Source organism: Mytilus edulis, chromosome 5 (genome assembly GCF_963676685.1).
Source record: "Mytilus edulis chromosome 5, xbMytEdul2.2, whole genome shotgun sequence".
NCBI lineage: Eukaryota > Metazoa > Mollusca > Bivalvia > Mytilida > Mytilidae > Mytilus > Mytilus edulis.
The window spans coordinates 58,849,201-58,921,289 of NC_092348.1; the positions used below are offsets into that span (position 1 = coordinate 58,849,201).

General features: G+C 32.9%; 4 protein-coding genes across 6 annotated transcripts; 2 read left to right on the top strand and 2 right to left on the bottom strand.

The window, feature by feature from the left end:
* Window positions 1-9,658: 9,658 nt before the first annotated feature.
* On the bottom strand, window positions 9,659-13,463 carry LOC139524061 (beta-1,3-galactosyltransferase 1-like). Its single transcript, XM_071318616.1, has 2 exons — window positions 13,272-13,463; window positions 9,659-11,196 (listed from the first exon to the last, which is right to left on the bottom strand). The coding sequence occupies exon 2, from the start codon at window positions 11,160-11,162 to the stop codon at window positions 10,122-10,124; it is 1,041 nt and encodes a 346-aa protein (XP_071174717.1). The 5' UTR covers window positions 11,163-11,196; window positions 13,272-13,463; the 3' UTR covers window positions 9,659-10,121.
* A 5,673-nt stretch (window positions 13,464-19,136) lies between these two features.
* LOC139524062 (uncharacterized) lies at window positions 19,137-36,883 on the top strand. 2 transcript variants are annotated; one of them, XM_071318619.1, is made up of 10 exons: window positions 19,137-19,772; window positions 30,545-30,669; window positions 31,281-31,446; window positions 32,095-32,200; window positions 32,555-32,791; window positions 33,324-33,424; window positions 33,728-33,830; window positions 34,297-34,414; window positions 35,665-35,769; window positions 36,418-36,883. In XM_071318619.1, the coding sequence occupies exons 2-10, from the start codon at window positions 30,582-30,584 to the stop codon at window positions 36,546-36,548; spliced, it is 1,155 nt and encodes a 384-aa protein (XP_071174720.1). In that variant the 5' UTR covers window positions 19,137-19,772; window positions 30,545-30,581; the 3' UTR covers window positions 36,549-36,883. The 2 variants fall into 2 exon arrangements, with proteins under 2 accessions (XP_071174720.1, XP_071174718.1); XM_071318617.1 differs by lacking the exon at window positions 19,137-19,772 and adding an exon at window positions 29,939-30,185.
* A 2,710-nt stretch (window positions 36,884-39,593) lies between these two features.
* On the top strand, window positions 39,594-47,461 carry LOC139524063 (uncharacterized). 2 transcript variants are annotated; one of them, XM_071318621.1, is made up of 10 exons: window positions 39,594-40,028; window positions 40,254-40,378; window positions 41,930-42,053; window positions 42,569-42,674; window positions 43,015-43,251; window positions 43,553-43,653; window positions 45,058-45,160; window positions 45,645-45,771; window positions 46,167-46,271; window positions 47,028-47,461. In XM_071318621.1, the coding sequence occupies exons 1-10, from the start codon at window positions 39,973-39,975 to the stop codon at window positions 47,150-47,152; spliced, it is 1,209 nt and encodes a 402-aa protein (XP_071174722.1). In that variant the 5' UTR covers window positions 39,594-39,972; the 3' UTR covers window positions 47,153-47,461. The 2 variants fall into 2 exon arrangements, with proteins under 2 accessions (XP_071174722.1, XP_071174721.1); XM_071318620.1 differs by having other exon boundaries at window positions 39,600-40,028; window positions 41,930-42,101.
* A 9,633-nt stretch (window positions 47,462-57,094) lies between these two features.
* On the bottom strand, window positions 57,095-62,525 carry LOC139524064 (uncharacterized). The gene is made up of 2 exons (XM_071318622.1): window positions 62,005-62,525; window positions 57,095-60,658 (listed from the first exon to the last, which is right to left on the bottom strand). Exon 2 carries the CDS (start codon window positions 60,449-60,451, stop codon window positions 59,168-59,170), a length of 1,284 nt encoding a protein of 427 aa, XP_071174723.1. The 5' UTR covers window positions 60,452-60,658; window positions 62,005-62,525; the 3' UTR covers window positions 57,095-59,167.
* Between the last annotated feature and the right edge of the window lie 9,564 nt (window positions 62,526-72,089).

The window sequence follows — 72,089 nt, forward strand, 5'->3', positions numbered from 1 at the left end:
GGAGTAGATTACCTAGGCCGTATTTGGCACAACTTTTAGGAATTTTTGGGTCCTCAATGCTCTTCAACTTTGTATTTGTTTGGCATTTTAATTGTTTTGATCTGAGCGTCACTGATGAGTCTTATGTAGACGAAACGCGCGTCTGGCGTATTAAATTATAATCCTGGTACCTTTGATAACTATTTACACCACTGGGTCTATGCCACTGCTGGTGGACGTTTCGTCCCCGAGGGTATCACCAGCCCAGTAGTCAGCACTTCGGTGTTGACATGAATATCAATTATATGGTCATTTCTATAAATTTTCTGTTTAAAAAACTAAGGATTTTCTTACGCCCAGGAGTAGATTACCTAGGCCGTATTTGGCACAACTTTTAGGAATTTTTGGGTCCTCAATGCTCTTCAACTTTGTATTTGTTTGGCATTTTAACTGTTTTGATCTGAGCGTCACTGATGAGTCTTATGTAGACGAAACGCGCGTCTGGCGTATTAAATTATAATCCTGGTACCTTTGATAACTATTTACACCACTGGGTCTATGCCACTGCTGGTGGACGTTTCGTCCCCGAGGGTATCACCAGCCCAGTAGTCAGCACTTCGGTGTTGACATGAATATCAATTATATGGTCATTTCTATAAATTTTCTGTTTAAAAAACTAAGGATTTTCTTACGCCCAGGAGTAGATTACCTAGGCCGTATTTGGCACAACTTTTAGGAATTTTTGGGTCCTCAATGCTCTTCAACTTTGTATTTGTTTGGCATTTTAACTGTTTTGATCTGAGCGTCACTGATGAGTCTTATGTAGACGAAACGCGCGTCTGGCGTATTAAATTATAATCCTGGTACCTTTGATAACTATAGTATAAGCATGTGTAATTGTTGGTTTTTGTTCAAGCTTTAAAGTGGTACCTAACACTACAGGTAGTTAACTCTGTAAAATCAGCTTAACGTTTCAATCACGTTGTACTTTTAAGGAAATATTAAGCTTCTCAACGATTAAAATTAGTGATTGTCAAAATGCTATATATCCTACCAATTTTTTTCGAGGAAGTGATTGGTTCAAGTTTTTTGATTTTTTTATATTTTTATCGGGATTAGTGAACATACTTTAGCCCGGTTTTTATCAAAGGGTCAAAGTAAACATTTTGTCAAAATTTTATGAAAATTAAACGAGCCAAATTAATTTTAGTTAAAGTGTTGGGTACCACCTTAAATATATTGCACTATATATTTCTTCTGTATATGTTACAGTTTGTATTATGAATGAAATGAGATGTGGAGAACAATCTAATTAGGCATCTATCTTTCATCTCAACAACACAATAAAGGATAACAAGTGAGCAGCACTTGGTCTTCCACAACAGACCATATGTTTAGAAACAAATTGCCCAAAAAAATTGCGAAAAATCTATTATTTTAGAAAAAAAAAAAAAAAAAAATGAAGATGTACTAAAAGACAACTACTGACGAAGTTCTTCACCTGAGAAAAGTACACTTAAATATTTGAAGTGTTAAAAAAAATTAACTCCAAGGAAAATTCTAAACGAAAAGTCCGTTGTTAAATGGAAAAATCAAAATCTCAAACACATCAAACGGATGTAAAACAACTTTTATATTCCTGGCTAAGTACAAGTCTGTCCATATGTAAAAAAATGGAGGATTAAACTTGTTTTTTTAGCGAACTAAATTTTTCATTTATAGGAATGTCAAATAAGTTTTCATTATATTGACAACAATGTGTAAACAAAGCAAACAGACATAATAGGTAACAATATAAAAAATAAGGATACAGCAGTCATCATTGTGTTATTTGTATCACTATAAAACATTTCCATCGTTATAAGAAAAAGTCTTTTTATTTTCCATTCAGTAAAGAACATCGGATTCCGTATATGTACGGAACAAAGCTATTCTTTCTTTACCCGGAAATCCAATACAGTTTGTACATAAAGATGAAATTAAATTTAGCATTACGGCGATATCAAGTCGGAGAATTTGCTACCACATATTGCATAAATCATGTGCAAAATTCATTCATTTTCATTATGAGATTAAAAAAATCATTTTTAAAAAAAAATTATTCTGTACCTGTATAAATCGTATAACAAATGGTTAACATATATATACAGAACTATCGCATCTTATTTTATTACGGTGATGTTGTTTCTAGAGCCCGCAAATTTGTATATGATCCATATACATTATTTGTTCCCTTGAATAGACTCTTTCTATAGTAATTTTATCATTTTGGTTTGTAGAGAAGACATATATGCATAGTTTTGGAACTACTACACAATGATTTTATGTTCGAGATCTGTAGTAATGGAAGCAATAATCGAGGTGGCCAAATGAGTGAAAGGGATTGAGCTATTTATAGGTTGTTTATGTTGAAACGATGACCTAAACTTATTACGTTATTTGTCATTTGGTTTATGATTTGTTGTTTGAGAATTTATTTCATCTACTCATTTTTTTAATTTAAACACTGAAACATAATGATATCAGTTTAGTTTAGTTTATTGTATATTCTATTGTCCAAAACAATGACTTAAATATCAAACATAAGCTTTTCAGTCTTCTTTATTTTATACAATTAATAAATAATTGAACAAAATCAAATATATGTGAATGACATCATACGCAATATCAATATGAAGACAATAAATGAACAATAATTGAAACGAAGTTGATCACCAGTTCATAAATCTTAAATAAACTGACAACGCCATGACTAAAAATGAAAAAGACAAACAGACAAACAATAGTACACATGACACAACATAGAAAACTAAAGAATAAACAGCACGAACCCCACCAAAAACTAGGGGTGATCTCAGGTGCTCCGGAAGGGTAAGCAGATCCTGTTCCACGTGTGGCACCCGTCGTGTTGCTTATGTGATAACAAATCCGGTAAATAGTCTAATTCGGTAGGTCACATTCATGAAAGGGAAGGAGATTGTCTCATTTAAGCTGTATAGACTACGTTCGAGTTATGTCTGTAACCGGAAATGTTCATCAATTATCCGCGCCTTTTTGATACATTTATCAGATAGAGAGAATCGCCTATATCCCTGTACTATTAAAGTCGTCAAGCGTCTTCGTGATTATTATGCAGGATAAATTAGAATAGTGTTTGTTCTGCAGGTACTTATTCACAATTCCTTAATGACAGCAATGCTGATGGTTTTGTACTGATAGCTCGTCTTTCTATTTGCCTAAACACCATCTAGGAGATTAAATCTTGAGTAGATATATTCTCCGATGTTAACATTTTTATTGAAAACAATCTAATCATTGCTGTTAAATATATAAAAACGTTCTAGAAACTATGTGGGTATACATGATTTTGAATAAATTGAATAAATCTCATTCGAACTTGGAAAACATGGTGACGTTCCCTTGTCACCATCTTACGGTGTTTATATATCTCAACTTGTACGATTCGCTCGTGTATGTAAACAATGTTTTAGATTTTAACGAGAGAATGTATGTATTACTGAAAAATTATTACACCAGGGTTTTCGATATCACAAACTAGTCAAAACATTTACTAAATTTTATCATCGGTATAAGGACATCATTCGTAAATATAGCTCAACGTGCAGACTTTTTATACGTTCAGGTATTTCACATCCAATTTTTTATGGAAATATTCTTTATAAAGCACAAAGGTGTCAGTATTCACCTCAAAAACTAACAAAACCTTTGAATAGACTTATTAAGAAGGGATATAGTTACGATACTGTTGTCAGGTCATTAAAGATTGCATATTTTGGCATTAATATTGATTCACTTATAGGGTCTTTGCATCGGAACTAAACACATTTATTCAAAAACCAGTTGTTGGCATGACACGGGTTATGTTCTTCTCATATATGTTATGATGGTATGATACTAAACCCCTAACTGGAAGGATTGTGCCTGATGTTCATATGATGAAATCATAATCTTTCAGTCAGTTGAATTGAAGTCTGGAGCTGGCATGTCAGTTAGCTGCTAGTAGTCTGTTGTTATTTATGTATTATTGTCATTTTGTTTATTTTCTTTGGTTACATCTTCTGACATCAGACTCGGACTTCTCTTGAACTAAATTTTAATGTGCGTATTGTTATGCGTTTACTTTTCTACATTGGCTAGAAGTATAGGGAGAGGGTTGAGATCTCACAAACAGTACTATATCCCTTCTTATTATCATAAATTTTAGAAACTTTACCTGACCGTATAGGAAAATAGGTATTTAGTCGGATCTTAACACGTACTTGTGATTTGGTTAAAACCGGTTTTGTTCAAAATATACGAAGAAATGTCGAAATGTTCAGGACTTAAATAAATCCGTATTTCGGTAGGATGGTGCACGCATACGATTTTTATTGCGTCTTACACTTTGAGAAGCGAATAATCTTCAACTTCTTTATTCAAATATTGTGTAAACACGTTAATTTTGATCTATGAAAGTCAAGTGGCTCGAGTATTTTTCTGAGGAAGTTTTAAAAAATTGCAAAGAAATATTTTTACATTGGGTTAGCTTTCATTAGTCTTAACTATCTATAGATTAACAACTTTTGGTTATATTTATAATTTAGAATCATCATTGAAGGTGGGGGACGATTTCGCAGATAATTAATTGTATTGATGTGCCATTTGTATGCAAGAGTGACATTTCGTTGTATTATGTGCCAATTCGAAAAAGTTATGCGAGTATTCTCTCCCCTTAACAGGTTCATTATTTTATAATTAAGTTTAGGCTTCTGATATAATTTTGAATAATTACAAAATGTATCAATTCAATATATTTCAGTTTTTGTTATTGGTGTATCAGAAACATTGATGTACGAATATAATTTCATAAATTTGAAACGTTTAAAATGATAACATACCAATATAAAGAACCGTTCATCATTTTTGAAAAAGACTATGAACGAAAATCGATTTATTTATCTTCCCTTGGTGACAGATTGATTGGGAAATGAACCAGCGTAATATAATGGTAATCACAGAGAGGGACCAGCAAGCAATTTTTAATTGTATCTTATTCAACGTCAAAACAATTTTCCACTATAAACGAATGTTACATTATACAAATATAAGGACTTTGTTAGCTAAATCTACAAATTTTATTAGATATTATGATTTTTTATTGCAATAGATTAATATGCTATATTATGACGTTGTTAGTTTGTTTTGCAAGTGATATCGATAATTTTTTTTAGCATGGAGAAAAACTCAAATCGTAACCTGCAAAAATACCTGTCATCTACTTAATGCTATGTCATATTCATTTGTCAATAATTAAATTGTTGTTTTCAATGGTTTGGTCAATATGTCATAATAAATGTGTATAATTTAGGGTTATGTAGAGTTTCTGGGATTATATATAATCACTGGTAACTTAAGAGATTATACATAAACACTAAAAATATCAGGAATTATGCATAATCACTTGAAAAAAGTGTCAACGATTATTTCAAATAACTGGACAATGAATACATTTAAAGTTAATTAATCAATTCTATAAAATCATATTTAAACATCTTTAAAAGCGTAGGTATTATAATGTTAAGCAAAATACTCGAATATAAACTATCTTTTTACAAACTGCAATGTTCATAGAGATCTACTTTATAATTGCAGATTAAACATGGCAATCAATAATTTTCAGGCTCTGCTTTCCTTCTCATTTTTTCAAATCAACATTAACTTTTGAATAACCTTGTCTTTCATTTATTGAATCTGTTTTTACCGAACATTCGAAAGTAAGACAAAAAACTTCAACAAAATGCGTACCACACTTTGTTTTTAATGACTACAAAGCTTTTCTGTCCGAACTATAGAAATTCATATAAGACAATTGATATACAGCTGAATAACGATGATCATAGTTATGGTAACACAATGACACAATGCTATATAAAGCTTAAGGGGGACACGTTTACTGGTTTTCGATCGATATATTAATAATGACGGGTAACGAATATTGTGGTGACAATTGTGTATCGTTTATGAAAAACTGCAGAATTGTTTTATTTTTGAAAACAAGAAAATTTGGAAATAACCGTAAAAAACAAAGGCAACAGTGGTGTACCGCTGTTCAAAAGTCACAAAAAAAAACAAACGACAAAACATTTCTGCATCGCTTAGAAACAATTAAGAATTGATCTATGTTTGAAAATATATGGGGAAAAATCAAATTGATAAAATAAGATTACTGGAAGAGGAACTTGCTGGTTGATAAAGTTGATACGATGAATTTTAATTATATATATATAAGAAGATGTGGTCGGAGTGCTAATAAGACAACTTTCTTTCCAAGGCATAATTTGTAAAATAGTAAATCATTTAGCCTGCGGATATCCATGTTTTTTTTAATAAATCGAATAATCTCATTCGAAGTCGGTAAACAGTAAATTAAGCGTAAACGTTGATATTTAGCAATTGCGTTGTGTTTAATATTTGATTGATATAAATCCGTGTTAAAAGCACTTCATTTGGTGCAAAACGTTTAAATATCTATCACCGATGGTATAATATGAACGGGGAGTTTTGTTCTTAAAATATTCCTGTTTAATTTGAAATGCATACGTATTCAAACATAGTTTATGTCTAATACTCATGTTCTCAATAACTTATGCTTGTTGAAAAGAAATCTTGTTAAAGGGACAAATTGGGTTTTGGTGCTTATTTTGAAAATTTCGTAGATCTAAATTGTTTGCTTTAGACAGTTAAGGTGTTTAAAAACTTAAAAGATATCTCTGGTTCATAATGTTTTTCAAAACTTTCACATTCCGTTTCTCTTAATAAACTCATCATAGATACCAGGATTGAATTTTTGTATTTACTCCAGACGCGCGTTTTGTCTACAAAACACTCATCAGTGACGCTCGAATAAAAAAAATATAAATAAATAAAAATAAAGTACAAAGTTGAAGAGCATCGAGGACCAAAAATTCCTAAAAGTTATAAATTTAGTGATTGAGACTTGTTTGTGTAATTTGTAAGATCAGTGACAGGTGTGTTTCTTGAAGCTGTATATATTTTGAAATCACCTTACAGAATTCGATTGTCCCAAAATAATTCAAGTACGGTCCCAATAAATGTTCAATAATATTTTCAAATATCTGGTTATACCTTTTCCAAACGAGTTTCATAACCTTTAATTGTTTTGATTGGGATTATGAATAGACCGTTTTTACTTAATGTCAACATAATAATTATGCGGTAGATTGGGTAGATCTGTGTAAAAGAGCGGATATTGTTCTAGTTATTAAATTATTGTGATTGTTCATATGTAAAATAATGCAATTAAGTCTTCAAACTTTAAGATATATGAGTAATTTTATTCAGTTGTTTTGTTGTACCAATGCTTGTTTCGAATGATGAAATGATTGTGTTTTATATACCATTATCAAAGCTGATATCATATTTCAAAAGGACAAAAACGCTTTCGTTATTGATAAAAATTCTGCAAAGTACAGAATAATTGTAATAAGTATGGACATTGTAAGCACAAAGCTATTCAAGCCCAAGCATAACTTCAAGTCACTAGTATATTGAAAAACGTAGTTCTTTCAAGTTGAATTTGCTTATAAGGGTTTGGATGTCATTTAAATATTTCTATTTACAATCTATGCAGAAACAATACCAAAACATACCTTATTACTTCATTATAAAACTACAACAGCCATTTCATATACATACACCAAATCTATTGCATGCATGATCCACACTTTTTCAACCACCAGTGAATTCCTAAGATCTTTACCCTCAAAAATGTAAAATCAAAGCAACCCGATATCTCTAATACTACTTCGCCATACAAATAATGCTATGCTGGTCATTTCATAACTGGAGACCTTGGCATTATAAACAATAATTAACTCGGAGAGCTCTTAGACAAAGAATCGATATATCGAAATTCCATAGTCCAGAAGATGAACTTCAACTCGTCCTTCAAAATACAAAGGTACTGATTGTATTCAAGCACTCATTATCTTTGTGAATATAATAAGTTTGGTATATCCCTTTTTTCCTATTTAGTTTTAGTTTTATTGTGATTTTCCAAACAAAACAATCATTGCATTTATTTGTACTCTTTAATTTAAATCTTGTTCTGCTCCTCAGTAAGTCTTGATTTATGAATTAAAAATGCTGTTGTTGCTGTAACTGATGAATTCACTTGAGGACTTTGCCAACAAATGGATAAAGCGCGAGCCAGATAAAACAGAAACTGGACGCATTGTCTGAATGTATCAAAGCTATATGGCCCAGCATTCAGCAACGTATTCTAAATCTACAATGTACAATGAACACACGAGTTACTGACTCTTTAAATAAAATGCCGATGTGAATGCCTACCCCCCTCTCCAAGCAAAATATAAATACAAAGCCTAGCCTCAAACAATAATGTTGTCTATGCAAAACTTATTACACATTTGCTGTGTATACATGAAGAATACTGATCGTACAGGAAATAGAAATCCCACATATATTTTTACATTATTCACGAAGCAGTTGATTTAAAAACATTAAAAAACTCCACCCTTGTCGCACTCGGTATCAACATGAACACTATATAAACCTACCATATTTGTTTAGTTTGGATGATTATTTCAGCTGACGATATTTTAATAGGTACTTATTGTGCATTACTACTGCCCGATTTGTTTTGTTTTTCTAAAATTGATATGCCGAAAAAATCATACTGAACCTTCTCAAAAACAAAACGAAAAAGCATCCTGCATAGATATTAAATTCACTTAGAGATATATTCATGATGTCATGTCGCTGAGGAACCAACATTTCAATCAGTGCTGAAAAAATTCAAATACCAGAAACAGTGGTATACTATTGTTGCCTTCATATATCAAAGTATACCGACATTCTGCTTAAAATATTGATCTTTTTCTCGATATTGACAAAAATAGAAGAATATAAGCTATCATTTATGACAAATGTGATGAGTTTTATTTTCCAAATTGTCAACTTTACATTTCGCAGTAGTGACATACCCTCCGCTCCGTATCTATGGCGTTTTAGTTTGACATTTGCATATATCAGTTAATACGGTACGCACATTGGTTTTCAAACTTTGTATATGCCATTGCCATTTTGCACTCATTACACAAACATGTCCCAACAGAGGAACAGAGAAATAACGTCTGAAATCGGCATTATAAAGATTAAAGGTCATCATCAATAATTGGTTGACTGATACGATGTGCAAGTGTTAATACACACCCAATGTCTTCTGCTTAGTACATTGATTTGTGTCTAATGGATTTACCGAATTAAAACATCGGTTACCTTCTTTTTTCCTTCAATATATCTGTTTTTATCAAAACAAAGACTAACTTTCGCATTTGTTACTAAGTCTTCTCCGCTGTACAAACGACATCTAGGAATAAGAGCAAACATTGGTCTCATTGGAGGCAGAATGATATGTCTACAAGGTAACATGTCTTCTTGCAAAATCTGGCTCAGCGTTTCGGTATAGTAGAATTACTTTTCACTAGTCCTTACAATCATCGTTATCGTCATTGACGATGATGATAACGACGACAACGACAATGATAATCATAGTCATTCAAAATTTAGATACAATAAATTTGCAATTGTCTAATAATATATGGATAAATACTAAAAAAAAAATCAACCACAGTTATGGATTTCATAAATACAGATTTCTGTATTCATCATTTTCATTTTTCATACATTTTTGGTATCGTTTTTGTTAAACGCATCTTATTGTAATTACAACCATACAGATAAAAACCCACACATGCATACAAAATAAAATAGCTAGCACTCCAACAATAAAATAATTGCCAAGCAATCCAGGAATCCCGTTTGATACACTCTGTTTCAATCCGTCATTTTATATTCTTTTTATCAATATTATGTGTTCATAATGGTCCATTAGTTTAGCAATATACGTTTTATATGTAAGTTTTATTGTAATTCGTCAGCGTGTTACATGCATTCCGTATTTTGTCCATAGTTTATAAGAACATTTTAGGCTATAGATTCATTATGTTTTTAACATTCTTCACGTCTGATACATAATAATAATCGTGATTTGTTTTCTTCAAATCAGTAGTTCCATTAAGGAATCGACTTTAAAGAAACTAAGCTTTTAAAATACTTCTTAATTTTTTCCAATCTTCCACAAGTTTATTTGGCGATTGAAAATTATGAATAGAATACATTTGGTGAATCCTTCCCAAGTTGTAATATGGGTGAAATCGACCATCATTCGTTAATGGAATATTAAGTTTTTTGGCAACTATTCCAAGGTATACATCATCGATGTATAAAGGTTTAATGGATTTAAATCCCTCCTTCATTTTATTTGCATAATCATATGTCATTAAGATAGAGCCACCAGTTGCATACGGAGGCCAATGTTTATCCGGATATTCCTTTATAGAAACATACCACTTCCGGTGCACGTTTCGGTTGGGTTTAGCATTATACCAAACACATCCTGTAAAAATACTACTAGGTAAACGCTTCCGAAAAACATCTAAGAGTAGCCGAACATTCACTAAATAGTCATCATCAACAAAAAAGAGATATTTGGTGTTTTTACAGTTGCTGACACTCCAATTATATCCCATAATAGTTTTAAGTGTATTATTATTATAATTATCAAGGAAATCTTCCTGTATAATATCGTCGTACATAGATTGCTCCATTCTAATGAATTTTTCAAGGAAAGGGGAAAATCCTAAAAGAAAGACAACTCTTACCGATGGATCGGATATATTTCCCCATGTGGATCGTATTGCTATTCTGTTATCCATATTTCTGACGTTTGACTTGATTATTATTAAAAGAAAAGGGTCCGTTTTAGATCCTTTATGATTGCATGTTTTAGATGGAGTATTTATGTATTTATAAGGATGACTGTACAAATCTTTTTGGTTTAAATTTTTAACGGTTATAGATTTTCTGACTACAGAAAAATTAGTAGAATGATTGTTCCGAACTGTTGATGAACTTATGTTACTAGTATATGAGTCCAAATGGTAAGTATTATCCGAACGTTTTTCCATCGGAATATCTGTCATTAAGGATCCAAGGATAAGAAGTATTACTAATACACACAGTAATACGATGTTTTTCACAGAACAGCGCAGGAACATTCTAAGACGCTTAGTTATCATCTTGTTAAGAAAATAGTCCAATAAACATGTAAATCTGCAAGAGAAAATAAATAAAGTTCAGTTTATTTTCGATCTATAAGTTTGACTGTCCCTCTGGTATCTTTCGTCCTTCTTTTAAGCTGTTTGTTGACAATATCGAAAAGCTACTATTATCTTTTTGAATGTGCCAAATTAAATTATATAACTTTACATATTGACAAGTTTTCTTCGACGTATCATATTTCATTGTTGCTCCATGCTAATGAACTTTTCAAAGATCTGTTTACCCTTCCGGAACACCTGAGATCACCCCAAGTTTTTGGTGGGGTTCATGTTGCTTAGTGTTTACTTTTCTATGTTGTGTCTTGTGTACTATCATTTGTCTCTTCTGTTTTTTTTTCTTTTTTAGCCATGGCGTTGTCAGTTGTTTTTTCGATCTATGAGTTTGACTGTCCCTCTGGTATCTTCCACCCTCTTTTTAGGTATCTTGTTACGTTTTTCATTATCTTTTTTCGATACATATTGGTATTAAATACATACATTCTTTGTGCATCTTCATAAAAATACGACATAATAGTTTACCTTTCTCTTTTTTTTTTGTCATAGTGATGAATAAGGTGAAGTTATTGCTTTGATTTTACCTTCTGTATTTTTATCGAAACATTTTTAATTTTTATTAATATTGACTGAACATGTGATAAGACTGACTGGACTAATCGGGAAATGTAAAACGAGGCATAAAACCAAGGGCTTATTCTCATTTCGCCTTAGCTGTCAAAATAATTATATAAAATTAAACCCAGTTTGCCTTAGTACAAATTTTAAGGTACACAAGAATTAACTAAGGCGAAATGGGAGCTTCTGTAATCAATGTAATTAAGTTATGTTTTGTTTGTATTGCAATTAGTTGATATTTGTTATTTTGATGTCAAATTCTACTATGAAATACTATTTAAAAGAAGATATTTTTTTTTTTGGATTTTTTGTATCCCACTTTTTAAATATATTTTTTTTAAAGTTGCTCTTTTTTTCCTGAAATTGTACTTTTTTTTACTCATGTGTTATATTTTGTAAATAAAGTCTTATTAGAGATGACAAATTGGATATGGATATTTCATATTTTAACGAATAAATAAAGACAAATATCAAACTATCATAACAAATATTTTATTTCTGAATCAGCACTGAAGGTAAATCATTTCTTGTGCATATTGTAGCCCTGAAATTTCTGTCTATGCACTTCCAAGAGATCCAAGTATCTCTTTTGTTGTTCTGGCGGTGTGTGTAGCAATTCCATGTCAAATACCTGCCTCCTCTACTGTGACAAATAAGTTAAACCAAGCCAATTGCTGAGTTTGATTCAGTAGTTATGTAGACAAAGCTAACAAATGACCTAATCATTGGTAAATTAATTTGGACCAAGCTTGAAGAAGTTTAGTCATAGTGTACCATGTATTATCTTTGACACAATTAAAAAAAAAATTTTAATAATTTATTTATTTTATTAAAGTTTCTGTAATATAATATGTAAATAAGTCTGTGGGAATATATTTGTTTCTCTTTCTTTTTAACTTTTTGTGTTGCACAATGTAAAGGATAATTGAATTATTCAGAATTTTCTAATTGCATAAAATTCATTTAAAGAAGCATGAAAGAAGCAACTTTCCTACTGACTAATGATTTATTGCACATTTTTTTTCTGATTTCACAATTTTTTAAATCATAAAAAGTGTATTTTTATAAATAAATATTAAAATAATTATCCAAGAGAAAAAAAATATCCCTAATTACATGTTGTTTATATTGTTATAAAAACACAGAGGTTTAATTTGTTTATTTATTTTTTCATCTAAATTCACATTTCGCCTTAGTACAATTCCCATATCGCCTTAGTATTTATTTTACCTTTTTTACCTGGAATTCACAGCTAAGGCGAAATGGGAACACACCAAACCAAGTGTCTGTACACGTATGGATGCTTGATTATCAATGTACCTTGGAATTAAGTGCATTTGTTAGTTTCGGGTATATCGAAATATGTAGAAAGCATGTTCCAAAACAAGGGTTAATCTACATAAGCATATAGTTTCCGCGGAAAAAAAGGAGATTGCTAGATAAACACAAACATACCTTTATAAATTCGTGAAATTTATCCAAATTTGACGATATTTTCATCATGTATACAACTTCTTGCAGGAACACTCCAACCTTTATAACATTGTTTCATTAACATGTTCCACAATGAATAATACAATTTGAAAGGTGTTTTAAGTGTAATCCACGTAATTTACGCCTTAACACAAGTCGCTTGCATACACCTGTGGTTAAGAACACATTCTTCTTCGTTGTTGTTGTTAGGTTGTTTCTGGTGTAATGAAATGTTCAATATAAGAGGATTAAACGAATCACAGGTTGTATTGCAATAACAAAAAGGCGTGGCCATCATTGTAGTAGTAAAACGTATTAATGTTTTATTGCTTTCGTTATGTTTAATTTTTCTATATGTATGTAAAGTAATTTTTCCCAGGACGATGTTTTTCATTACTTATATTGTCATATATTACATGTAAACAAACATCTATCAATCAATATTGTGTCTTCATTTAAAACAATATATGTAAAACGGAAATAATGTTAATAATCTAGAATGTACACATATTAACATATTTCTTTCAATTTTATTATGTTTTAACGTGTTATTTGCCACAGGTTCACGTGACATTTTTGATTACTTGACATGATTTTTCCATAAATAGAACAAATTACAGAAGTCATATTGTGTTCACATTAATCCTAATAACCACAACATGATATTTGGTGTTTGTTGGAAAATTAACACCTAATTTAACTCTCTATAGTGATATAGGTGGTGTGTGCCATGCATGGAGAAAATTTAATATAAATAATATGTATAAAATTAGAAATCACTTTATTAAATGAGAGGGGGAAATAATGTATTAAAACGAAATGCAGAAAAATAGAACCTTCTGACTACATATCAAAATTTAAGAAAGACTTTTTTTTAATTTTAAATATTAGGTCAATACTACTAAAATGCTGAAAAAGAAAAAGAAAATCACATTCAGCATATATATATATATATCAAAGTTCACGTTACAACTGTGCTAGATTGTCGTCAATAAAAGGTCGGTTAGGTATAACGCATGCAAGTGACTGAAGCCATCAGAATCCTAGCTTAAACTCTGGCATTGAACATATTATAAAGATTTAGAACATCTGTATAAATTAATTTCACGAAAAATGTTATAAGATTTCACACGAACCACAGACACTTGTCTTAGATTGCCACCACCTCTATACCTTAATGTAATTTATTATGGTATGTAGGGTAAAACAAGTCTGAGACAAGTGCCTGTGACACGGACGTAGCAAACTGCTTACTTTACAATAATTTGAAATGTATATTGTAATGACAAACATTTATAAAAATATACCCAGAAATATATAGAATAGAATTAAGAAAGGAAATGGGTAATATGTCAGAAAGGCAACAACCTGACCAAAGAGCGAAAGACCACCAATTGGTCTTCCACGCAGTGAGAAAATCCTGCACCCGGGGTTGGGCATCAGCTGGCCCCTAACTAAGAATATGTACTGGTTCAGTGAAAATGGACTCAATATCAAATTCTAAAACATATAAATGAACTTAAATTTAAAAAAAAAAGATACAAGACTAACAATGGTCAGAGACACCGGACAGACGCAAAAATGCGGCGGGGTTAAACATATTTTGTGAGATCTCACCCCAAACTTGTAAACCACTAGCCAATGAAGTACATGTACGTTCGAAAAATTTAGACGTGGTACTAGTACTGCTCCTTTGGAAATAGGGACTGGAATGAAAGAAGGTCTTTAATAGTTGAAACATTATTCAACAACACTCGTGCTGTGAATAGCAAATATTGACAACGAAAAAAATGTTTTATTGAATTGTCAAAGATTTGCTTCGCTACTTGATTTACCAATATAAAAAAGAAGATGTGGTATGATTGCCAATGAGACAACTCTCCGTAAGAGACCAAATGACACAGAAATTAACAACTGTAGGTCATCGCACGGTCTTCAACAATGAGCAAAGCCCATACCGCATAGTCCGCTATGAAAGGCCCCGAAATGACAGATGTAAAACAATCTAATGGACTAATTTATGTACAAAAAATGATCGAAAAACAAATATGTAACACATTAACAAACGTAAGGCATATTTATATGATTACAGTTATATGTATTTGTTTCTGGACGAAATATTTATATATTTTCTAGATGAAATCGCGTATTTCTACAGTGATGAATTATAATAATAACGAAAAGAAAATGTAAGTTTTACTATATCGATATTTTCAATCGCGTAAAAAGGGATTTCGGATTATTGACAGATTCCCGTTTTATATTATCCTCAATTCTATATGCATTTAGTGTCTCTTAGTTGTCTTTAGAGTCTATGCTATATGTGTACGTGTTTATACAAGTAATGCAGTATTATCTTATCTTGATGTGTGACCAAATTGTAAATGCTAAAAGATTGCTAAGAATTGCAAATTTAGCCGATTTATAAAATTTTGAATAGCTATCAAAAATGAATACAAAAGACTTTAACACCAATATTTTATCGTATATTTAGCTATGTGTTGTCTTTCAGATCCACGTTAGCTCATTATGATTACTGGTGTTCGATGCAGGTTATAGAAAGTTTAAAAGAGAGATATTAAAGCAATAGCACTTCAAAAGAGCATTAAGGATGTACTTAGGTGAGGTTAGGTGAAAATTAATAAATTAAGAAGTTAAAATTGATATTATAAGTAGGTAGAGCATCAATTAAGGATAAAAATAAGCTAAAAATATTTATAGGTCATGGACCTCCTTTTCGAGATATTTGAGATTTAGAATATGGCGGGAAAAGGCTGACTCGGACTTTTACCTTATATTTGCATTGGTATTATTAGGTCTCAAAACAAAAGAAATAAAATTAAGAATCTTCTAAAATTTTGGTAAATGACCTTTATGAGCTATTAAGTCTTATATGAAAAAATAAATGTGTGTTATGGGGCAAAATATTTTACATTGTATTGTATGGAAAAACACCAAGGAGACCGAACATTTGACACAAATTCCAAAACCTTACCTAAGTACATCCTTAAATAGCAATACATGGCGCTGAATAAAAGTAAACTTTCTGGATTATGTAAAATTGTTGAACGATCTGTTTTATTACTACCACTGCTAGCCTCCAATGGTAGAAAAACTGAAACTACTTCGGTACTAGAATGGCAATACGAATTTAGTTTTATTTTAATTTGCCGTTATAAATACAAAAACAGAGGCGAAAATACCAAAGAAACATTCTTAACTCATAACCTATGTTTTTTTTGGTAAAATTATCACATGACAAAGATAGTTATATAAACCTAGGGAAACATGTGATAAATAAAACACACGGAAAACGTTTAGATAATCTCTCGCTTCTTCAAAAATCTCTTTTTATCTTCTTAAATTCTAGAAAATTAATATCGAAAACTATATATTTGAGAACACTTTTTAAAAAGTCAAATGTCTACAGCTGAATTTACATGATCGTGTAAAATTTGATATTAATGAGTTCATACAACAAGCAATTAAGTATCACACCGGATAGTTTCTTGAATAATTATCCTAATGTTTCATTTGTACTAGATAAATGACTATTGTACAAAAAGTAAACACATTCTAAATATACAAATTTCAGTATAAATACCATAATAAATCTACATTGTAATACATTATTCAATCAAAATTGTCGCTGCTCCTATATACTTACAAGTAGTCTGCCGACTGTAGGTAACATTAAAGTATCTTCAGTCAGATATTTGCCTAAAGTTCAACTTGTTTTACGTGCGTCATGTATGGGGTCGAGTTTTTATATAAAAGAGGGACGAAAGATACCAGAGGGACAGTCAAACTCATAAATCGAAAATAAACTGACAACGCCTTGTCTTAAAATGAATAGACAGACAGACAAACAATAGTACACAACATAGAAAACTAAAGAATAAGCAACACGAACCCCACCAAAAACTCAGGTGCTCCGGAAGGTTAAGCAGATCCTGCTCCACACAAGGCACCATGTTCTCACTACAATTATATTGCCGTGCTTGGGTTTTCCAAAAAACAGTCTTATCAGTAATCTGGATACTATTTGAATTTCCATAGATACACATAATAATCAATTCATAGGGTAATTTCGTTTTTGAGTACATTTTATTCTTCTGCTATAAAAATAAAGAGATGTGGTATGAGTGCAAATGAAACAACTCTCCATCCATGTAAATGGTAAACCCTTATTGGTTAAAAGTCAAAGTACTACCTTCAAAACCAGTGGCGTAGCCAGGGTTAAATAGATGTGGATGCTAAACTATCGCCGAGCGGAGTGAGGCGAAAAAATTTTGGGCCCATTTTATGCAGAAAATGATATTTTTCGGATGATTTTCCCTGTATGCATGTGTACTCCCCTAGAATCAGACACTGGATAAATTTTTGTTTAATTTAAAAAAAAAACACCAATATATATATTTCTAAAAAGATTTTATTGTTTTCTCGAAACTACCTTCATTTAGTTCAAAAATATTTTATGAAAGAGTGTCACACCGAATCTTATATTTCACATCTCAAAAAACGGACCCATTACAGCGGCATTTATTTATTTATGGAACTTCGAAATACAGGAAGCGGAATTTGATCCAACCTATGGGTTGTTTGATTACTTTGTCTTAACGCGTTATACAGGGGTCATGGAAATATCGGGCGTCCGTCCTGTCTTGTTAACGCTGTAATGTGTGTACAATTCTTGCAAGATTTGTGTGAAACTTATATCAGAAATGTCTTTGACACTTTCTAAAATAAGTCCGATTAAATATTTTTAACAAATTATGCCCCGTGGAAACATAGAATGATAATGGAAATCCTATTCCGTTTGCTAGATGAAGCTTTTATTTCTCTTGAGCATGTTGAGATATTAAAATAAATATAAAGAAAAAAGTGCTTTTTTAGTTATTTCCCTTGTATCTTAGATATATAAAATATGTGCAATGCGGGGACATTGAAACTCTGTTATTTTATTGAAAATAAAATTAAATAATTGAACCTTAATAGAAATGGGTATTTATCACACTCCATTACAGTAAATACTAGTAGAGTTTTTATATCGTCGTCTTTCATGTCCATATGCAGGAAACGATATCGGGATATGATTGTTGTAAAGTTGTTTACTAGTAATCTTGCTATGTCATCGCTTTGGCTCAATTTTAGACCAAACAAGTCTGCATGTCTGTGTATCGTCCCCATCTGCGCTTGCGAAAAAGTAAAAGGCACTTTTCTGCAATTTACCCATCTTGTTTACATAAACTAAACGATCCTAAAGGAAAAACCACGACTACTGCTTCGGAAATGATTGGACGCTGTTCTCATATCCTCACCCTTGTTACATTCGGATACCTCCGTGTGTATCTGCTGTGAACACATGCAATCATATATTTTTTTAATTTTTGTTTTGTCAAAATGATGTGGATGCTTGAGCATCTGAGCATACATGCAAGCTACGCCACTGAAAACGGAGCCTTTTCTTACTCCGAACAGTAAACTATAAGGGCCCCAAAATGGCTAGAGTAAAACAATCCAAACTGAAAAATACTGTAATCTATAAAAAACGAGAAACACTTATAAACCACATCAACAAACGACAGCCACATGTATGTATTTTGCATGGTGTTATAACTTTGCAATTTTAGGCTTTAACCCCGTAATTTAATTTGAGTATTGTATACATTTATGCACTTTAAACGAAGTCGGTAGTCCAATAATAATTTTACAACATTATAAGTAAAAATTTGGCAGAAGCATATCGAAGGTACAGTACGGATGCAAAGTGATGTGCTTAAAAGTTATAATGACCGAACGTCATAAAACGAATGATGACGTTGCAAGATTGTTGTTGCTTAGGCTATATAGATCTATACAGATAGTCTGCAAACATTTGTTGTAAAACGGTGTTCATTTGCAGCAGTCATGAGTTTTCAAATTGCATATTGTGGAAGTGAATGTTTCGAAATCGATGAGCAGAAAGAACACTGTGAAAATAAAGACAACAATATTCAGACTAGATTACAAAACAATACAGAGGACGAAATAAAAAGGGAAGGCGCCAAAAGTTTTGAAACTGAGGTAACATCAAAATGGCTAACCTTTTCATTCAAGCTTCATGATTTCGTGAATACTAACTACAACCGTTATATAGAAGATTTTACTAATGATGAAGTTGAAAACAAAATAAAGCGTAGAAGAAATGGCGGTTTTGTTGTAAAACAAATTGCAAATGAAAATAAATCTTCCTTATTACCGATTGAGTCTGGAAACAAAACAACGGACTCTAAGACAACGGAAACAGACAATGTCTCTTTAAATGAAAGACTGACAGAAACCGAGGATGCTATAGTCCATCCTTCTGTGAAAATGTCTGGATTCCTGTCGTCTGCAGCAAAACCGTGGACATCAGACGACAATATTGTCAATGACGAAAATGTAACTCCAGTAGAGCAGGTACAACCAGAAGGGTGCTTTTGTTGGCCTCTTGTTCGTCTGGTAAGTCTGTATGAAAAATGATAATGATATCTTACAAGGTAAAACAGAAAAATGTTGACTATTGAGAACAGTTTCAAAGTAAATGGTTTAAACATGAAATTTACACTATACAAAAAACCCAGACTGGTACTACAAAATTTTTTTTTTTAACAGAAACAGCCGATTCAACTTTTTAAGCCTGCTATTTGTTTGTTTGTTATATATGACTATATAGCTGCTTGCGTTATGTCAGCTTTCCGTGTATTTTTGTTGTGAAGGGTAATCTAGGAAAGTTTTTTGAGAGCAATGAATCCAGCATTTGCTTGTAATTACTATTACCGCAATACATACATGCAATGTAAACTTTCGATCCTCGTATTGTCTTCTTAGAAGTTAGTTTTAGTTATAGTATTTCGTATGGAACGCCATGACTGCCTTATGTAAATAATCAACATTATATGCACTGGTCACAACATTGTATGCAGAGTTCAAAACATTATACACAGTGTTCACAACATTATATGCAGTGCTCACAACATTATATGCGGTGTTCCCAACATTATATGCAGTGCTCACACCATTATATGCAGTTGTCGGAACATTATATATAGTGGTCACAACATTATATGCAGTGTTCACAACATTATATGCAGCGGTCACAACTTTATATGCAGTGTTCAAAACATTATATGCAGTGTTCACAAAATTATATGCAGTGCTCACAACATTATATTCAGTGCTCACAACATTATACGTTTTTTGTTGAAGAAGGTGATGATCAGTGACGATTTCGACCCTTTTTCATTGCTCAATTGTTCTTCCTCGCTAAATGAATATTGTAATGTGTTTGTTTGAGAGCAAACCATATGAGCTGTTAAGTAATCAACTCTAAGAAAAAACCTTTATATTTTCAAAGCTTATAATCTTTAAATTGAAGTCTTGTTTATTTTAAGATTTACAGAATACGATACAGATTGTTTGACAAGAAAAAGGACAAGGAACTTCAGAAAAGACAAAAATCTAAGGATTAGGAATATAGAGAAATACCACGGTATGTTTTTCCAAAATTAATTTTGCGTACTACATGTCACTGGAAATTTACCATACAAAACCAACCAATAAACCAATTAATCTTATTTTTAATTGCATTTAAATCAATTACCTTTTTCTAATTCTATTTGGCATAAAATGATATGGGTAATACGTAATGGTACAATATACGTTACTTCTTGGTATAATTATTTGAAAAATATTAGCCTTTTTAATTCTTTGCAATTACTTCTTTTTTCAGATATTAAAAGCAGAAGACAGAAGAATAGCTTTGCCTGAAATTTTTATAATAAAAAAAAGACTGCAAAAAATCAAAGTATTTAACTTTATTTAGAAATCATGGCTTCAGGCGTGAATGAATAAGAATATTTGGCATAAGCGCTTTTTCGGTGAAATTCACAATTTGAAATTTGTCTAACAAGCATGCGTTATATCCTTTCTTTTTCCGAAAGATTTTCTCAGAAGTGGAGTGCATGTCCTCTATTTCGGGAAAACTTATTCTGGTTAACATGGTGATACATTTTAGGACCTTCAAAGGGACATTAGCCACGAGATGTGAAAAAAATACGAATATGATTTTGTTTGTTTCATAACTTTAACAAAACTTTTCTACAAAGTAAATTCGAAGAATATTTTCACATTTTATTCAATAGACGCGAATTCAACTGAAAGTGAGTAACTTTAGACTCCTTTTTTGTGAAACTACAATTGCGCCGCAGAAAGGTTTTTTTTTTATGGAAGCAGTGAGTTAGTTGTCAGTATAGCCAGTCATGACCGAAGTACTGACATGAAAACACGAAGATTGTGTTCAGATTTATATTTTGAAAACATTATTTTAGATTAGTAATTAAATTTTCCTTGTATGGCTAGTGCTATGGTGCACTGTACTTTTTATTGTTTTTGGTCAATACGCTATTTATTTTTAACAAGTGAATTTTCATAAAAATTGTCCTCGAGCATCATCACTGAAGAGATATTTATTGTCCAAATGTGTATCTAGTGCAGAACATTAGATATCTTTATAAATAACCTATACAAAAATATGCGTAATCCTATAACACATTTATTGTCAAAACAGCTACACAACATATAATGAAGCTTTTTAAAACTCACTTACGATAAGACCGCTTTTTGACATTGTGCAACATCAGTGTGCATTCAGAAAATTCAATAAACAATTGTATGTGATCATAGGTACCAACAACATCTGAGCAATCAAGTAAAAGTAAGTTTCAGTTACTGGAGCAATACTGTGAGCTGGTATAGTCTTTCTCTTGACCAGTTATTTTCTAATAGTTTTCGCTGTCCACATTTATAGTTCTCATTATTTTTATACATTTCTTCCATTTTTCTCTCTCTCAATTTTCCTGGTATGCACATAACGAAAGTCAGTTAAAACTTGAGCGAAGATTCAATAGTTCATTAAAGTCTCCCCAAATACATACAAGTATAAACACAATATAATATCAAGTACACAATATAAAAATTTAGAATGCATGTGCCATTCTTAAATTTTTTTTAAATTTTATAATTTTGAAATGTTGCTTATCTTTTCGTGATAATATAGGTTTTAAGTGAATCTAAAATGACCTGCAAGATGGCTGAAATTGGATATGTTGGGACTAAAACAATGTTTAACAGAGACACAGTATTCTAAAGAAACAGATGATGTTATTTTTTTAATAAGTCAGAATGCTTTAAATAAAAATTATTGATTTTAATTTCATAGTCTCTGCTATCAGTTGAGTCATTTATGCTGATACAACACCATCTCAAATTCCAATGATGTAAAATAAAGCTTGACACGAAAAGGATAATGCCTACATACTTAGTAGATATCAACTATGATAGACAGTATGATAGACAGTATGACTTAAGCCCTCTTCTGATATATATCCATGTGGAGCAGGATCTGCTAACCCTTCCGGAGCACCTGAGATCACTCCTAGTTTTGGGTGGGGTTCGTGTTGTTTATTCTTTAGTTTTCGATGTTGTGTCATGTGTACTATTGTTTGTCTGTTTGTTTTTTTCATTTTTAGCCATGGCGTTGTCAGTTTATTTTAGATTTATGAGTTTGACTGTCCCTTGGTATCTTTTGTCCCTCTTTTACAGTCACCAAAAAATCCAGCTATAACTAGACATCATTGAGATTGGAGCCATCTTGGAGGGCCCTATGTGGTAAAAATATATGTATGGATAACCTGATTTGAAGAAGTTTTAAAAGTTATGACATAGTCTTTTTATGTGCTGAGAGTGATTTTATTCTATGTTTTTTGGGTGAAGTTTTGTTTGGCAAGTTCATTAAACTGATAAATATCCTGAACTTACTTTCATAGTATGATAGTAATATGACTGCGTGGTTATAGAAATGTATAAACAGAATCTGTTGCTTTTATTGTTTTTAGTAAACAAATTATCAATGGGTTATATAAAACATAGATATTTTCTAATGGCAGGACAAAAAAAAATCCTGTAAAATCTGTAATTCTTCATTATTTAATTTCTACAAAACAATACAAATACAATGTTATTATTGATGTATTTATTTGAGTGTGCATTGTATTTGCAAATACACAAATCAACAACTCCTTTACAATCAATGTGTTAACCTCACCATATAGTTTGAATTTTATTAGATGAACTAAAATAAAACAATTACAGTTGGAAACATAAAACAGAAAAAAGGTTGGATAGGGTCAACATTGTCATCTAATAACCTTCACTACTGAATGAAAATAGACCATGCTAATGTCCTTCTAAATCAACCAAAGAAGTGGTCGAACAAATGTAAATTTACTTTAAATACTTGTTAATGCTTTTCCAATATACTCTTCCAAAAAGGAAACGCATGATGATTTTATTTCAAAACTTTATCCTGCTTAAAGCCCCAGTCCCACTAGACCACGATTGCACCACGCTCACCGCGATCTAAAATAAATTTTGATCGTGGTGAGGTCGCAGTATGAGCGGCATGAAAATGTAAATTTTCGTTGCTTTCACGATGCTACTACGTCCTCTCTACGCTTCTACAAAGATCCCGCTACGATTACACCACGTTCTCATCGCGCTTATTCTGCGACCTCACTACGCTTATCAAGATCTTTCTACGCTCTTCACGTTCTCACTACGACCATACCACGAGTTATCCGATTGCAACACGATCTTACTGCGATTATAACACGTTCTTACCACGATTATACTACGTTCATAGCGCGATCTTACTACGTTCTCAGCAATAACGTCAACATCGTGTTCCATATCAATACAGTTCAATTCCTTCTATTTGTGATTAAATCGTAGATTTCTCGGAAACAATACAGTCATGCCACCAAATTCTACCAGAACACGTGGGCATGGTAGTAGGAGTTGATGAAGAGGCAGAGGGAGCAAAGTAACGAATCCTGATCAAGCAGAGATCCAACCTAAATTACAATCTATTGCTGGTCCATAAAGCTCAATGACGATATTTTAGTGAACGATAGCAGAGATGACATAGATGTATCAATATATATAGGAAGATGTGGTATGAGTGCCAATGAGACAACTCTCCATCCAAGTAACAAATTATAAAACTGAACCATGATAGGCCAAGGTACGGCCTTCAACACGGAGTCTTGGCTCACATCAATCAGCACGCTATAAAGGGCCCAAAATATTACTAGTGTTAAACCATTTAAACGTGAAAACCAACGGTCTAATCTATATAAAAACGAGAAGCATGATTGAGCCGTTAGAGCAAATGGATAATTACATTCAAACAAACAAAATCTAGGGAGCTTTTTTTATGTATTTTATGTGAAAATGACAATGAGAATGATGGTCGTAGTGTGAACGTAGTCAGGTCGTAAGAAGAGCGTGATGAGGACGGCAAGGGCGTGCTAGAATCGTACTATGGTCGTGAACAGCGTGGTATAGTCGTAGTGGAAGCGTAGTTGGGTCGCAGTGAGAACGTGATGGTCGTAGTGAGGTCGTGATAACGTCGCTGTGCGATCGTAGCACAGTCTCTCCGAATAGAATCACGCTTTCGCTACGCTCTCGCTACGATTGTACAGCGACCTTTGCGATCTTACTACGATCTTAGTGCGCTCTCACTACGCTTCTACTACGACCTGATTTCGCCACGACCGCACCACGATTGTTTTGAACATATTCAAAGTTGGCCACGCTCTTCACGATCTTGAAGATCTCACCTCGACCGTGATACGACCTTACTGCGATTTACACGATCACACTACGATCATCAAAATTTGCATTTTTTTCACAGATCGTAGTGCGATCGTGGCCTATTGGGACTGGGGTATTATTTCAATTTTTCCTGCCACATTGCTAGGATCGGCATTTCTAATTTTAAATACACCATTAATAAATCATCACTCAAATTAGAAATTATTTGATGTCTATCGAAAACTTTCTAAAAACGAATCTGATTTACTAAGTTTTTTTCTTTTCTTTTGAAGAGTATGATTGAAAAAAATTAGCGTATGTTTTTAAATACATCTACATGTAAATTTTCTTTGATTAATCGTTTATGTTTTTCAATTATGTTTTGAAATATTGTATGCATGGTCATGACATGAAGACACCTCATAAAATGACTACTGTTAGTACACGACCGCAAACTAATTGCCGCCGTAAGCATGTATCTCGGCATGTATACTGGAAAGGTACGGAAGCCGATAAGGGCCATTCAAAAAAAAAAATTATGTCGTAATTACGACATAGCATGTCGTAATTTCGACATAACATGTCGTTATTACGACATCGCTATGTCGTAATTTCGACATAACATGTCGTTATAACGACATCGCTATGTCGTTATTTCGACATAACATGTCGTAATAACGACATCACTATGTCGTTTTAACGACATAGCTATGTCGTAATAACGACATCGCTATGTATATAAAAGAATGTGTATTATGATTGCCAAGACACTAAATGACACAGAAATTAACAACTATATGTTATCATAATGCCCCCAATAGTTAGAAAAGCCCCCGCATAGTCAGCTATAAAAGAGGGACGAAAGATACCAGAGGGAGAGGCCCCGGAATGCTGTGTGGCATACAGTGTTAACATTAATTAATTATTAGCTCCCTTGGTAAAACTCCAAATTTCATATTTAAAGTATTTCATTGTTGATTAATTTACATGATGCTTAATAAGTATATATTTGTTAATTGCATATCTTTTGCTATTTGAATTCATTGGTTAAAGATATTTATTCATATTGTAAAGTTTAATATTTGTATCGTTGGTCAACTTCTTTGGTTACCTTCTGTGAGAAACTTATATAATTTATAGATCCTATTTAAGTCCTTCAAAATACCGGCCGTGGAAGTGATGCAGAGTCAGTTAAGATCTTATAAACCTTCTACTTATTCGAAAAAGTATGTGTGGAATTATATGAGGATTGACATACAGTCCTACCTATAAACAAGCTTTAATTACATGCCTTCGTGTTATAAGGGTGAATTGAAATATTGATTGCTCTCTTTCGACTTTCAAACGTTGGACACGATGTTCCTACAAGCTTTAGGATTTAAAACAGAACCTTCGAAATTTCATCCGCAAAACAATATAAATCATATATAACTAAGTAATATCTAGTATATTTGATGATTAGATTAGCAAAGCTATGTGAAAAAAACCGGATGTCCAACGTTACATTTATGAAAAACTGTTTTAAATCTTATGTATAGTGATCCTATTTCTTATTCTCTGATCTTCTTGATACTTGGCAGGAACAACGACAGGTGTCGGTTCTTTGTGGCGTTAAAGCCGTTATTTTTGCCAAATTTTATTTGACTCGGTGGCTTCATATTAAGCGGGAATAAGAAAAATGTCCAACGACGTTTTTCGTTATCTCAACGACTGAAAGTGAATGTTGTAAGTAGCAGAAAATGAATAAAAAGAGTAAGACAATAATAATATCTAACAAAAGTACAAATATTTGCCTCATTGTTCGTGAGTTCAAATATTGCTGATTCAATAAAATCTTCTCTACACAGTCATTTTTCAAACGGTAGCCGTTTCGTCCAAGTTGATATTTCATTTTTCAAAGCAGTTAACGCGTATTTTTTATAATTAATCAAAACAAAAGTTAGATACACGAAGAGTAAAAAATGCCAAGATTCTTTTCTTATTAACTACATGTTTGGGTCTTAAAGGAATAAAATGCTTCCACACATTACAAAACAGTAGCCAATTTGTCCAAACGTCGAATGTTCGAAAGACGCTAATTTCCGTCGTTACATGTGCTAAAGTTTCAATTAAGTGATCATGATAATTAAAACAAATCGTGTTATGAAATTTTGAAAAAAAGGTTGATGATTGCTGCCGAAAAAAAAGAATAGCGCATGTTGCTATAGACTCCACCCGGGGACATAGGTTAGACACAGGTTAAATTTTGTAATTTTTATCAATCGTTTATAGCTTTTAACGATTTATTTAAAAGAATGGGGAAATGGGGAAAAACACTTCGTCCAACTTTTGCAAAGACAAATTTTAGACACCAAGACAGTCCTCTAAATGTTAAATTCGAATTGAAATTTATATTGTGGAAGTACTCCATAGATCATTTAAAGTCGTCACTTCAGTAAGGTGCAATCACCAATATTAAAAGACTTATACCAGTTCACGGAGTGTTTTACTTCGCGATTTGTCCTGCTATTCATGTTATAACTGTCGTGATGAAATTAATTCCTGTACTAGCGAAACCGGAACTTTTCGTCAATATAAACTTGTGCACAGATATATCATGTTAAGGAGGGGTATTTGCGAAAAATACCAGTCGAGAGAATGTTAAATTTCACGAGCCGTAAGGCGAGGGAAATTCATTCTCAAGACTGGTATTTTTCGCAAATACCCCTCAATAACATGATATATCTGTTTAATTACACCGAATGTTAATGTACTAAAACGCATTGATGATCGTGACGTTACAAGCGTCCAGTCGGATAGAGTATTTTTTGGCAAATACCACGGCAGAGAGGGTAAAAAAGGCATATCCTTTTAGCAAATACCCCGGCGGCGTTAAAAATGAACGATATTCATTTGATAACAGTAAATTGGTGAAAAATACACTGGCTATTAACCAATCAAAACCCTGGATTCTTACATAAGGTGTAATTATGCATGAAATTGAGGTACTAGTAATTGAAAGACAAATCCCAAACAGCGACGAAAACCGTTTCATCGAATTTTAAAAACCCGGGATTATTTAAGCCGTTTTCGCGAACGATCCAGGAGTAGATTACTATATTTTAAAATGTATATCAGAAATTAAACACTATAGATGACTTGCGCGGAAATAATTCTCAAGCCAAGGTTCAAGTAATTGAAGGGGTGTATTTCGACAACTTATGTACCAGGGAAAATACAATTCTATTCAAATTTAACCAAGGGTAAAACTGTTCGATTTACTTGCAGAGTGTCAGATATATTTGTATTGGGGTTAAGTTAAATTTTACAATGACAGATAGCTAGATGATATGCACCTTGAAAGTTAAACATCATATGATAAAAGTTTCGTACATCTAAAAAAAAATATCTTTCTTATGGAAAACTGTACCACATCTTCCTATATCTACTTCCGTCCCATCTTTCTTTCCCACATTACTTGCGACAGTAATGCATTTTTAGTTGAAATAACTTAAAGGGTAAACATTATTAAATAGATTTCCACAACTTGAGGTAATTTATGATAAAATGACATCACAAAACGAACAGAACCAGAATCAGAAATTTTAAAAATTTTGTAATTTAATAAATAAATCAACCAACATATAAAAAAAAAAAAAAAAATAAAACTTGCAAAAATTAATCAAAAACCCTCTTCGACGCCGCTTTTTATGTGTAATGTCGTGTTTTAGGAACATCGTGCCCATCGTTTGATAGTAAATACAGAGCAATCGATACGTCCAATCACCCTCATGACAACAACCCATGGAGTTGTGCACTTCTTTAATGAGAGGTGGAAAGCTTTGTTTGCCTTGATAGGACTTCAGGTCAGTCCTCATAGTCCCCGGTCGGTTACTTATTACGTCCAATCAGGATCTATAAAATATATAAGTTTCTCACAGAAGGTAACCAAAGAAGGTGACCAAAGATTTTGCGACGATACAAATATTAAACTTTACAATATAAATAAATATCTTTAATCAATGAATTCAAATAGCAAAAGCTATGCAATTAACAGATATATACTTATTCAGCTTCATGTATTTATTTAACAATGAAATACATTAAATATGAAATTTGGAGTTTTACCAAGGGAGCTAATAATTAATTAATAACACTGTCTGCCACACAGCATTTCGGGGCTCTCCCTCTGGTATCTTTCGTCCCTCTTTTATAGCTGATTATGCGGGGGCTTTTCTAGTTATTGGGGGCATTATGATATGACCTATAGTTGTTAATTTCTGTGTCATTTAGTGTCTTGGCAATCATAATACATATTCTTTAATATATATAGTGATGTCGTTATTACGACATAGCTATGTCGTTATTACGACATGTTATGTCGAAATTACGACATAGCGATGTCGTTGTAACGACATATTATGTCGAAATTACGACATAGGGATGTCGTTATAACGACATGTTATGTCGAAATTACGACATGCTATGTCGTAATTACGACATAATTTTTTTTTTTTGAATGGTCCTTATCGGCTTCCGTAGAAAGGCGATATCGTCGTCACCGTCCGAAGACATTTGGTTTTCAGACAATAAATTGAGTATACGCGGCTGGGTAATAAATACATATATGTTAACAAAGAAGTAGGGGCAATTATTTTTAATATTCACCTAGATTTATTTCACCCAGGACCATTTTCAAAAAGTTTTCAATATATTTATATTCATTGTATCATAGTTAACAAATCACAAAATAATAGACGTCTGATGATAGAACCAAATCGCAATATTGACAGGTTTTTGCAAAATTTTAGTATTTTTGATCGCGCAGGATAGCATTTTGAACGCATTGAAATATGTAAAATAAGTTGCTCTTTGGATAGAAAAAATGCAGAACATAAACAAAGGACATTTGCCATTTCTCTATTTCTTTTCAAAGAGCTATTTAAACTTTTCATAGCATGCTTTACAAGTTTGTCCTTCGGTAGCGGCGATGCGACCAATTAAAAATTACGTTACTTTTGGCATTTTGTCTCTTTATCTGTGTCCAAACGTCCAACGAAAAGACGTTCAGATTATGACGTTACGTCTATCTTGCCATCCGGTCTATCTTTCCTTCACTACGACGGATAGTTAAGCAAGAGAATTTTGAGTTGCAGTCTTTTCAAAAGAAATCGAAGAAAAGAAAATGGATTGTGTCTGTTTTCCGAATATTAACAGCATTACTACTGTTGCACACAAAACGTAAGTTGCTGTTGTTTAAATATGTTTATAACCGCGTAAAGTTTCATTGTTTCGACATATTATGTTCAATGCATATTTTTCAAAATTTAACAATCCATGTGGGACGTTTAGATTAGGCCTGTATTTTTGCGGGAAATCGTGACTGTGTCCTTATTTTCGCGGGAATGTGGTATTCACACTTATCAAGACTCGGGAATTAATAATCATTTTTTTCTGGATCCAGAAAAGACTTATTTATTTTCGAGAATTCGGGGTGACACTTCTTACCGCCACTCATCCAACTTGATTGTCAAAAGGAAAATTTAAACATTTAGTCATGTTCTTCACTTGATGTGAAACTTACTACATTTTTCTTTCAGAATCGATGTATTCGCTACAATAACTGAGTCACTTGATATGAGCTTCCATTCGAAATCAGCTGATTTCCCAATACAACAAATAAAAGGCATCATGAAGAAATTGATGACTTATAAACAGAATATGGGTAAGAATAAACATACCGTTATTTCTAGTGGTGGAAAATTTCAAATGCAAACAAAAGTTGAGAATACTAAGAATTATTTCGAAAAACGCTCTCATAGACTTTCACATTTTTTGGACTTTATATCGATCGATGAAATAGTGTACATAAATTAATTTTAAATTTAGACTCGAAAGTTTGATCGAATCGGATTATTACTTTTGTGATATTGATCATAAGCAAATAAAAATAATCTAAAATGTTTTCTGTGTAGTTTTAGTAATCATTTTTAAATATGAATAAAAAATAAACCAGCAAGGGTATAACGTGCACAATGTTACCAAAATTAGAAATGTGAATGTTGCTAAAGATTTGCTAACACGCTCACCCGATTGATATGCATATGCTTTCGTTGTCAAGCATATTACATTTTGGTAACTTCAGTTACTAAATATAACGAAAAAACAAAAAAGATTTTTGAATTCAATTACAATAAGTCTTCAACAGAGAATGTGCTTTAAATTGACGTCTTCATGTTTCGGGAAACCTTTATTATTTGCATACTTTGATAAAGTTTACTTAATATACACCTTGTCTCTATTTTATAATAAGATGCATATTTTTTTCCGTTCCAGAATTTCCGGAATTAAATAAGTTGTTTTATTTACTGACTGAGACGCTGTTGGGTGTTGCTAGCCGACCCCATCAGACAGCTAGAAGTAAAAATTCCATTGCGGAAAGAGTTCAAAACAAAATCGTTAAACTTGTTCCAACCTCCCACAGTATACAGCCAATTTCAACGTAAGTTGTTGTTTAAAATAAAATAGTATATTATATAGTGTCAAAAGATGTTCCATTACACGAAAACATGAGTAAGAAGGATGCCTCCGGGTGCGGGAATTTCTCGCTACATTGAAGACCTGTTGGTGACCCTCTGCTGTTGTTTTTTATTTGGTCGGGTTGTTGTCTCTTTGACACATTCCCCATTTCCATTCTCAATTTTATGTTTGTCTGTCTGTCTGTCCGCATTATCAGAACTGTATTGGTTATCTTGAGATCTAATGTATATGTTTTGATAGACACAATTTTGAAAAGACATAATGGTTGCTGTCAAGAGTTTATTCTTTACGGGAACATAGAGACTTAATATATTACTGAAAACAGAATTACAAATCTCTAATATATCAATTATCTAATTATATTATAGTTCATAAAATTGAGAAAGAAAATGAGGAATGTGTCAAAGCGACAACAACCCGTTTATAGAGCAGACAACAGCCGAAGGTCACCAATGGGTCTTCAATGTAGCGAGAAACTCCCGCACCCGGAGGCGTCCTTCAGCTGGCTACCTGTAAACCTTTTTGTAAAAATTGAGTTCTTTTTCTATTTACAGAAAATTGTTGATGTATATGTCGGTTTTATCAACAAAAGTGCATTATATATTTCTAGATTTGATCAAACAACAACTGATGAATATTATGCAAGACTTGATGAAATGAATAAACTGAGAAGGGCACACACACATGTTTATAAGAAACTACAAAGACAACAGAAGGTAAATTCTTACGACGTAAACCACTCATTTTTAACCTTATATTTTGGGTAGGGGAGAAGAAAGGGGTGCAAAGGGTTTGGTCAGTTATTATATATTTAAAAGCTGTATATGCGAAATGCAATTAGAATTGCACGGGTGGTCCAACGGTATTGGTTTCTTTTCTCTTTCTTTACTGAAGGCTAAAATACAAATACGACTTTTCTCAAAAAGAAGTCCAGGTTATAGGTAGTGGTAAAATAAGTATCTATAATTTCCCAATCTTTAGTGTTTATGCACACCTATTTGCGGCTATTGCTAAGAACATGAAGTATATTACATGGCTAACAACTAGAAATCTTGTTGTAACTTTTTAAGATGTGTTGGGTTGCTGACAGTAAGGTACAAAAATACGAAGCATGTTTGAAGAAGATCGAGTTGCCAAGATATTTCAATGCAGATAAACTTTCAAGGTCAAAGTTGAAAGTCAGAGATGACAGGATAAATTATTTGCAAACTATCATAAATCATAGAAAGGAGAAAGCAACAGAAACAGCCAAAAGATTTCAAACTTTGATGACAAAAGAGCAATCAACACGAAATGCCTTGAGATTGGTTAGTATAACAGAAGAACTAAAATTTAAACTTAGAATAACATATTACCGAAAACAGTATAAACATTTTGTTAGGGAAAAAAACTTCAATTTTTATCAGATGTGTATGCAAAAAAAAAAATAGTTCCCTGGTATCCTAGCATGCACAAACAATGTTCTTGACTTGCATAGAACACATATCAATCATTTTCTCAGTTCTCACAAACAAAAATAAATCATCAATTTCTTGGTTCACACTTCCTGTCACTTAAAGAAAGGAAACTGAAAATAATTATTTGTACATTAACTTTAAAAAAGAAAATGTGGTATAGTTGCCAATGAGACCAAACTGACACAGAAATTAACAGTTATATGTCACCGTACGGCATAAAACAATGAGCAAAACCCATACCACATTAGTCAGGGGTAAAAGGCCCCGAAATCACTAATATAACACAATTCAAACGAGAACACTAACGGCCCAATTAATGTTAAGTCAGTATCTGCTTATCATAGATCAGTTCTGATACTATTTTTCATTATATACTCTCTAGCTCGAAAGGGATCTATTGGATGATATGAGATATAATTTGGTAGAGCGCATACAAAGCGGACTAGTGTGTCTGAAATACATCTTAGCAACACAAACTAACAAGTAAGTTATTGGTGTAAGATATATTATTGATTTATTCCCTATGGGCGGTCAAAGGAAATAAAGGGCTGACTGTTTATGAGGCAGAACTCATACTTTATAGTTATTGAATAAAATGTATACTTTTCGTCCTCTTTCTGAGATTTAGTATTTTTTAATGTACATTTACCTTTTGCTGACCTAATATATCGAAAGAAAAAATACCCACAAATTATTGTCAGACAAACAAAAAATGAAAAATTATCCCTGCAGTTCTGGTTGATATCAAATACTCTTTTTGCTGATTCTTTTTTTGTTCTCTTGTAGATTCTATGAAGTAATTCCACACATTGATAATTTCGACTACCGGTTGGCTGTGAAATCAATTATAGAGAAGCTTAGCTCCATATACCAGTTCAGTTTACCACAGGTATTTATTTTTACCTTACCTTCTAGACAAAACAAATATGTCCCTAAAGAAAAAATCGTTATAATGTGTTTACTATTTACAAAACTTTGCAGTTTTTGAAATTCTAAGGATTTTTACACAAGGAAAGATTACCGTAGCTGTATAAAAACACTGTTGGAATTTTGGGTCCGCTACGCTATTTAACTTTGTTCTTTTTTTTCTCTCTCTCTCTTTAACGTTTTTATTCGAGCGTCACTGATGAGTCTTTTGCAGACGAAATGCGTGTCTGCGTATAAAATGTAAATCCAATTTTCAATGATCATTTTATTATCAAGTTTACAGAGAACAGACTTGAAAACAGTTTTTTCCCTGCTTTTTGTTTAATGCGTTCATACATTTGCAACAAATATTTTATATGCATTCTCTTTATACACAGTTATTTGTAAGTTTTGATTGCAATATTAATTACTGAATGCTATTTGTGTAGGAATTTCGTACTGCAAAAACAAAATTACCAGATGTACAATTTGTCAGTCACAAGACCGCGCAACAGAAAATGAAGAAACAACCATCTGAAACAGCCAAAACGCAACGCAATAATAATAGTAAGTTTGTTATTATTTGTATATTTAGATATAGTACGGGTTTTTGTTTACAAATGATACCTAGATCTATCTATCAGAAAACAACGGACGAGGACGTACAACAGCTATATGAAACTATAAGGTAGCACTCCACAGTTAGAAAATAAAATTAAAAATGAGCCACAAAATGTTTTATCATCTCCTATTTCTGGATTTCTAATACATTAACCTAACTGTTTGTGTTGTACATGTGCATATGTATGTAATCAGTATATTTCATAGATTTGATTTTCAAAAGTTAAAAGAGTGAAAATTAATTCCTTTTATGTGTGTCCATGGCAACATTCTGCATTTATTTACCATAAAATATTGCAAAAAGGGGGGTGGACATGTCACATATCCCCCCAAAATTTGGATCAAACTAGAATTTCAATGCCTTTGAGTGATACCTTTTTAGAAACTGTTTTCATAAATCTTCCTAATGATCAAATAAAAAATGGGTGTCTTTCGCCTCATTTTTTCGTAAAATCCAATCACTAAGTTCGTGCGATAAAAAGTTGGAAAAAAACATTACAATAATTGCCGGACCAATGTATGGTAGGGACATGCAAATACGGACTGTCATACAGAAAACAGCCTATATTACATACATTACATAATCTTGATGTTCATATAAACCCAATACAAAGGCTATTTTAATACTCAGCTATCCAAAAATGAATTTTATTGCACACTAGCTCTCATATTTGAAAAATCCACAGGGGCCAAAATGCGAAACTACACACCTAACTGTGGAGTGCTACCTAAGGCCTTTAACAAGGAGGAAAAACGCATACAGTATATATAGCTTTAAAAAGATCCGGACATGACAAAATATAAAAACAGTCAAAAGAGAAAATCAACATGTCATTATTTGTATTGACTATGTATGTGTTTTGTGATTCAAAAGAGCAAATTGTAGGGTATGTGCAATCAAGCATCAACATAAAGGAAATTGACAATTTTTTAGGTTATCATACTGTTGTCCAATAATTACTGATGTCTTCTATGGACCGTGGCTAAAATGTTAACTTTATATTTGGCGTTGGTCTTGATGTCAGACGGTTACCAATAAATGTATTTCACGTACAGAAAGCGAATCTATAAGACATACAATATTGAGGTAAAATGCTGGACGATTCAGAGGTGCTAATGCTCAAACAACTTAACTATGTTAATCTGTGCTACAATTAGCTTTTAACTTATAAAACATATAACAAATTGTTTTGCAGACGTCAGTTTCCAAGACAACCAGCTCAATTTTTTAAGCAACAATTATTTGGAGAAAACAAACTTGTCCGAGAAAACAAACGAATGTTTTGTCAAAACTACGAAAGGTAAATTCATTACAATAGTTTCAAATAAGGTCAATGAAGAAAATACGATAATACCAGATGACATTACATGTCAAAAGTATGAAGCAGATCGATAAGAAACATTTTTGTGAAAATAAGCCCCAAGCCAACAGCAATGACAATAATTGAAACACTATCTAGATTTAAATACATGTAGAAATATGGAAATACGTCACTGAGACAGGAATCAAAGAACACAACAAAACAAAACACAACAAAAAAGACATCTTCAAAAACAAAATTTCACCAATAACGGTACAAATCTGTCACTGCCTTCATCATCTGTTTCAGTGAGTGAAAAAAATGAGTTTTAGACATTTAAAATATTTTTAATGTACTAATAAGTGTACAGTTTACGTTATTAAGACAACAACATTAATATCACAAAACAACAACAATAGAAAACTAGAATTATTTAAAATGTTTATCAATTGTATGCATATATAAGAAGAGGTGAAATAAACCAAAATGATTAAGTTAGGAAGGATTAAAAAAATAGAAATCCAGAAGATACTTGTCTTTTACATAATTCATATTTCAAATGAGCAGCCCTTTATCATCGTTTATTTGTAATTATTCACCAGTTTAGTGAATGTAGGGTTGTACAATAATCTTGACTTTTTCTTTTAGGTATGATCGTGAAGTTGAAGGTCACTACAGACGAGTCAGAAGTTTCCTTTGGATGGTATAAGACAAACCCATGGAATCAAAAAAGATGGGGATTCTTTTGCAAATCAACAGAAAACATGAAGTTAACATAAACATTGATGAGATGAGGACTTTATTATGGAACAATATTTTGTTACAACTACACGTGTTTCATTGTTGATGTGCAGGCGTATACATGTATGTGTGTGCGGTCTGTGAAATATATAAAGTGAGAGTATAATTGCCTGCGTGAAACAGGGATGACATATATATATATGTCTATGCAAGTGCGAGAATATTATGTCTGTTTAAATCAGGGGAGAATATGGGTCGGTGGACTTAAAGACTAAAAGTCTTGAATTTGTGTATCTGAATGAGAATGTTCGTGTATTGAGGAGAAAGTGTGTTTGTGTAAAAAATCTTTTATTATAAATTATTATTATGACTTGATCTTAGTTGTTGTTTACTAGTATTAATTATGTGAACATTTATTTCAGATTTTCATTTAAAAATATATGTTTATCTATCTCGGAAAGTATAGAATATGCTGGTTTATTTCTTATCAACTGAGGGAGGGTACATTTAACTGGGTAAGTCAAATAAATAAGAAGATGAAATATATCAAGTATGGTTCTAGAGACGGAATTCACAGGTCGTGTGTTTCTTCTGCGTGGAATGTGGTGTAGGACAACAGTAAAAAGATAGCAACCATACGTCAAAAGATTATTTCAAAGACTTAGAAATAGAAGCAATGAAATAAAAAAGTCATATCATTTTAGTCTATTTCGGTTTTCATATAACTATTGTATTTCAGAAGTCTGAGTAATAGTACCAGTATTATAAGTAAAGAAATATGATTAAAGCGCTCGTCATTTCGGTAAACTATCTCCCTCAAATTCGAGAATAACACAGTAAAAGAGAGAAGGGACTAACCAAATAGTTCATAATATTTTCGATGACATCAATATAAAATAAAGATTGATTAACTTAGTCAATTGACAAATAGTTCATGTACATACAGGCAGAGAACAAGTATCAAATAATCCGCTATATAAATTTTGCAAAGTGAGACGACATCTATGAAGGGCGAGAAATTCAGACCACCATTGATAAAGAAAGTAGACTGAAAAAGGGAAACATTTCGCCTTGTAACAGGCCTCGTACAAAATCCTTTAAATAGTTTTTGAAAGATTCCTTGAACGCTCCTTACATGAAGAATCTAACTGACCCAATTTCGACCCGACATGGCTGCGTACTTATACATCAGGCACTTCCAAACAGAAACCACTCTTTGTACGTTACTGTGTATTTACTATTTATACATCATTGGCTAATATATTATAGGTTTGAGCGTTCCTGGTTAAAGTTAATTCAGGAAAGCGCTTTGCACGCACATTAATTGAACAGTGTTATTTTCATTTGACAATGTTTTTACCTCAGGATGGTAACGACCCGGTAAACAAAGGATATGGTGAATCCATATCATGATCTATGACATTAAATCAGTTCATGCACAGCAACAAATCACGAAAGCAAAGGAGCAACGAATCACGAGAGCAAAGGAGCAAAGAATCACGAAAGCAAAGGAGCAACGAATCACGAAAGCAAAGGAGCAAAGAATCACGAAAGCAAAGGAGCAACGAATCACGAAAGCAAAGGAGCAAAGAATCACGAAAGCAAAGGAGCAACAAATCACGAAAGCAAAGGAACAACACTTGTATTGCTGTTTTATATTTCAAAGTTACAGTGTGGCCTTCAACATGGAGCAAAACAAAAAAAACTATCATCTCATTGCAAATATTTGACCTAACACCGGTTTTAGCGGAATTCTTTGCAAAATGATTCGGATAGACATCACCAAATTGGAAGAAATATAGAAACAGTGAACCCATATAAAAACTGTGTCATTAAAACGGAAAATTTATGTTCCAAGCTTTAACGGGTCATTTTTTGATCATTTTTTAAACAATTTTTCATTAAATCGCAAATAATGAGAAAAACATTGACGCAATTACTAGGATTCTGCACATTTATAGTCGTTCTTCTGTTGTATTGTAACATCACTGTTAGGGGAAGGGTTGTAATGCAGTGTTTATCGTTTGTTGATGTGTTACATATTTGTTTTTCGTTCATTTTCTGTACATAAACTAGGTTGTTTGTTTTCTCGTGTAAGTTGTAATATGAGTGCTTAACATTTGTCATTTCGGGGCCTTTTATAGCTGACTATGCGGTATGCACTTTTCTATTTGTTGAAGGCCGTATGGTGACCTATAGTTGCTAATTTCTGAGTCATTTGGTGTCTTGTGGAAAGTTCTCTCATTGGCAATCATACCACATCTTCTTTTTTTACATTATTTCACATAATAGATTGTAATAAAATTGAAAATGTAGAAATGGGGATTGTGTCAAAGAGACAATCCGACAATAGAGCAGACAACAACAGAAGGCTACCAATGGGTCTTCAATGCAGCGAGAAACTCCCGCACCCTGAGGCATCCTTCAGCTGGCCCATAACAAATATGTACACTAGTTCAGTGATAATGGACGTCATACTTAACTCCGAATTATACACAAGAAGCTAAAATTAAAAATCATACAAGACTAACAAAGGTCAGAGGCTCCTGACTTGTGACAGGCGCAAAAAAGCGGCGGGGTTAAACATGTTTTTTGAGATCTCAACCCTCTCTCTATACCTCAAATTAATGTAGAAAAAAACCAAACGCATAAGAATACGCACAGTAAACTCAGTTAAAGAGAAGTCCGAGTCCGATGTCAGAAAAGGGAACAAAAAAATAAATAAACAGAATGACAATAATATATTAACAACAACATACTACTAGCAGTTACTGACATGCCAGCTCCAGACCTCAATTAAACTTATTGAAATATTATGTCTTCATCATATGAATATCAGACACAATCCCGCCTGTTAGGGGTTTAGTATCATACCATCGTAAACTATATGAGAAGAACATAACCCGTGTCATGCCAACAACTGGTTTTAGAATAAATGTGTTTACTTCCGATGCAAAGATCCTATAAGTGAATCAATATTAAAGCCAAAATATACAATCTTTCAATGACCTGTGGGATTAATTTAACAGTATCGTATCTATTACCCTTCTTGATAAGTCTGTTTAAAGGTTTTGTGAGCTTTTGGGTGAATACTGACATTTTTGTGCTTTGTACAGAATATCACCTTAACAAATTGGATGTGAAATACCTGACTTGAAGTTTATTTAGATGCAGTTGAACAAAGTATATGTAGATGCATACACATTTTCTCTAAAATTCAAAATACTATAGGTCTACTCTGCCGTAAAGATTTCGCCGTGTTTTACATTTTTGTCCAGCAACCAACTAAAAATAGCTTTACCTGTGACGTTCTACCTTTATTCCAACGTCCAACAGAAAGACGTCGAGATTATGACGTTACCTATTGGCGCCATTCGGGCTATCTTTCCCTCACTACGAAGGAAAGCCCTGCAAGAACATTTTTGAGTATCAGTGTTTTTGAAAGAAATCAAAGAAAAGAACATGGATTGTGTCTATTTTCCAGATATTTACAGTATTTCATCTGTTACACACAGAACGTAAGTTTTTATATTGAAAATGTTCGGCAATTTTATATAGTTTCATTAGGAATCTATCTTTTGTTTAGTTTAACGGCCCGCTTTTTTTATATAATATTTTATCTTTGTTATTAATTAATTAATCTAAAAGATAAATTGCCAAAAGTCATATACAAACACAACTTATTAACACCATAGGAAGATCGTCTTCAAAAGTAAAACGTAGATTATATTTTCTTCTTTCAGAATCGATGTTTTCGCTACAATAAGTGAATCTCTTGAAGTCAACTTCAATTCGGAAACTGCAGATTTCCCCAGAGAACAAATTAAAACTGTCATGCACAAGATGATGGCATACAGACAGAATATAGGTAGGCTTAGGTTATTTTTATTGGGTGAAAAATATCAAAATTTAAGAAAAACATGTATCGAATAAAAGGAAACCGTGACATGATACTAACATTGTTTGGAATAAACCTCGGCCATAGGCATGCACATACAAATGTAAGTGATTTCATATATAACAGAGATCAATTTTAAGCAGTCTTTTTATTTTTATTTTTATATAAAAACAATTGAATCGTTTTGTCGATAAGCACTTCCGAGATAATGGCCATTACCATTTTTTTTAAAAATCAATTCAAATTAAACGTTCTGAATGTTCATTGTTTCTCAATCTTTCACTTGTTTTTTTTTTAAATTTGATATCAATAAGTTCTGAGTTACATGTGTTCTAACTCAGAGAAGGATGAAGGTTGTCATTGATGGAGAGGAATCTGAAGAAGCTACAGTGGACTCAGGAGTGCCACAAGCTAAGGAACCGTACTCGGCCCCCTTCTCTTCCTCTGTCATATCAATGATCTCCCAGACTCAGTAAAATCAACTGTTAGACTTTTTGCTGATGATTGTCTGCTGTACAGAAATATAAAAACACAACGGGACCACACACTGTTACAACAAGATCTGGTTAGCCTAGAAAAATGGGCCAAAGACTGGGGTATGCGCTTCAATGCAAAGAAATGTTACATCCTGAGCATTAAGAACAAAAGCCAGAAGTTCTATACCCTTGATGGACACATACTCCAACAGGTCAAACACAATCCATACCTAGGACTACAGATATCGGACGATCTGAAATGGACCACCCACATTTCAAATGTAACTAAGAAAGCAAATTCTACACTAGGCTTTCTTAGACGAAATCTAAGATTCTGCCCAAAAGACTGCAAGAAAACAGCATACATTTCATTGGTGAGATCTACGATGGAATACGGGGCAATTGTATGGGACCCTTATACATCAAACAACATCAACCAATTAGAAAGAATACAAAAAAGAGCAGCTCGATTCATCACAGGGGACTATAAATCAAGAGAAGAAGGATCGGTCACCAAAATGCTAACAGTACTGGAACTTGAAAACCTACAATCCAGAAGAACAAGCCAAAGACTGGTATTTCTGTACAAAGTGGTTGAGGGTTTGGTCCCAGCTATCAAACCTGACGAATTTTTGGTAAAAAGCAAAACCAAAAGAACAATCAAACCGACACGCTTTGTAGACTTTGAGAGCACAAACATAGTGAACAACTCAGTTAAAAACAACTCAAAGGCAATTGAAACTACAAACTGTAAAACTGAGCAATTTAAAAACTCATTCTTTGTCAAGACTGTGATTCACTGGAACCAACTGGAAGAAGAAATAGTGTGCGCCAAATCAGTTGAGAGCTTCAAAACAGCTCTACAACGCCGACAATAGGCGCTCTCTCTCCCGTCGAGTAAAAGCCAGTATTGGTACCTTGGACGTAACGATACAGATACAGACAGATACAGACATGTGAAAACTGATGATTAAAAGAGACACGTTGTTTATATATTCTAGCAGCACATTCATTCGAGCAACTTGCATGATTTTTATTTTTCCAGAATTTCCAGAAATAAACAAGTTGTTTTATTTACTGACTGAAATGGTGTTGGGTGTTGTTGGAGCCCACGAGACAGCAAGCAATAGTAGTACGAAGAAGTCCGTTGCTGGAAGAATCCAGAACAAGTTCGTTAAACTAATTTCTTCATCTGACAGCATTCTGCCAATTCCAACGTAAGTTATTTGATTTAGATAGTACAACCTTTATAAATGTTTTCTTGTATTCTTTGCCAAATAAAGGCTCCATTACACAAAAGGGATATTTTGTTTTCTCATTCTATAATAGAAATAAATGTATCTATTCATAACACATAATCACTACACGCAAATGTAAAAAAGCAAAGTAACAACGTTTCGTCGCTGTTCTTTATCTAAAGGTCACAGTGCTCAAGGCTTTTAACACAGTCAAGAAGGTCTCCAGCACGATTTGAGAGTGGAACTCTTTGCTTAATGCTAAAACACATTTTTGTTAAACAAGAAAAGAAACAATTTATCTCTTTAATTGAAAAGACAATCTACATATATATGCATATACAAATTTTATACAAACGTATACTGTTCTACGATTAAAGACATTAAAGAAAAGTTTTGAACTCCATGCGCTTTGTAACGAAATTTCATAATTGATTGCATATTTTCAGATTTGATCAGATAAAAACCGAAGAATACCAAACACAGATTGACGAAATGCAAAAATTAAGGAGAGCTCACACTTATTTGTATAAGGAACTTCAAAGACAACAAGAGGTAATTTTACAGCATACACTACATTTGTACTATTTCACAAGTTATAAGTTTAATAAAAATGTTTTCAACTAATCTATTCAAAAGTTGTATAATACTTGAAAATTTTTGCTCAAATGAATTTTGCGGCAACGTTTTTGAGACCAAAACCGCAGCCATAGTAACTATTGTTCTCCAATCTCCCATATTAAAACAATTGTCGATATTTGTCAAACTACATACATTTGTTTCTATACTTTTTAATCTTAGCACATCGATTTGCAGAAGTTGAAAAAATAAAGGATGTGTTTTTTGTTATATGACTTACAACTAGAACTAATCTTTAAGTTACTTCATTTTCAAGATGTGTTGGATTGCCAACAGTAAAGTACAGAAGTACGAGTTATGCCTGAAGACTGCCAAACTGTCACGAAACCATTTGGCGGACAAACTGTCCAGCAAACATCTTAAAGCTCGCGATGACAGCATAACACAGTTGCAGACGACGCTTAATTATAAAATACAGAAAGCAGAAGATTCAAACCAGAGATACCAAACTTTGCTGACAAAAGAGAAAGTGACTAGAAATGCTTTGAAATTGGTTAGTTTAACAGAAAAAATTAAGAGATCAAAACAATTTTTGAATATTCAAATTTTTATCGTTTTAAAAGAGTCAATAATCAATCGCAGACGACAATTGTAATTTAAAAGACTGTGTAATGTACGAACTGTATATTCTGAGCAAAGAACAATAAATTATAATGTATTTGAACTTTCACTCGCAGATACTATTATTGGCAGATTACAAGTATCATAACGTTATCTTGTTAATTTTTAATCCATTTAGTAAGGCTGTGTTAAATAGTTTGTTTATACGACATTTTTAATTATATATTATCTAGCTTGAAAGAGACCTATTGGACGATATACGATTCAACTTAACAGATCGTATTCACAGTGGATTGCTCTCTATGAAATATATTCTTACAACACAAACAAACATGTAAGTTATTTCATTTAATGTGTATACATGTGTTGTATTAACGAGTGTAAGTGGCAATAAAACGGTTGTCAATGGGACAGCACTCCTACAATATAGCAAAATAAAAAGGACACTTAATTGTAGTATCAAGGGTAGAAGTTAGGTGTCCTTTTAAGGTAAATTGTATGTTTTCGGCTCTTATTTTAAAACAATGGAACGGGAAGTGTCAATATAATACTTTCAGGGTTAACATTTTAGAATTATTTGAATACTGGTAATACACAAATCTTGTAGTGATTATTTTATTATTCATTGGTTAAGAAATCTGTGATAATTATTGTAAAAGGACACTTTCTTCCCTTTATATGTCAACTAAATCGGGACAGCCCAAATAGGAAAGAGGCAAAGTTGTAAAAAAAAAAAATCTTTTTCATGTAAGCGATCCAATAATATTTCTTAGAAAAAGAATAACAAACCATTATTTCTTTTATTGATTTATGTAAAGGTTTTTTTTTTAATCTATCTATGTTTTTATTGATTAATATATATTTCGATTGCTTTATTAATGTTTTGATTGGGTTATCTTATATACCCGTAAACCGGTGCATTACGTTTGCGCGCATGACCACTACATTTCCGCGAAAAAATCATTACGTTTGCGCGCAGCTTTTGATTACAATTGCGCGCATTTTTTGACAGGTAAACCCAGGTAAAATACAGGTAATAATACTTATTTATTTACCCTGCTCACCAACGGTGAGGTGGAAGTGGGATTTCGAGCAAGATAATTCCGTTTTATTTTGCACAAGCACTAAATCCTAGAAATCTATACAGATAAAATTGTTAAAATGCTTAAACATAGCTAATCTTAAAAAAGGTGAAGGTATAATTGATAAATTCATTACTTCACATGTTGTTACGTGCCGAAACTCCATGTTTGTGCCTTGGTGTAACTTTAAAAAAATAACTTAAATTATTTACTAATTTTAAAAACGATCACTATTCATTGAAACACTTTTTATTCTGAATTAGTTGATGCTTTACCAGCTTAAAGTACCAATTTTAATTTCTTAATTTCTTAAATTTTAACTAACCTCACCTTAGTACATCCTTAAGCTATACTACGGAGTTTATAATGCTCACTTTTAAATTTGTTTTACAATTTTATATGAACAAATTATAATTTGAATTAAGAAATATTTTCAAAATTAATAATTGATAGTCATGTTTATTATGAAAATGAAAAATATATATAGTCAATTGTAATTTAATTTAAATTTTTACCTGAATTTACCTGTAAAATGAATGCGCGCAAATGTAATCAAAAGCTGCGCGCAAACGTTAAACATTTTAATCCCCAAATGCGCGCAAACGTAGTGCGCCACCGTTAACAGTTCACTGATTGACTTTTCTTTTGTCTTGTAGACTGTATGAAGTACTTCCACACGTTGACGACTTTGACTGCAGATTGGCTGCAGAATCAATCATAGAGAAACTTAGTTCCAAATACCAGTTCAGTTCACCACAGGTAGTTTTTAAAACAAAATGTGTTTCTATTGTAGTTTTGAACATTAACATTTGCCTTATTCTTTCGATCGGTAGTCTACCCTGTTTACATCAATACAAAATCTTCAATTTCACAAACCGTTGAAACGTTAGGTTTCCTTTCCTAAACTAAAATAAACACCAATTTAAAGATTACAAACTGTAAAATGGAAAATAATCTTTTTTAATCTCTTGTTGTTCTATTTTGTGCATACATTTGTACATATTGGACTATGAATCCCTTAAAAATTGTTTTGTTATGTTTTGCGCATACATGTACATATTGGACTATCCCTTGAAAATTTTGTTTTTCTATTTTGCGTATACATATTGGACTATCCCTGAAAAATCTTCTTGTCCTATTTTGCGAATACGTTTTGAACTATTCCTTAAAATCGATCTCTTCTTATACATACGTTTCGTTAGTCTTGTTGGCAATATTGATTAAAGTAAGAATTTTTATGTAGGAATTCCAAGCTGCAAACGGATTTAAAGTCAAGCTTCCAGATATACAATATGTTAATTACAAATCTGACATGCAGATAACGAAAGAACAACCATCTGATCTGACAAACGAACAACGCAATAACAATAGTAAGTCAGTTGTTTTAATTTGTAACGTAAATTTTGATTGAATAACGCCAAACATTTCTTCAAAAATACTTCGTCAGTTTCAAATTGCGACGGTCTTTCTCATAAAAGGGAGGCGATATATACCAAAGGGATATTCAAACTCAAAAGTCCAAAATAAACTGACAGCACCTTGTCTAAAAAGGAAAAAAACAACGACAGGCATACAAATAATAGTACACAAAACACAACATAGAGCCAGAGCAAATCTGTCAAACAAAATACATCATAACTACAATATTCTTTAGACATCTGAGGTTTCCATTCGCCCAAATTGCCACACTGATACACTATATTTGTTTTTACTATTGGACAATTTCAATTATTTCTAAAAACGTTCCAAATATTTCATTTTGCAGACACCAATTGCCAAGACAACCAGTTCAATTTTGTAAGCAACACTTATGTGAAGACAAAGGATTTGTCAAAGAAAACAAACGAGTGCCTTGTCAAAATCAAAGAAGGTAAAGTTATTATAATGGGTTTTAATAATGTTTATGGACATTACATGCAATTTCAACAATTTTAAAGAAACATAAGAAGATACAGCTATATCAATAATAGAAATAATATGACGTACCAGGTTATATTTATTTTTAGAAATACCTCTCCAGTTGTTTGCTCCAATATGAAAAAAAAGTAATAGCTCTATGAATAAGACGAGATGTGGCTCAATACGTCAATTAGACTGCAATCCAAATTATAAATAAGACCAGGGGCGGATCCAGCCATTTATTAAGGCGAGGTTCCCAATCCAGGATAAAGGGGGTACCGATAATGTGTCTCCTTTCAAAAATATTGTTCGTAAAAAAGGTTGGTTCCAACACCCTACCCTAGATCCGCCACTGAAGACCCAGGCCAAACGTTTATAGTCAACGGTTCCATAAGACACGTAGTGTCTATATGAAATGTCATGTATCAGAGGAATAGGGCAAATCATTTCATTCCTATTTGACAAATGTTTGATTAAAATGTAAACTGATGTGCGGGTTACGCCAACGAAACAGCAACCAAACGACACAAATCAAACAAAAGAATAATGACATTATAATATGTATAGGATTTTCAAGTACATAATTGAACTATAATATACAAAATTAATTATAAAAAAATCAAAAATCAAACCAGAGGACAGTGTTTGGCATTTTGTTGTATACAATATTGGATTTTTTTCTCAGTTTTATGAACACAGAAAAATTTACCTCGAATTTTGTTTTCAGGAATGATTGTAAAGTTGAAGGTCGCTACAGACGAGTCAGAAGTTGCCTTTGGATGGTATAAGACAAACCCATGGAGTCAAAAGAGATGGGGATTCTTTTGCAAGACTACAGAAAACATGAACTAAACATAACCACAGTGGAAAATGGTCATAACTACAAGTGTACTTTGATCATGTTTCAATATTGAGTAGTATCAGTACACGTGTTCCGGTCTGTGTAATTGAGAAAATGTGTGTAGGTGGAAACGAAGGGAGTTTGTGTGAGAGAATGTATGTGTAAGTTTGAGCGAGTTAGTAGTATGGAAAAGTGTGTGTGTGTGTATGTGTGATCAGAGATTACAAGGAATTAGAGGTGTTTGTGCTGTATGTTATTGTTGAATATATTTGAGTTGATGGAAGCTATAATTATAATTTATTAAATAATTATTTTTCGAATTGGTTTTATACATTATTTAACAATGAATTTCTATTTGTACCGAGTTTTCTTCATTCTGTAAAGTGCTAAACTAATCAGTATGTTTCTTCTTAATCTAAAAGGGTAATGATCTCACATTCATGTTTCTTGTCTCTTTCCTTTAATATCAATAATAAGTAACAGTATTTTTCTCAGATAGAACAAGACTATGACAGCCTTCTGCGATGCCTTGCAAAAAGTAAAATTTATACATTGTCGATGCAATTTCTGGATAATCTTTATCAGTTGACTTGCAAGCTCTAAAACCACGATTCAACACTGAGGTTGTGAGTTCGAACCCTGCTCGTGCGGGTACACTCGACTCTTATCTTAATTGACTAGGATTGTTAGTTTTCCTATCCAAGAGACGATGGACACTCCGGCTTCTTCCACCAATAAAAACTAGCCGCCACGAAATAGCAAAATCTAAAACCATGGACAACAGAAGATGTATTCATTAATTAACCGGGTTTGCGCTAACATGAGCAACATGACTGGTACCAAAGGTGGAGCAGGCAGGATCTGCTTACCCTTCTCCTAATTACTAGAGATCGCCCCCAGTTTTGTGAGTGGGTGCGTGTTGCTCAGTCTTTGTTTTAAGTGTTGTGTTTTGTGTACTATTGTTTGTCTGTTGGTATTTTTCTTTGTTTTTTAGCCATTTCGTTGTCGGTTTATTTTCGTCTTATGAGTTTGAATGTCCATCTGGTATCTTTCGATTCTCTTTTACACTTGGTAAATGATTGTATTTGATTATATCTTTATAAATAAGGAATGTGTTGTTAGTTCCAGGTCTGCGACCATCTAATTATCATTTAAACAAGTCTAGACACGGATTTCGAAACATATTCAGAGAGATTTATTTACCGTAAAGACATAGGTCTATGCTTACCATGTCTATCCAAGCAGGGAGCTACAATGTACATAATAAAAACAAACAACAGAGATATTTGAATTTGCGAGTCAACATACCCCAGTATGACTCGTTTCTTGAAGATTAATATTGCTCTGTGATATCATGAAAACCTAGTTTACGCTAGTTAAGATTTGTTCGGAAAGAATTTTAATTTCCTTCATGGGGATGTACTATCTTATGGAATGTGTTTTATTGTACTCAATTTGATATATATGCGCGTCTTTAGAGTGATGTCTCGAATTTTAATGAACTTTATATCTTCATTACTGAAAATATTTTAGCACATATATATATAAAATAAGTATGTAAAATATTTTACTTAAGTTTATCCCGAATATTCTGCCAACAGGAATTTGAAAATAAGGGGTGTTTATAATAATACTATGTATAAAGCTAACACGTTTAGGAGTTGACCTTCAAATCTTTCTTTTTGTTCCAATTGACTTCCTGTTACAGTTTATTTAAACATTCTATAACATTGACAAACAATTATTGTATGTCTTTCATGAGAAGGAATAACAATGTTTTTGGTCAATCACTGTGTATGGTTTACACCACTGGGTCGATGCCACTGCTAGTGGACGTTTCGTCTCCGAGGGTATCATCAGCCCAGTAGTTAGCACTTCTGAATATCAATTGTATGGTCATTTTTATAAATTTCCTGTTCACAAAACTTTTTAGTTTTCGAAAAACTAAGGATTTTCCTATCCCAGGAATAGATTACCTTAGCCGTATTTGGCACATCGTTTTGGCATTTTGGGTCCTCAATGCTCTTCAACTTTGTACTTGTTTGGCTTATAATTATTTTGTTCTGAGCGTCACTGATGAGTCGTATGTAGACAAAACGCGCGTCTGGCGTATTAAATTATAATCCTGGTACCTTTGATAACTATTTACACCACTGGGTCGATGCCACTGCTGGTGGACGTTTCGTACCCAAGGGTATCACCAGTCCAGTAGTCAGCACTTCGGTGTTGACATGCATATTAATTACATGGTTATTTTTTTTTTTAAATTTCCTGCAACAAAACTCTGAATTTATCGAAAAACTAAAGATTTTCTCATCCCAGGAATAGATTACCTTAGCGTATTTGGTACAACATTTGGAATTTTGCTTCCTCAATGCTCTTCAAATTTGTGCTTGTTTGGCTTTATAATTATTTTGATCTTAGCGTCACTTATGAGTCTTATGTAGACGAAACGCGCGTCTGACGTATAGAATTATAATATTGGTACCTTTGATAGCTATTTCTTAAAGAGGGATACACATTTAATGTTTCTGGGGGTAAATAAAAAGAAATACCATATATCGTTCATGTAAAACTTGCGCAATTGGATTTTGAGAAGCTCTCAAAGGGTTACAATGAACGGTTTATTCCTTGAATGCCAACATCCTTTGATCTACTTACAAGTAGCTAGATCTAGTTCGTTTTTGCCAAGTTGTTGAAAATCATTTTTTGCTGTTGCTGCTTGAACAAATATGGATTCTCTTAAAATGAAACTTTGAAAAGTGTTGCATCACAAAGTCAACATGTGCATATTGTCAGGAATTCCATTTTGTACAAATTCTACATTAGACTCTTTGGACTTTGATGTTTCTTTTCAATATTTCTATAGTTGTGTGTGCTGTAATATCCTCCCATATTACTTGATCGGATTTGTTGAAACTTTGTATCTCGTGTTAGATTACTATGTTTTATTTTGTCCAGTTGTTCAGAATATTTTTCTTGATTATAATATTACACCCTTTTGTATTGTAAGTTCATATTAACTATTAACTAAATTAATCAATTAAAATGATATGGAATTAAATGAATCTCTAATATCCCTTTTTAAGTTTGAAATAATTGAATATAACTAAAATTACATTAATATTTCTAATATGTCTTAAGTTAATAAACATTTCCATTTCCAAAATATCTTTTTTTTAATAAAAAGTAATAAAAATGTTTTAATTTTCTTTCTTTCTTTAAAATTAATAATAATTTCAACCCCAAAATCTACTATTTTTTCTTACTAAAAAGTGATAGATTGTTGCAATTTTATCAAGTTCACTAATTATTTTTAACAGTTTGATACTTATAAATACATTTAAATAGTTATAAAAACACCAAATATCATAATAAAAATCAATTGAAATATTTGTGTTGGCGTTTAAGGGTAACATATAAAATGTTGGCATTCGAGGAAGACACCCAATGAACGCGTTTCTATGACATATAGCGGAGGATTAAATTATGTCCGGCATCACTACAAATGCCCTAAAAGGAGAATGAACATCAATTTTGTCTTAACCAATGTTCGGTTTTATCCTTGTAATTGATTTTCTTGTTATGGTACTGTCTCTGGATTTCGATTCGTGGTTCTCTGTTAGATATATATTATAAATATCCTATACATTTGGCTATCTATTTATTTAACAACAATGTCATGACATAGGTAACATCGTAATCATCAGCATGAATATTAAAGGGCGAAAACGTAAATAATCAATAATATCTAGATTAAATACATTTTAAAAGACATTTAACTTACATGACAAAATCCTTGATTTAATGTTTAAAATGTTATAAGGTATATGCTGTATATTTTTATGTTTTTAATATTCATTACTGTATATGTATGTTGTTTTTATATATATTAGTATTTATCGTCTCTCATGAGTCTGTACATATTGGCTTAATACATGTATAGAAAAATGTGTCTTTTATAATTGTATTGTGTAATTGTATTCATAAGGCGAGACGTACAAGTAAATAAAATATTTATTTGAATTGTATATAAATTAATATTTACTAGAACTTCAATAATGACATGCATTCAACACGATTAAAATAAATGGTCGAGAGAGTTTTTGATGGAGAGCTTATAAAAAAATATATTGCACGCATGAATGTGCTTTTCCTTTACTGGTTTTTGTTGCACGTTCGTATATGATCGTATTTGCACCGTCACGTGATGCTGTTGTTACACAGACTAGTTCGTGCCTTTCCTAAATCATGAATCTCATCAGATTCAGTGCTCGTCTTTTTGTTATATTTTTGTCAGTTATGATTCTCCGAGCGATTAAGACCTATTATACAATTCAAAATGGAAATTGGGAATGTGTCACAGTGAAAGAGACAACAACCCGACTAAAGAGCAGAAATAGCCTGAGGCCACCAATGAGTCTTCAACACAGCGATAAAATCCCGCACTCGGATCAGGCTTTAGCTAACCCGAAACAAACGTGTACATGTTTAATGAAAATGGACGTCACATTAAACTCCGAACATATAAATGAACTACAATTAAAAAGAAACATACAAGACTAACAAAGGTCCGAGGTTCCTGACTTGGGACACTCAGGCTAAAAAATTCGTCGGGATTACACATGTACTTTATGAGATCTCAGCCCACCATCTATACCTTTAGCCAAATAAAATAAACAAACACACAGCAATACGTACAGTAAAATTCAATTTTATTATATATTTTAAACAGACACTTGGTGAAGGTTTGGTACCATCAAAACATTTAAGCCCGCTGTTATTGTTTGCACCTGTCCTAAATCAGGAATCTGATGTTCAGCAGTTGTCGGTTGTTGATAAGGTTCATAAGTTTTTCTCGTTTTCCGTTTTTTATATAGATTAGACTGTTGGTTTTCCCGTTTGACAAGTTTTACACTAGTAATTTATGGGGCCATTCATAATAGCTTGCGTGTGTGAGCCAAGGCTCCTTACTTTTATAAGACGTGACTTAGATGGAGAGTTGTCTCAGTGGCACTCATACCACATCTTCTTATATCTACTTATCTATTATTAAAAACAGAATATTGATTACATGTTTTTTTTTGTGCCGACTTTGAGCTGTTCAAATGTCGTATACAAATTTTAGACTCACACCACCTTGTAACAAAAATAAAAGAATCTTATAAAGGGGGGAGGGGGGGCAAATATTAACCTTTTCTGTAAGTAAAAGATGTGGATCTACATTAAGGACACATTTATGTGTCTGAATAAATACTGTTGGCCTATCATTTATGAATTCCGTTAAATGCCAGTCAGAAACCTTTAAGTCAGTGGTTGTCACTAGTGTCTGTCTGTAATGTATAATTTTCGTTTGTTTTTATACCCCCATCCGGAGAAGGGGTACACTGTTTCCCCCCACTGTCTGTTCGTATGCATGTGCGTCCAAAGAACTCAGCGTCGCATTAATTTTTCCAAGGAATTATAATAAGAAACCAAAATTTCCTGATTTCTTTTTTTCAAAACCCATGAGAACATAACAAATTGTGAGATGCGTTTTCAGATTCGTCGCCCATCAATTACCTGTAACATGAATACTACTATATCTTAACAAATATTGGACTGGTATAAAATTGTCTTGGAATTTTTCTAGGGAACAAGTCTACAAATAAGAACTTTCCGAATTCTGTTGTCAGACTTCATGACAACATACCAAACCACGTGATGTGGTTTCAGATTTATCATCCATCAACTTCCTGTTAATCGTCATGCTGATATATTCTTAAACATAATGATAATCTATGACATGTGTGACACATTTCTTAGTTTCTAAAATCCAGAGCCCCCTCCCCCCTGCAATTTACATTTTTAGTCAATTTCTCCTTTAACGAATATTTTAAGCGAGGGTATAGAGAGTTACAAAAAGCTACATAGTTACACTTGTTGTATCATAAATTATGCCGTTTGTTTCTCGTATGAATTGTTTTACATTTTGTAACATTGGGGCTTTTTATTAGTCATTGAATTGTATGAGTTTTTATGTTGTTCAAAGGCCGTATAGTGACCTATAGTTGCATTTGTCCACGTCATGTGGTTTTTGGTGGATACTGTCGCTTCGGTAATCTCATTATTTTCATAAGATAGAAACAACAACATATTTGAAGGTCCTACACATTTTGAGAAGAGGACAACATCCAAATAATAGTAAGAAAATCAATATAATCGGTACCCCTCAACTTTTTACAACAGTTGCACTTGCGCAGTCGTGCTGTCAGCAGATGCTGCCATACAAACATTGTTACGCATACGATTTCATGCAAACAAGTTTTTTCCTGATTAACAAAAAAGTATCACAAACATGATATGGCCTTCTTTTACAAGATAGGTCAGCCTCATATTGGCTATGATGACAAACACATTTGCCAAATGTAAGGGAAGGTAATGATGGTAGGGATATTTTCTAAGCATCAGCTAAAAGGTGTCATTAACTACAAAAATACAACGTGACATTTAATATGTGCACCCTTAAATAACAAATTGCCGATTGAAACGTATTGAGAGAAAACCGTGTTTGCCATCTATGTAAAAATTGACAATTTGGTGACGAATATCACTATATACATGTATTTGAATGTACTTTTTTCGAACAATGTATTTATCCTCCTATTTTGTACAACGACATAATACATTCAAATTCTAGGAACTTATGTCGAATACACGATAACCAGTCCTAAAGAAATTTTGTTTATTTATACAAAATATTAATACTTTTGTTTGTCCTACTGGCCATTGCCTTCTGTAACCTCTCTCCTTGTTTTGTATATATTGTAAATAGTTATTGTTGTTATCTCTGTACTAATATAATACATTGTTTTTATGAGAATAAAAGCACATAAAGACATTAAGGGCCAGCTGAAGCACGCCTCCAGGTGTATGATTTTCTCGTTGTATTGAAGACCCAGTGATGGCCTTCAGCTGTTTTCCGCTCTTTAGTCTGGTTGTTGTCTCTTTGACACATTCCCCATTTCCAGTTTCCTGGTCTTTATTATGATCACTCTTCTTTATTATGATGAGTATTCTTTATTATGATGAGGTAAAATTTTTCGGTTCTTCAGTACCCGTATCATATGCAATGAAATTTTAGCAACTGACGAAGAAATGGGGGATTCATCCATGGAACATGTATTGCAAGATTTAAATCTCAAAGCGTACACTAAAACATTTATTGATGAAAAAATAACGCCTGGGCGATATTGTCTGCAAATTGTCATCTCATGAAATGGAAGCTTTAGGTGTTTCAAGCAGGGCAGACATGATGAGATTACGGACAGAGTGTGTCAAGTACGGAACTGACAAGCCCCAAAGCGTCCGGTCTCAGTGTGGTCCTTCAAACTTTGACATTCCAAATTCAATCCTGGAAAATTTTCTTGAAAATGGATGCGAAGTATCTTACATTTCCAAACTCCTAACGGTACCCCAAAGCATTATTTACCGCAGGATGGCAGCATTTGGATTAAGCAAAAAGAATTTTTCACAAATAAGTGACAATGAACTTGATGTAGAACTTGGCAAAATTTTGAAAGATTTTCCTTTGTGTGGAGAAAATCTCTTGAAACAGATGCTAATTATAAAAAAAGAACTAGAGTGCCGAGGTGGAGATTAAGAGAAAGCGTCCATCGAATGGACAGTCGTGGTGTCCGTGAAAGACAAACTGGGAGACTTCACAGGCGGGTCTACAACGTTATGGGACCAAACCACTTTTGGCACATTGATACCAATCATAAACTTGTCCGCTGGCGATTTGTTATTGTGGGAGTGATCGATGGTTTTAGTCGACTGATAATGTTCAGAGGCGGATTTAGGGGGGGGGGCCAGGGGGCCCGGGCCCCCCCTTTTTGGGAAAAAAATTGGTTGCTTATATAGGGAATCACTGAAGCGTGACTAGAGCGGGCCCCCTCTTAGGTCAGTCAGTGGGCCCCCACTTATGAAAATTTCTGGATCCGCCACTGATGTTTTAAAGTGCACTGATAACAATATTTCTGAAACTTTATTTCAATGCCTTTTATCAGGAGTAGACAAATTCGGCATTCCGAATCGAGTCCGATCTGATAAAGGGATGGAAAATGTATCTGTGGCAGATTTCATGTTGTCTAAAAAGGGCCTCGATAGTCTGATCACAGGGAAGAGCACACACAACCAGAGGATTGAGAGACTATGGCGAGATGTATATGATGGAGTCTTAAGTTTTTTTTACAACATGTTTTACCACATGGAAGATCAGGGCATTCTTGATCCACTAAATCAGATCCATTTAGCTACCCTCCACTATATATTTATATCAGAAATTAACAAAAAAACTAGAATTTTGGCGAGACGCTTGGGCTGGCCATAGACTTCGTACCGCAAGATCTTCACCGTTGAATTTGTGGACATCTGGGCAACTGCAGAACCCAGTTGGGCTGGATGGTGCAGCAAATCTTCAAAATTATGGAGTTGAAGGATTTGTTGATCAACATGACGTTGAAGATGGAGAACGACCCATTTTTACATCTCTTGCATACTTGATAAACGAACAGTGTGGAGATATTATTGCCCAAGAATTTATCAGGAATGGCAATAACTTTGGAATAGATGATTTTCTAAGGTGTTTAGAAATTGTAGAAAGATACAACTAGAATAAATATCACTAATACTGATTGTAATTATTAGCTTAGTTACTTTGTATATAAATATTTGTAATTAAAGCTGGTTTGGTGAACAAAAATGTATGTTTAATTTTGTACATTACTGATAAAAATGTACATATAACTGAAAAAAATAAAATCACAAAAATACTGAACTTAGGGAAAATCAATTCGGAAAGTCCATAATCACATGGCAAAATCAAATAACAAAAGGCATCAAAAACCAATGGACAAGAATTGTCATATTCCTGACTTGGTAAAGGACTCATTGAAAAAGGAAGAGATATCCATGATTTTGTACAACAACAAAAAAACAGCTGAAACAAAAAGTCACACATGAGCTAATATTGGGAAACATGTTCCTCTGGAAATCATTTTTAGGTGAAAGAAAATTCCTTCATTTATATTGATATTGTCTGCTTATTTATACACCCATCATTCAGTATTAAGCAGATAAGTACAACAAGTTTAGTGATCCTATGTGCAAGATATGCCCTTGGCATGAGTTTTATATGACCAGAAGCACCGATATGATAGAGGTCAACATGGTCAAAGGTCAAACTCAATGTCATAGTGACCAAGTTTTGGTTTCTGACAGATTGCCTTCCCATGATGCATCCATAAATCAAGTTTGGTCAAGGCTGAATGATATACGAGATATGCTCCGATACAAAATTTCCACGGACAAGGTGAAACTTCGTTTGTGTGAGTCTAATAATTAAGTGTCCATTTTTGGAAACTGGTACACATGTATATAAAAAAAAGTAAAAACACAAAAATACTGAACTCCGAGGAAAATTCAAAAAGGAAAATCAAAAATCAAAAGGCAAAATCAAAAGTCCAAACACATCAAACGAATGGATAACAACTGTCATATTCCTGACTTGGTACAGGCATTTTCTAATGTAGAAAATGGTGGATTGAACCTGGTTTTATAGCTAGCTAAACCTCTCACTTGTATGACAGTCGCATCAAATTCCATTACATTGTCAACGATGCATGAACAAAACAAACATACTCAAAGAGTAAAAATGTCAAATATATAATATATACCAGTATTAAAATGGCTTAATACTGCAATCACTTAACCTAGACATCGACTGTTCAAAGCCAGTGACTAATAGTATTTGTCCTTTATCCTGTCCTTTGTTTTGTCCTTTATTTGTCAGCAATTGGCTGATTGTCTGCGTGGACTTTTTTTTAATATGGATTGTTTTCTGTTAAACTTTTCTTTTTAAATCATTCAACTCAGAAAAAAATGTTTTGATCCAATTGAAAACAACATCATGATGCAACAGAAAACATTTATTAATACTTTTGAGTGCAAAAAAAACAATATCTAACTCAACATTTAACATACATTAAACTAATTGCAAGAGAAGAAATACATAAAATATAAAATTAAAATGCAAGATAGCTGACTAGAAAATAATACAATAGCTGTTCAAAACAGCAGATTCAACTGGCTGCTGAAACTTGACAGGTGTTTGTCTTAGTAAAAGTTTGGACACAGCATTAGTGTGGATACAGCATTATTTTGCATACTAAATTAGTATGGCTACAATATTAGTTTTGATCCTGTTGTTACCCCTTTTTGCTGTTCAGTATATTATAACTTTAATAAAGAAGATTTATCATAAAGAAGAGTGATCATAATAAAGAAGAGTGATCATAATAAAGAAGAGTGATCATAATAAAGAAGAGTTATGATAATAAAGAGTGATCATAAAGAAAAAGCGTATAATGACGTAACCACAGCATATAATAAAAAACCCACAGCATATAATAACAAACCCACAGCATATAATAACAAACCCACAGCATATAATAACAAACCCGCAGCATATAATGATAAACCCACAGCACATAATGACGGAACCACAGCACATAATGACAAACTCACATCATATAATGCAAAACCCACAGCATATAATAACAAACCCACATCATATAATGCAAAACACACCATCACATAATAAATACTATCACATAAGACAGTTATGGCGTTCCATATTTGAACATCAAATATGGATATTTTCTTATCATATACATATTAGTATATATATTCACACTTCATTTAGTGATCTTGCACATCAAAGAATTACATGTGCACATCATATAAGTATCTTTGCACATCATATACGTATATTTGCACATCATATAAGTATCTTTACACATAATATAAGTATATTTGTACATCAAATAAGTATCTTTGCACATCATACAAGGATATTTTCACATCATATAAGTATCTTTGCACATCATATAAGGATATTTGCACATCATATGAGTACATAAAGACCTCAATTTAGTATGGTTTACCACCATAAAAGGATGTTGGCGGCAAATCATATAAGGATATGTGCGCATCATATAATTTAAAAGGTGATTTTTGTTAAAGTTGGGCATCACACGGCTTTTAGTTCTTTTTATCAGTAAAACAAAATTTCTAATAGTCCTATTGACATTTAAAAGAATTGTTTGCGAAATGACCGAAGCTGTTCCATTGAGGGACTTCCGCATAATCCTACCTCAGGAACAAATAAAGTGTCTGCTAGTATAGTACCATCAATAACATTTTTTCCATCAACTATGGATCTCTTTACGAAAAAAAACAGATTTTCTATGGAACGAGAACGAGAAAAGGAGAGCATACCCAAGTAGCGTTAAATAACCATACTAGTAAATGAGAAATGAGTATGAGAATGAGAACACGTGTGAGAAATGAGTATGAACTCACTCAAGTATTTGAAATAAAAAATCTATGTGATTTCTTATACAAGTCTCGTATTTGGGCTTACAACTTACATGTTTTAAATAAGTATAGATTCTAGGCGAAGATTAAATATAAAATTATCTCGCAAATGAATTACTGCATTTGTTTTAATTTGCGCAAATGCGATGCGCTATCGCTGATCGGCATTTTTTTTATTTGGGGTTTCTATAGAATATTTTGTAAACTTGAGATTTCCTGGTTACTAAATCTTGTACACAGGTTAGACAAGGGAAGAAATGTGATTGGTTAACTTTCAGTGATAATTATTTTCTTATATGCAATGAAATGTTATGTGAAATTTTTTCTTTAGTACTGGACAAGACAAAACTTTACTCATGCCAAGTATTTCTTTATTTGAAACAAAGATACATTCTGAACAATTTTTTGAAAAGTGCAAATTTAACAAAGAATAATAGGGGGAAATCAATGGTGGTATTACACTTGTAAGGAAAACAGTTTAATACTAACACGGCATATTCAAATTTATTGCATAGACAGAGATTACAAACGTGCAATGATTACCACACTGCACAGCATTCAAACATCCTTTCACCGGGCAACAAAATAAACATAAAAAAAAAATGAAATCACGTGCGAGTTTGTTGACAAGACTCTAATGCTTGTTGAACTTTGTAAATGTTAACTGTTTGATTCCGGTACAACGGAACAGAAACATAATTTAGACCTAAGTTATAGCTTAAACTCATGTAACAAACATTTGATTCAACAGGTGTAAATTCAACTACGCATGTTCCCCTTTGCGTAGCAATCAAGTTTACCATACCGGCACCATGAGGACCAATCACAATCGAGGAATTTGCAAAACGCTCCAACTGAATCTCCAGAGATGGCAATGATCTATCATCATGAACAATGAAGTCTAAGTTAGCTTGTTTTGCAAAATTTTCTACCAATAGCTGAATTTTGTTAAAGTTAGGCATCACACGGCGTTTAGTCCTTTTTATCAGCAGAACAGAATTTCTAATACCAGTCCTGTGATCATTTGGAAGAATTGTTTTTCGAAGCCACTGAATCTGTTTCATGGAAGGCCTGCCGCATAATCCTACCTCAGGAACAAATAAAGTGTCTGTTACTATAGTACCACCAATAACATTTTTTTCATCAACTTTGACCAATTTTAGCCATTTCATCACATATCGATTTTTCTGACTCACATGGATAAAACTGTTTTGTTTTTCCGATTCAGACAATAGTGCTAACCCTAATAAGGCTTCCATTGGGAAATGCCATATGCCTTGACTCCAGTAGAGAGCGATCGAGAAAACTAGATTATATCGTTTCAGTGAAATGTTGCGTAACGATAAGTTTCCTGAAGTAACACAGCCTCCGTTTCGTACTGCTAAATCATCTGTAGTATGCACAATCCAACCATCAGTAGAGACAACAACATCTTGGAATTTTGCAATTCTACCAATATGGTTTTTAGCACCATCAAAACCATGCCATAACTTTAATTGCTGTAAATCATGTTGGGCTAAAATGTTACTAAGCCTTCTGTAGCTTTCCCTGATATTCTGTTTAAGGCTATGTATATTTTCCGGATCCATCGTTATATCTCCCACTAGATTGGAATCATATGGAGGTAGTTCTTTGTAAGTTACATTGTACCAACTCGGTTTCTTATTATCCCAAATAAATGGGGCATTCTTCGCTAGCATAGTACGAGTTATTATGTTGTTTCCTGAATATACTTTCGGAGTTGAAGACAGATAAACCAGACAAAGAAACACCACCGACATATAACAGTAGTGTTTCCAATATCTTGAGCAGCCGATACATTTATTTTTAATCAAGTTGAAAGAATCGATCATTTTCAGGTTATTTATTTCATGCTTACGAATATTCGACATTTCGTGATTGTTTTCTAGAGTTATTTGTTATAATATTGAAACTAATCCTCCCTGATGGTTAACGAAGGATTCAATTGAAATGACACCGATGCAAATTGTGTATCCTCTTTCAAGTACAGCACTTGTATGAATATTAAATAATATGATTGGTCAACAATTTCATGGATGTATGTTTCTCTGAAATAATCGGTTTAAATTCCACACAATCTGCAAAAGGAAAGTGAATACTAGTATATTATATATAATTTGATAAATGAACCATTATAGGCTAATTACACATGCATTCGAATTAGATGAGAGCTGTACTCCAATTAGTTATAAAAAAAAACCCGACATACCAAAAGCCAAGGTCATCTAAGATACACATTATTTTAATTATTTTCGCTCCTCAAAAAACAAGATTGTTTTAATTTGATAGTATATAAATAAATAACGGAACTTAAAAAGTAGAATAAAATGACCCGAGGTCCGTGTCCTTGTCTTGCTTATTTACGATTAAGGGCATACGACACAATGTTGATCCCGTATTGAAATTTTGCTGATAACTTGCATATAATTATTCCTTCATGTGTTACTTTTTGAGTAAAATGAGGTCGAAATTTTATATATTTGCTCAAAATTCGGATTTGTGGAAGTATTTTTCCATTTGAAAGAAATACACATTCTTTTTGTTTTAAAATATAAACACTATCTGTTTTTTTTGTTAAACCATTTGTAAATTCTGTTTTATTTAAATTTCCTTTAAATTTGTACATTTCACTTTTTCCAATAACTCATATTTATCAAATGTTCACGAATGTAGGAAAAAACATCATTTTTTGCTGTATATTTATTAAATTTAAACAAATGCCGTATTGACGTTTTCATGAAAATTGGCACACAAAATCTTCTAACGTGATCAAACCAAAGAGCATTTGAAAATAGAGAGATTCATGAGCTCGGTTTCAAGTTAAATAAGTTTGAATGATAAAAATCAGTCGAAAACTGAATCTTTTGCGGATAAGTCACAGTTTGACGTCGGGAAAATAACAATTAACGTAAGCAACGTCATTAACTCCCCTGTAACTGTATCTTATGCCCTTGAAACAAGCCACTATTCACGTCAAATTACTTATATGACAAAGGTTCACCTGAAGACGATCAATTCTCAAACTAAATACAATTCAAGGAATCACAGATGCTTCAAAAAAAAAAATCAGATTTTAAAATACACCCGTCAAAGACGGTCATCCCTATAAAAAAAATCAGCCAAAAACCAAAAAAAATCCAATGATTTTTACAAAAGGTAATCTAAATTGACCTTGCCAATAGTCTTTCAAATACTAATTCCTGAAACTTAAACACATTCATTGCAAATTAAGAGTTTCGACAATGAATGATTGTACTTTCATAACGGAAAACCCCAGTGGCGATGATTACAGAACACATTAGAACAACCATTATGTTATGAGAACTATAACGAAAGCCAATTGAGTAACACATTTATTCGAACCAATAAGATGTCTGAAAACATCATGTGGGAGAATTGTGATGTTAATCAAATTATCATTTACCTTCAAAACTTTAAGCGAATTAAGTCCAGCAAAAGCATCCTCTTGAATATCAGATATTTTATTTTTGCTTAAACTCAGGGTTTCTAAATTTGAATAATTGATGAAGGAATTGTTTTTGAGTATGTTTATCAAGTTATTTGAAAGTATTAACTCTTGTATATCTCGACTTAGATTCCTTGGCACAGATTTAAATCCTTAATTTTCACAATGAGCAACCAGTTGATGTTTTCTATTTCTTCTATATGTACAAGAAAATGCTGGTTCCACACATGTTACTGTTATGATGATTGACAGAGCGAAAAGATATGTTGTCTCCTTCATTTCTATCTTTTAAAAATAGCTGATCACCTAAGGGTTTCTGTTCTATTCAAAAATTTCAGCAGTTGATTCAATGTTTTAATCATATTTTTTTTTATCTATATCTTTGATTGAGAGAAAATAAATTCCAAATCAACACTGCTATACAAGGCAAGACAAAGAGGAAGTTTGAAGTTTAACTTTTCATATGACAAGGCCAAGAGGAAGTTTGAAGTTTAACTTTTCATAAGTGTATTATTTTTATAAATACTTGTTTTAGGTAAAATTTATGACTTCAAATACTTTATATGAATTGAAGTATTACCACTTTAGTTCTCCGGTGTAATATATTTAAATTAAAATGTTTTACTGACTAGAAAAACTTTATGGAGATTGAATGAAATCAAAATAGATATCATGCACATCAGTCACGATCGTTTTATTAATACGTATGATATAGCTACATCTTATAGAGTTGGCAGCCGAGTAAAGAAAGTTGGGGATAATAAAAAAAAAAAAAAAAACAATTACTCTTCCCATCTTCTTAAAGTAAAGTTATTTTACCTAGGTTTATTCATTTGTGCGTTCTAGATATTAACAGCAACGCAGGTACCAATTTTGATTTAACAGACTCATAACGCAGTTTATTATAACCTTTAGGTTGCACTTTGTAAATACAGCTGTTTCTGACAACACGCCTCTTTTGGTGAGAAATTGAATATTCATAGAAAATTTATTTTGTTTACATACTGGTTCCCAGTTATACTCTCTGTGTTCCATATCGCAGAGACAGAACTTGGGAATGATACCAGTAAATAAACACGTGCATATTGTTTACATTGAAATCTGTGGTAACCTTTCATTCCAGGTAGGGGTAGTTAAGAAAATTAGTGTAAGTTTAAACTCTGAGAAGTTCAGGGCATATACACGTTGAAAATATGCCGCACAGCCCTATATTTTGACCTTTGAAAAAAATTGTGGTGCAAATGAACTTTCAATTCTAGGATAAGATTTTTATCAAAACTTCATAGTAAAAGTGGTACAGTTCTAGCCGTAAAAGGAGTTCCTATGGGAAATTGCATTGTCAATATTTACAGAAATGCAACCTATAAGCTTTCAAACTTTGAACAATGTTGTGTATATACATAGAACATGTGCAGATCTCCTTTTATGTGTATTCATTCATTTCTGATATATTTTGAGGATTACGGAGGTTCAAACTTACGATTTTTGACAAAAATGTACCTTTGACCATTATCGCACCGCAGGTAAATTAGCACGTTGTGATTGGTTTAGTGCCGTCAGGTGATGACCCCCTATGGATCCTTAGGGGTTAATAAATTAAATAGGGGGTTCATGACGTCAAGTCTACTGTTAATGGTGACGTCATCTTTTGATGTTGTTGTGTTTCATTGTTTATTCATCCACAAAACGCAGCGGAAAAAGTCAAGCGTGCGATAAATTCGTTATACGGTTAACTACTGACCCCTACGGACCATAGAGGGTGAATAAAATCTATAGGATTTTAATAACCCTCTATGGACCCGTAGGGGTCAGTAGTGATCCATATAACTTATAGTATGACACCACTTAAAACCCTTATTATATATTGAATATATTAAATCTAAATCATTAATTTTTATAAACCTACTCTGGAATATATTTGCAATTTTTGTGTCTTTCCTCTATTTTGCAATCATGGTAACAAAAATGAACTGGTTATATGTTAATTTGATATCCTCTGGCATCTATATTTTTTACCAAACGGAGCTATTTTAAAGAACCTACCATAATACATAGTTTGCTACCCCAGTTTTGTTATAAGTTGAAACATGTTACATTTTGTAGTTTCAGAGTAGATCTAAAAATGCTCGCTCCAGTTTTCAAGTGGTCTGTTTTATCTCATCTGTCGAAAGTTCAGTGTGGAAATGTCCATTTTAGGTCTTTTCTTTCCTCCATTTCGTCTTTTTATTTCTTTTTACTAATTTTTGACATTTTCCTCTAACATCTGACCCGTTTGAACAAGTAATGCCATAGTGAGCGCTTCCGTGCGCGCTCAAAAAGGTCGAAGAAACCAAACCTTGCAATTTTCATTTTTTTATGGCCCATAAGATCAACAAAATGCTCAACCCTCTTGCTGCCGACCGTTTTTCAAGGTTGCATTTCATATGCCGGAAAATACGACAGCTCGACGTCTGTGACGTAACATGCGAAACGACGTCATTCGATACATGACGTTTCGACATTATTACCATTATATTTGGGACCCATAGAACAAAACTTAACAGGTTTAGATTCAGCGTTTAGAAAACAAAAAATTTTCAAATAAATCTGTCACTCCAATTATAATTGTCAGATAAGACATTAACCATATGTTTATACTGATAACAGGACATATAAACATGTGAAAATTAACTCTAAAGGCTTAGTGTAATAAAACTTTATGTATATGATTAACAATTTCTGTTCAAAGGAAAATGACTCAATCACAAAAAAATACCACTTATGGATATTAAAAAAGGGCGATAACTCACAATTGAGAAAAAGCTAAAATCGTGAAAATTGAACTCGACCTCCATTTAGTCGCAGGAAATAACATATCTAAATTTGGAAACAAATTGTCAAAGGGTTTTCATGTTATCGTGGAGACACTGTTTGGCAGCCGCAAGCCCGACGCCACCCGCCTGCCCGCCGTACATCCTCAAATCAATAACCGATTTTTACTGTCAAAAATAGGGGTACCGCAGTTAACATTGTGTTATAATCTTAATCACTATAAAAACAAACAAATATGTAACGAGGAAGCACTAAAAGGCATGTATCAAATTTAACAACCTCATTCATTGCTTTTTTAGTTATACGATTTTAAGTACTTGGACCGAATCCTTTCTCTGACAGGCACATGGTTAACATTAATTATGACGTAGAATCGTGCGTTTGACGTACATCAGTTGTTCAGCATGTAAACGTCACACAGGTAGATTTAGAATAATTTTGTCGTTAAAAGTATGAACGGAATATAGTCTATAGTTCTTTTAGGCATATACTCTGCAGAATTTATATTAAAAGTTCCCCTTGTCCTTCTTGCCGCCTGTCTATATACTAATAGTGAATTTCTCCTAAAAAAGAGCGAATAAGCACGTCAAATGAATATAACAAAACAGACTAAACAGTAAAAGTAATATTAATAAAAACAAATAAAGAATACTACAAAACGTTATTAAGATTATAAACAACGTCAATACGCAAAATCTATACTTCTAGACCATCGTGTATTATTTGTGAAGTTGATACGGAATATTTATCAACAAGGTTTTGGTACCTTCCGATGAACTTTTTTAGATAAAGGACGAGACGTTCTTTGACATATCCCTGGTTAATCAACGTTCTACCCAGAAACTGGTGATGTTTAACAAAGTCTTCAAAATGTAACGTAAATGTATTGTACACGTTGTATTCCAATTTTTACTTAATGATAAACGCACGTATGTCTACAAACCTTGGTTATAATAACTCCCTTAAAATTGCAAACATTAAATAACTTTAAGTAACAACTGATATATGTGTAGATCGTAAGCGTATCTTCCCCCCAGAATATATTCCGCATACTAGTACCTAGTTAATTACAACTATTATGAGTTTCTAAAATAGTCATCATTTTATAAAATTCTTTACTGTACAGTTCGTTACGCGTATTTGTAAAAGCACCGTCAAAGATCTACATACCCTTCCGGAGCACCTGAGATCGCCCCTGGTTTTTAGTGGGTTCGTGTTGCCCTGTCTTTCGTTTTCTATGTTTTTTTGTGTACTATTGTTTTTCGTCGTTTTTTGTTTTTCGTTTTTTTTTGCCATGGCATTGTCAGTTTGTTTTCGACATATGAGTTTGAATATCTCTTTGGGATCTTTGGCGTCTTTTCTTGTATCCTACGTTGGCAAAAACATCGAGAAGACCTTATGCTGTCTCATTAGAAATAGCTGTTTTATTTTTGGTAACAACTTACCTATTTGACATTTTTAACAATTCATATTGGAAATTAAAAGACCTGAATTTTGTGTATGTTTTACGTGAAACAGAACTTGCTGGAGCAAGAAGCTCCCTCACTGGGTGCACGTGATTGTAGTCCAGTTTCTGAGAGATTTTGCGAAAATATCCCTAAAAATCTAGTACATGTATCTTGATCTTGAGGTCAAGGTCACAATAACGTCATGATGATATGCGACACAGTGTCTTGAGTTGACACAGACATGATCATACCATGCATATTAAACGATTTTCAATGTCATGGATTGCAAAATATTCTGGTGTAGAAAATTCATAAATTTAACGCATTTTTACGGCGAATGTGTCTTTCTAAAGTGTCCGTACTTACTTAAATAAGTTTGGCATCCATTTCCTTGTTCTAATATAAAAAAAATTTAGGGGCTAGCTGAAGCCCGCCTCAAGTTACGGGATTTTATCGCTGAGTTGACGATCTATTGTTGGCCTTGTGCTGTTTTCTGCTCATTGGTCGGGGTTTTGAAACACTCCCCGTTTTCATTCTCTATTCTATTAGAATAGTCGAAACGCACAACGAACAGTACAAGAATTTGCAATGAACGGTAATAAACAAACAAACTATAGAAACAACGAACCATGACGAAACTCGGAGTTTCGTCTTTAAACATCTATAAATAAAATATTACAACTGTTTTCTCATCAGTGAGTCGTCCTGAGCATGCATGGCATATTTGCCACTGGACATTAAGCAACGAACAATCAACCATTAGTTATGTGACAATTTGTAAAAGACCTTTGTATGAATTACCTGTAAACATTGTGTTATGATATTGTAATAATTGTATTTATTTATGTTGGCCTAATTTGTGTTGTGTGGCCTGATAGTTGTTTACAGAATAATCTTACAACTGTGCAGTTTAGAAATCACTGGAACAATCACATAATGATTCGAACTTTCCATTTGACTTACATAATGATTCCAGAATAATCCTAATAAAAAATGCGTTATATAAACTTCTACATTTTACTAGAAACTTCCGTTGTAACTTTCTAGGACGTTCCATTCTAGAGTGTTATAGAATTTTCCGTGACAACTATATATATACATACACTAAAGTTAAACACACACTTAGACTTAGACATTGATAGAAATTAATATTCATAGCACTTGGATTGGCACTTTTATTCTACAAACAACATCATACTGGATTGTGACCGTAGTAGTGAACGTAATATTCAGATTGGATTCCGAAAGATATCCGGATACAGACAAAGATAAAAGATTTGACTCATATTTTGACAGTTAAGTTGACAGTAATAGCTGTGTAATACTTGTAAACTTTTGTATAATAAATATTGTTAAATTTTATTATTGATTTATGTCTTTTGTTGGCTACAATTTAAAGGTAATTTCTGGCCGTAACAATTGCGAAACAAAGACTATGTGTAACACAAAATTGATTAAACTATAAATAAAAGCATGGTATGTTTACTCGAAAACTAAAGTATTTGGACGTTCTATCTACCAACTTCGCTTCGAAACGAAGCAAGGCTGGTATCTACTGCACGGCAATCATATCCGTGATATAGAACATTAAAACAATAAACGGTTTTCAGTATTCTTTGTTCTTTCAAAATTAAGTATTTGCAACAATATGCAAGACATTCAAGCATATATTAAGGTGTATCAACTGCTGGTTGAACGTTCTTTACTGTGTAAGATGTAGTTGATCTATATGTTTTGGGGTTTAGTATGACGTCCATTTTCACTGAGCTAGTCACACATTTTTAGGGGCCAGCTGAAGTCCACCTCCGGGTGCAAGATTTTCTAGCTGCATTAAAGAAACATTGGTGGCTTTCGGCTGTAATCTGCTTTTTGGTCGGGTTGTTGTCTCTTTGACATACTCGCCATTTCCATTCTCAATTTTATGCACTGTTCAAGATTCATGTGGCACATCTCGGAACAGTATATCTAACATTCCAGGACACACAAATTATCCAAATTCGTTCAAGTGTGAACTGTAAGTTAAGTTGTGTGGGTGAGCTTTTATGTTTAACATATTTAAGATGAAGTTGCATTGATACGTGATGTATAACACCTTAGAAAAAAACCCAAACTGGAAACGTAACCAATCACTCAAGCGTTAAATCTAGGTCGTAGTGTGAACGTTCTTTATTTTCAGGGGTGCATCCATTAATGATGTTTCATTAGTAAGTGATATATAGTACCTATCGTAAAGTGGTTTTACTAAAACTGCATATGTAATAAGAAAGACGTCTAAACTGTATGAATTTGTATTGATGAATAAAGTACGACATTGGATATATACAATAATGCCGCATTACGTTAACGTTCTCTTCTGTGCGTGATTTCCAACATTCTCCGGCCCACGAAAAGTGAAAATTAAAACTTGTAAAATATTTAAAGTCGCCCTGTGTGAATAAATAAAATGAAATTAACTTTAAAGTCCATCATTAAAATTATAAAACTTTTACCACAATTTGCTTTAGTACGGTGTCACATGTATTTCACGTTCTTTTTTCTTGTAAGTTTCTCCCTATAATCCAATTCCTGATATAAGTTAAGCTGTTTGAACTGAGATTTTGATTTTCCATTCATTGTAAATCATAGTAAAAGCATTTGTTTTGGGTAGTGTCTCTTGTCCACATTAAAGCTGATTTGTATGTTTCATTTACTTTCAACGGACCAGTGGTTTTTTGTGTTGTCCTTGAAGTGTCCACAATTGTAGAAATATGTTCAATGTTAATAGTATTCCTCTCTGTTTTATTCTTGGTAATGTGCGTCTCTTCCGTTTCTCCTAAATTGGTAGTACTTAAGTGTGTTTCGTTGATTGAACTGGTTCTTTTTAGTGGTCCTGAGAGTAGGTATTCTAGTTTGAAATTTACTGTTGTTGGTCCGTCGCCCCTAATGCTATCATCCTGGACAATATCCCAGTATTGGTCAGCTCCAACAAGCAGTCCAATTTCAAATGATGTTTCCTCAGTTACGGCGTGTGCTAATCTTAGGTTTTGCAAATACGGCAACTTGTTTGCAGTTTTAATGTTAGTCTTAAATGGTGCGGCGATTGTAGGTACAATCAAAACATCGACTGGTATTTCTTGGCCATAGATAGTTTGTATCCTCACTGTTGCTGTGTTTAGCTGTTCAATAGAGTTGTTCTTATTATCGTCTCCAAATCTAGAAAGCGTAATTGCTTCAATTCCTGTGGTTTTTAACTCCAATTTCTCTGCTAAATGTTTCGTAATAAATGACCTTGTGACGCCTTCGTCAAAAAGGATCTTTGCATCAATTGTTTGTTCTTTGTAGCTTAGTGGTGCTATTGCGGTCTTTAATAAAACGTTTTGGCGATCATGGCCTAGAGATGAATATAAAACTGTTGTCTCAGCTTCTGTTGCGTTGTGTGTTTGTACTGTACATGTACTACTTGTACTTGCAGTTTCTTTATCGTGGTCTTTGTTGCATAGGCTTGTGTGGTGACGTCTTTTACATTTCTTGTAGTTTGATTTTGATTTACAATCTGCTACATTGTGTTACCCTAAACAATTAAAGCATAGTCTTTTCTTTTTTACAATTGTCATGCGGTCGTTTGGATCAGTATATTTAGTACATTCTGACGAATAGTGGGGGTCCTTGCAGTATGCACAGCTTATGGTATGAGATTTCTGTGTTGAATTAGTTGAATTGTTTTTTGGCTAGATTTTACGTGATTTTGTATTTGTGTAGAACGTAGTGTAGGACTTTCACCTGTTTCTGTACTTTTACCAGACTCTAAAATAGCTAGCTCCTTAAAGATAGATCTCCTTAGATCACCGAGAAACCAATCTGATGAACCGTGCTCACGTGTTAAGTTTTTTGTATTTCAACAGGCATTATGTTAAGTATAACTGGTACTAATAACGAGCCATACGAGTGTACGATTGAATTATCTTATGCTTTTGTCCGAATCTTTCATGTATGAATTCAATAGCTTTGTTGTAGTTTGTGTGCGTAAGAGTAAAGCCGGCAATGGTATATGACGCTTCTCCTAAAGATTTTAGGTATTTGAACTTTTAAACTTCGGTTAGTGTGTTGTTGTTGTGAATTGCGGAATCAAAAGAAGCCCAAAAGGAGTGCCATTCAAGTACGTTTCCATCAAATGTAGGTAAATTCAATTTCGGCAGTTAATGGAAGTTGCTGCTATTGACGCTTGAATTTGAACGTAAAGACGTGAAATTGATGCCAGTATTTTATGAGTCATCTCTTATGTTATATACGGGGCCAACATTTTGAATGGGTTGCAGTGTCTCATTGTGCGGCGAAAAACTTCTAGCGGCTTCATTTAAATTATATGTTTGAACGTGAATAAATTTACGAATTTTACGTCTCTAACTTAAATGTATACTCATCTGTGTTAAGTATTTCTTGCTCTATATCCTCCTCTTGTACACTATCTAAAATGTTCTTATCCAAATCCTACAGAATATCTTGCTTTTCCTTTAATGTATCCAGAATTGTTTCCAACTCGTCCTCTTACGGTTTTTCTTCTGTTTCACTTCTCTCCTCAAATCTTCTTAAACACCTAGGAACTGCTTCTGTGTCCCGCTCGTATAGATTTCAGCTTTGAAGTCATCTTCTTCTGGTGACGGTACCAATATCGTAAAGTGGTTTTACTAAAACTACATATGTAATAAGAAAGACGTCTAAACTGTATGAATTTGTATTGATGACTAAAGTACAAGATAACGTCATAAGTACACGACGTTGGATATATTATAGGATTAAACACATTTTTTCTAGAGGTTATTGATGTGTAAACCGGGGCGATTAACTCACAAACTAAATAATTTGGACTTTTATGTTGAGTATGTGAGTAAGAGCCCCGGTTTACACATCAATAACCTCTAGATAAAATGTGTTTAATCCTTAGAATTCTTCGGCCAAACATTTGTGATATTTAATAAACATTTTTTTTGTTGATGGCTTCTAACGTAACGGTACCCAAATTGCACCGAGTACCCAAATTGCACCTATTTAGCAAAACTAGCAGCAAAAATCTTACAAGATTTTCTAGAGACTATATATAAACAATCTGTTTTTTTATGATTTGATACTAAGCACATCTTTCAACATTAGATATGCACAAAACGTTCACAGTATCTATCAACAGATGAAGTAGTTACTGAAAAAGCAAAATGTACTGAAACGTCGCCATGCAACGTCATCAAAACGTCATCTTTTTAAAATGAGCAAATACAATATGTTACAAGTATCCATTTAAAAAATAATGAAGAGTAAGCATGGACTAATATCCAATTGTTCAAAATATTTAAAGAAATTAAACAAAAGCTCTGTTATAAGACTTTTGACTATGTGAATTTAAGCATGGAAGCAATTTGGGTACTCCTCATTTCAGAATCATTGATGGTTTGGAGGTCAGTTTAGACCAGTTTTTCTATGATTCCATATGGAATAAAAATCAAATTGGTGTACCTTTATAATAAAGAAGGGTAGGGCTACAAAATAAACACAGAATGGACATTTTTGTTTTCATCATAAAAAAACGTAGATGAAAAAACTGTCAAAATAGGTGCAATTTGGGTACCGTCACGTTAGATATATTAACCATCAAAAGCACATGGGCAAGTCGTAACTAAGGAGTACGCCGCAATCTTGACTTTCTAAAAACCATAAATGTCCGATAAATACAACGGAATCTTAAATGAAATAGCACCTACCTCAAAATGTACATTTTAATTAAATGTTATCCGAATTTGAAGCGTACACGTAACG

Coding starts and splice junctions, on each gene's coding strand:
- LOC139524061 (XM_071318616.1), bottom strand. CDS start 11,162: ATGATAACTAAGCGTCTTAGAATGTTCCTGCGCTGTTCTGTGAAAAAC.
- LOC139524062 (XM_071318617.1), top strand. CDS start 30,130: ATGGATTGTGTCTGTTTTCCGAATATTAACAGCATTACTACTGTTGCA. Junction 31,447..32,094: donor AGTATACAGCCAATTTCAAC/GTAAGTTGTTGT, acceptor ATATATTTCTAG/ATTTGATCAAACAACAACTG. Junction 32,792..33,323: donor CACGAAATGCCTTGAGATTG/GTTAGTATAACA, acceptor TATACTCTCTAG/CTCGAAAGGGATCTATTGGA.
- LOC139524063 (XM_071318620.1), top strand. CDS start 39,973: ATGGATTGTGTCTATTTTCCAGATATTTACAGTATTTCATCTGTTACA. Junction 40,379..41,929: donor GGCATACAGACAGAATATAG/GTAGGCTTAGGT, acceptor TTATTTTTCCAG/AATTTCCAGAAATAAACAAG. Junction 46,272..47,027: donor CCTTGTCAAAATCAAAGAAG/GTAAAGTTATTA, acceptor TTTTGTTTTCAG/GAATGATTGTAAAGTTGAAG.
- LOC139524064 (XM_071318622.1), bottom strand. CDS start 60,451: ATGTCGAATATTCGTAAGCATGAAATAAATAACCTGAAAATGATCGAT.